Source organism: Phycodurus eques, chromosome 9, assembly GCF_024500275.1.
Source record: "Phycodurus eques isolate BA_2022a chromosome 9, UOR_Pequ_1.1, whole genome shotgun sequence".
Taxonomy (NCBI): domain Eukaryota; kingdom Metazoa; phylum Chordata; class Actinopteri; order Syngnathiformes; family Syngnathidae; genus Phycodurus; species Phycodurus eques.
The window spans coordinates 10,668,894-10,740,982 of NC_084533.1; the positions used below are offsets into that span (position 1 = coordinate 10,668,894).

Below are 72,089 nucleotides of genomic sequence, written 5' to 3' on the forward strand. Positions count from 1 at the left end.
AGACAGAGCACGCGCAGGAAAAAATGCAGCCTGACAACATTACCATTCTCCGTTTACATGACAAAACATTATTTGTAATCAGTTGGAGGAAAATACTTTATTCTACCCCGCTCTGTGAAACCAAATGAAATTCCATTCAGTTTTGGCCTTTTTGTTCCAAGTGAGGAGTTTATATAGAGCATTTTTATTTTGTTTGGGCTTCTAATCGGAATATTAGGCTCGTGAATCACAAGTATCTTATTTCGGAGCCGCTTGAAGGTTGGATCCTCGAAGTTTTTTTTTTTTTTTTAAATAATTTTAGTTTTTAACTTTAACACTAGAAAACTTGGAAGTGATGAATAAACACTCCATCACAGTTTAAAACGGTTTACTGCTACATTTGGTATAGACCTTGGAGAGCTTTCTTGGGCCTTACTTTATTGTATTATTATTATCAAGAGTGCCAAAGTGACACCTGTTGCTATGAAGGACAAAGTGAATTTTGGAAAAGTGCCTCTTGTCAGAATGTGTGTGTGTTGTGTGACGTTATGGTGAGCACTGTTACTGCAATATGTTTTCGAGGCCGCCAGCAGAGCGGCGGGAACATCTGCACACAGTGGCGCAGGCCTTCTGCCTTCACGCACCGAGCGGCGCTTCACGGCCTAGCAGGCTGTGACCTCCCACGGGCTCTCAGGGATCGCTTCCTCTTAAAAGCCAGCTGTGCCTCGTAGTCCCTGGCCGCCAAATATTCCACAGTCCAGCTGTTCGCCTGAAAATCTTGAAGCTCCCTCCCCCCTTGACCATCTCAAGCATCTACTTCCTCCCCTTTCATATTTTTCGAGATCCGTTGTTGCTGGTTTAAGACACCAGAGAGGAACACATGGGTTGTTAAGTTGGCGAGTTCAATTTTTGTTGATTCATTCATCTCATCCTTATGCTTTGTAGACGTGCCTGTCCTGGTTTGATTATTACCTCCCCCGAAGTTTTCATTGCAGTTTTTTACACCGACAATACTTAAGTGACTGTCAAAGTTTGTGTAGGGGTGGCACATGGCTTAACCTGATCAATTTTGGTGCAGACCTGTGTGTGAAGGCCCATAGTTTCATTGTCATGCCTGGCTGTAAGAGATGTTTTTCAAAACTGAGTACGGAGCCAAATAGAAAAGTGAAGTGTCGAAAGCAAACTAAAATGAAAGGCCTTTCCCGCAATATGTGGTCGTCAAGACAGTGGGTATGATATTTTGCGACTTAGAACATCTCTGTGCATTCGGTTGAGCGTTGTTAGCAGTGGGAAAAAAATAACAAAAGTAGGAATTGTCACATTAGTGCATTGGTCTCCTACTTTTAAATAGGAATTAAAAAATAAGATGACTGGGTAGGATAGATTTGGTGGCATAGATTTAGATTTGCGCCACAGTTGAGTGGTTGTTGTTCAAATTTTAGCCCAGGTCTTCCCTGTGTGAAGTTTGTTCTTGTTGTTCTCCCTATGCTTGCATGTATTTTCTTTGAGTACTCTGGCTTTCTCTTACATTCCCCCCCAAAAGAAACAGGCTCCTTAGATTAAATGAAGACTCTAAATTTTCCTTCGATGTGAGTGTGAATGGTTGTTTGCGCTGTGCCTGACTGGTGACCAGTCATTCACACATTCACACACCAGTTACCGGGAACCCTGAGGAAAAGCACTGTAGAAAATGGTTGAGGGGCGTTTTCAACAACATTAACAACAACAACAGCATTTGAAGAAAAATCACCGCAGTGCATGGTATGCTAATGTGCTGAGAGAAATAAAAAATACAGGCTAGCTTTGCTTGAGCCCAGTTTTCATTAAAAAAAAACTTAAGAGTGAGGATAGTGCATAGTATGCTACTTTTAGGTATGAGAAAACAAGAATAATTTGGCTAAGGGGTGTTTTCAGTAAAACAACAACAACATTCTTGGAAAAGTCACGGCAGTGTGTGATACGCTACAATGCAGCTAGTGATGCACCGAAATGAAACATTCTTGACCGAAACCAAAAACCGAAATTTAGGAGCCCACAGCCGAAAATTGACAGCCTAAGTGCTGAAAGAAATCAATTTGTAAGCGCTTTTTTTTTATACAAAAAAATGCAACACAAAGCGCTTTACTTGAATTAAAAGATACAAATAAATATAACCCGCCAATTATTAATTACAAAACTATGCCATTCGTAAAATCACATTCATGGGTATGACTTCGCTTCCAGAACAATTTGCTCAATTTCCATATTTTCTAAATTATCTCAAGAATACCGTTGGACAGTTTTTGCGGTATGTTATTTTGTAGGATAAAATAATTCTGGGCGGCACGGTGGCCGACTGATTAGAGCGTCAATCCCCGGCCCCGCCTGTGTGGAGTTTGCATGTTCTCCCCATGCCTGCGTGGGTTTTCTCCGGGCACTCCGGTTTCCTCCCACATCCCAAAAACAGGTTATCTTATAGTCTAAATATGTATTCTATTAATGCACTTTTAAATTTATAGGCCCTACGCCTAGGGTCTTATCCTCCCTCCGTCCTTCGTCATAACGATACCCGTCAAAATGTAGTTTATTCGCTGTCACGGAGCAGATGATTAGCGACTTATGCTGCGTTGACAATGGAAGACAGACGCACGTTATTTCGCCTCCGCAGCTCGGCATCGTATTTAGCCGCGTTAGCTATAGCTCGTAGGTACATAGCATGCAACAAGCATTCCACCTTAGTAGCCGAACAGCAGAAAGCAGCGAGGTTGGGTGACAATCGGGCCGCTGCAGTTTGGGCAAGCCGCGACCAAAATAACAGTAAAGCCACACCGCTCCCACAATTCATTGCGACATGCAAAAATTTATTATTGCTGTAACAAAGACATTCATTTTTGTTGTTAATGTGTATTTATGTTACCACTAGTTAAATGTGTGCCTTATTTAACTGTCATGTTTATGCTTGATTTATGGTGCGACTATGTCATTATCAAACCGTGACTGTAGGCTGTGTGTAAAATAGTGACGTCCCAGTCAATTTAACTACATGACCAGCTGGCATTGCTTGTTAACAGCAAACTTTTTAAAATATGTAGTGTACAAGCTTGTGCAACGGCCGCGGCAAAGCTATGAGTTAGCATGATTAACAGCGTTATTTCGGCCGTTTATTTTGATGACAAAAGTCTTTTGGGCTGTTTTCGGCTGCTGAAATTTTGTGCATCACTAATTGCAGTTACAGTAGGACTTAGGAAATCAGGATAAGTTTTTTTATTTTTTTTTAGGGCAGTTTGTGTTTAAAAATGGAAATAAATGGAGTATTGCTTATTTTCAGGAAAGGAGAAATAATTCCTGAAAGTTTAAGAAAACTAGGATAGATTCAATTCAGGGCAGTATTCTGTGTTTTTTTTTTTCTAGCGACACACTTTTTCTTTATTTTTTAGGAAAATGCCCCTTAACCAAATCTATCTGGCTTTTCTGAGTCCTAGCAGCAAGTAGCATACCTTTGCACTGTTATCACCACTCCAGCTCCCCCCCTGCAAACAGCCCTCAACCAAATATATGGAGAATTTTCTTTGGCATAATGGACTTTTCCTCATTGTGTATCAATGATTGAATTTTGTGGTAAATGATGAACTGTCATTGTTTTCTTTTCTGAATGTTAAACATGCTTTCTCTTGGATAATTGACTCCAGTTTTCAACCTAATGTGCTTTATTTTAAAATTTATATGGGTCATCTCTTAGCACTCTTCATCAGACGGATGCCCATTCCAGAGAGTGACTCAAACTGTTTAATGGGCTTTAAAGTCGGCTGGAAGACACTTTAATGTGCTGAGAAGTCACACTAACAAACTGCAACAATAGCTAGCGATAATAATAATAATAGCGATAGCGATAATGATAATAATAATCGTCTACATTATAAACAGAATACAATAACCAGTGATGTTATTTGCAGACAGTCCCCTTACTCACCTGTCATGCTTGTGTTGGTGTCTGGCTCCAGCCAACAGAACCAATTTGTGTCATTGATTTAATTGTTGTTTTTGTTTTCAGCCGCAGGAGGATCGTATGGTTCAAGTCTTTAGTGGACATCTGCCGGCACTTCGTACATAATCCATCAATGGCTGCATGATGCCAATCTTTTTAATGATGCGGATGAAGGTGGAATGTATGAGTCATATTTATTGATTCCCCTTTTGAGTGACAGCTAATGATGGGCCTATTTTTCAGCTTGGGGGGCGGGGGTGTTTTTTGGTAATGTTATTAAAATCTGGAATGTCCGGATGCCGCAAACAGTAGAATGCCAAGGGTTGCATAGAGCCAGATTTGAACAGATTGCGTCTAAAGCAGCGGCACATTGCTAACCTACTAACCGAATGGTGCGCACATCCGCCTCACAGTTCTGAGGACCCGGGTTCAAATCCGGCCTCGCCTGTGTAGAGTTTGAATGTTCTTCCCGTGCCTGCGTGGGTTTTCTCCAGGTACTCCGGTTTTCTCCAACATCCCAAAAACATAGGTTGATTGAAGACTCTAAATTGCCCGTAGGTGTCAAAGTGAGTGCGAATGGTTGTTTGTTTATATGTACCCTGCGATTGGCTGGCAACCAGTTCAGGGTATACCCCGCCTCTCGTCCAAAGTCAGCAGGGATAGGCTCCAGCATGCCCGCAACCCTAGTGAGCATAAGTGGTATGGAAAATGGATGGATAGATAATAATTTGGCATTTCCTTGGAAGAATGATGCAACATCCCAAACAATTGAAATACTATAATATGGGCCTATCACACTAATGCTTGCCTTATCTATATTCTGTTTTAAGCATAAGGTATCACCCTCAACATCCTAAATATAGTGGAACCTCGATTTAACGGACTAATAGGAGCGTGGGAGGCGGGGTTGTCCGTTATAGCTGATAGTCCATTATATTGGGTCACGGGTGTGCTGGCGCCTATTTCAGCTATCTCTGGGCGAGAAGCGGGGTACACCCTGAACTAGTCGCCAACCAGTTGCAGGGCACATACACAAACAGCCATTCACACTCACAGTCATACCAGGCAATTTAGAGTCTTCAATTAAACTACCGTGCATGTTTTTGGGATGTGGGTGGAAACCGGAGCACTAGGAGAAAACCCACGCAGGCACGGGAAAAACATGCAAACTCCACACAGGCGAGGCGTGATTTGAACCCGGCTCCTCAGAACTGTGAGGCAGATGTGCTAACAAAATGAACAAAGATACCTTCTTTTTGTAAAATAAAATAATACTTTTCAGATCAATTAAGGGAAATTGGAAATTTCCCATGGCACACTTGATCTCGAACGGTACAAGAAACCAGTGCTCTAGAGACCAAGTTCCTGTGCTGCAGTTAGGCTTTCAATCAGAAATGTAGCAGCGCAATGACACAAGGCTGAGAGCGAGAGACGAGAGAGGTTTCCTGTGTTCACTTTAACATCACAATGATAGGATGGTTGAAAGCGCAGGCAAGAATAACTCGCAGTTGTTCGTGTGATGGGAAATTAAGAGGTTCAGCCTCACAGTGATTGATGACAAGCATGGCAAAGATACAAAGGTTCATCCACACAAACCCCTGTCCTATAATTTATGAGCAAGCTCATTTAATTTTTCTGCAGCTTAATTTGGCCCATATAGCCCTGTGATATATGAATCGAGTCTTGCAATTGATGACGCCACTTGGCTGTGGCAGCTGTGCCCGAGTGCAGCTAACTATCTACCTGTGACATAGATACCGTCATTGTCATCTGTCCAATCTAAATGACCTGACAATTAAGCTAATAAGTAGAAATGGCACATTCAAATGCAGTTTTAATGGGCGCTAAGTGGCGTTGAGGATTTAGTTCGTAGGCGACCATTAATGAGACTCTTCTGATCCGCAGTGCCAAGGCAGAAATTCTAAATGGCCTTGAGCTAAACGTTAGTTATAATTGGGCTGCACGTGGACCTAAATGTGTCCTTCAATGTCTGTCAAGAATTTGCATGGAGCTTTTTTATTTCAGACTTTCTATAGGAGTCAAGCCTCATTGCCACACGTTTGCGTCTGAACAAAGTCCAAATACCCGATATGTTGTACCATATGGTCCACAGTATTTGCATAAATGTCACGACTGCAACAAATTGGCCAGAGATGCTGAAATTTCATTAGGTTTAATTACACGAATGAATATCATAACTACATGATATGACTTCATGCCGCGGTAGCATGCATGATTGGAAATGATAGTAATGTAGCTGCCAGTTAAATTGTGTAAAAATCTGCTGGTTCATCAACAGGGACTCTGCTGGTGTGGATGTGGTGTGTTAACTCAGCGTGAAGTGTCCCCTAATAACGTTGGCCGATTCAGAGACGTGTCAGAACCTCATGCGCGGTTTCGCCAGTGATGAACGATCGTGTTAATATTCATTTAGTTGCAATTAATCAGAGCGCTGCGTTATAATGTCAGGATGTCTTCATAGTTTTTGCAAGTTGTGCAAAGTCGATGGAAAGGGCTCAGTCAGTCACAGGAAAGCGGCGATGTGACAGTCAGCGCTGAAGTATCTAATCAGCCCGCCATCTTGTCTGAGCGAATGGCAGAGGAACCAAAATGGAAGTATAAGCTCGCAGTGTACAACTGACGTACAATGACAATGCATAAAGTTACTGTAGCAAAGTGCTATAACTCTTAACTGTTTTTATCAACATTTCATGACGTGAGATAGCAACAATTAACAGACACAGACTGAAAGAAACCGAGAAACTAAATACAGTGCAACCTCAATTTGACGGATCTGGAACCAACGGTTTTCGGCTTTAACAAACAGAATGCTATGGTCCGGTTGGAACTTAAAATCACCCCTTGCAATGGCCAAACTCCGTTAGTTCCAGAATTGGCCGCTGTTGTTTACTGGTGCACATCAACAGACACAGACCGCTACCTGTATTTCCGAGTTGTTCCGCTGTCGTCACAGATATGAAGACCAGATCCGACTAACCGTGGTGGCCATCTTGGCAGGGGTGACATTCCCATCAAAGGCAAGGCATGGAAATCAGCTTAGCCTCGCTGTAGCCACGCATCTTAATGTCATTTCTACCTATTCTTATCTATGGCTGTTGTTTACTGGAGCGCTGGTCGTGTCTCGTTTGATTTCGTGTCTCATTTAATTTTGTTCTGTACTGGGTGTTGGTAGGCCACGAAAAAAAGTGGTTGAATTTAACGGACAAATCACTTTAATGGACAACCCCTCCCCGCTATTAGTCAGTTAATTTGAGGTTTCCACTGTACAACCACACTGATGAGACAACGAGGCACACCTGGACAAGACACGAGTAGCTGGAGGCAGCTGATTGGTAGCGAACAGGTGGAAAAGAAAATCTAACAAGGAAGACGACATGAATATGGGACACAGGAAAACAAGACAACATGAAACGAAACTAAATGTATCTCAACAACAAAAACACAGTTGACCTACCAAAGTCACAATTGTAGCACAGGTAATAATGTTGTTAGCCTCGATGTCATGTTGGATTGTTTTGTTGTGGCAAAATCACTCAGGCCAAAGCACCACCACCCTAATCATGCCAAACCGACACTGGGTGGTGTCGCCACACTTAAGTATCTCTCATGTGAAGGCTCTCTAATAGACCCCAGTGGGGCATCATTTCTATTCCACCCTTGATGAAGACATATCCTCTTCCTCTTTATCGGCTCTTCTTCCCCTTTTGTCCCCTCCCTAACCCTGTCTTCCAGTTTTCTCCAATTTCTCCCTCTCTTCCCGATTGAGTATTTTTCTCCTGGCTCTTCTCAACTCAGCCTGCGGGCATCTGAAAGGTCTATTTGACGACAAGGTCCCCTCATCCCTCTGGAAGTCATTACAGAGCCTTTTATGAATAGGTGCTGAAAGACGGCTATTTTCCAGTGTGGGGTAATACTGTCTGTCATCCAAGTGGGTGGCGGGAGAGTTTGGGTATTTCTGCATTAATTTGACTTAAGACTGAAACTACAACATACCAGCATTTCCAGCATTCCCCTTTTCACATCGTGTTCCCATTTTGATGCGATCTTTAATGTTTGTGTTTTGCCTGTGTATCTTTCTGTCTTTCTGGGGTGGACCCCTATTGTACAAAGAAATATTGGAGCCCGACACAAAAGGGGGGGCGTCCCACAGGGCCCCATTCAAGCCAGTACCGCTACTGGTTGTAATCCTACGAGAGTAAAACATACATGTATAGTGGATAGATTTTTTTGCTTTGAATCGCAATGCAAAGAAATTAATTAACTCCACTCATTTCACAACAAGAAACAGTTTTGCAGAGAGTGAAGAATTCTTCAAAAAAGAGGCTTCAAGTAGGTTATTATCACTTGAATTTTACAGTTAAAGAAAACACAAAAAGAGAATTACACATTGCAAATTTAAAACAACCACATACATAACTTTGCCTTGAAGTTTGCTAGCTTAATGTGCACACAAAATGGAAAAGGCCATAGTTGGGCTAACGAATAGCATTGCTGTAGCGGCATTATAACCCTTTAAACAATGGGTATTTGAACACAAATGTTGGTGTAACACATGTAGACATACAATACAACAATACTTACAGGTATATATTTTTGATCTTCTGCAAAGAAAGGCTAGTATTACAGCGGCTTACTGGGGAGTTGAGACCGTCTCCGTACAGCTGTATGTCTGTATTGTACTGCCACCAGGTGACTAAACCATGCACACCAGAAGGAGCAGTACAAGGTCCATTAAATTGAAGCAAAACGTGGCAAAAACTTAATTTCTTTACATTCTATTTAATTACGTAATTAGTGTATGCTTTTATAAAGTACACTATTACACAGTATAGAGTTCTATTTTCTTTTAAAAAAACAGCACAACTTTTTTTTGGAGAGGCTGGAATGGATTAATTGCATTTTTAATCATTTCAATTGGGAAAGATGATTTGAGATATGAGCATTTTGAATTACGAGGATGGTTAGTTTAAAAAATTAAGAAGAGTTATGACATTTTTACCTTGTTAAATTTAAAGTTTGGGAAAAACAGAGACAACCTAAAAAATGTAATACTTCTATGATTGTGCCCTTTATTATTGTTGTTTTTCTTCTTTTCAATCTGGCCCTCACACTCCTTTGCACTACTGTAGAAAGAAATTCCATACTTTTCTCAAATCTCTTCCTCCAAATACCCCACTTATTTTCCTCTTATTGCTTTTATTGTTTACTTTTTGGGGCAGAAGATAGAGTTGACTGACTAGGGGGCATGGACAAAAATGCATTGTGTTGCTAAGTACTGCGCAATATGAATGCGCTTCCGAAGAGGCGTGGTGCATTCTGTCCCCATAAAATAAATATAGCATACTTTTTTAAAAGCGTGTATGTAAAATTGAGCCGCAATCAAATATTCAGGATGCTCTTGGCAGAGGCGGTGGTCAAATACGTACTAAGTGCACCACTTTACTTGTGGCACTCAACGCAAAATAAGATTGGCCTCAACATGTACCGCTCCCGGTAAGCCTGTGGCTGTTTGTGTGAGAAGATCCCAGGAAAATCACACTCCTGTGGCTCCTCTGCCCCTTGTTGCTCTGTTGCTCTGCGGTGAGAAGATTCCAAGCGGAGCAGTTGCGGAATTCCAGAGAGTGTACGAGGCGAGGCGGTGGCGGTTGCCCTCTGCTTCTTGAACCCGTTAATTGCGGCGAGGTCAACTGATTGGAGTCGTACCTGATGCTTTGAGCTGCGGGCCCGTCCGGGTCAGGAGAGAGGTCTGATGCTTGTGATGCTGATGCTGGGAGGAGCGCAGCTGAGATCCACCGATGAGAAGCACTATGTGCCGCCGCAAAACCCTCATTCACGACGAAGAGGTGCTTTAAAGGTCACGTGGGCTCAGGCGATAAATCAAAGCCCATTCTATCATAATTACACCCAGGGAATCGTGGCCATGTGCTGTCCACACACATGCCCCTTTCCTCCACCTGCCCACCACCTCTTTTGTCAAGCACTTAGCCTGATGCGTTTTCCTGCACGCCGTATCCCCTCCATCATTGCGTCTTTTTACCCCACCAATCCCACTGGTGTTCAAGCCTGAGCTGTGCTCCTCAATTGCCATCCACATTGGCTGCATACTTGGTTATCTAGTCCAGACTTTGCACACAAATACACAGGCGCTTATACGCTCATGGATAAATGCACATACTCACTCGTCTGGTTGCATATTGTGTAGAAGGCATAGACGGGAGTATTGCTCTTGTAGAGAGAGAAGGAGGTATATAGGGCAGAGTGTGTGGATGAAACGGTGATTTCTCCTACAATGCTCCCTTACTAAATTAGTACAGACGGCCCTCTGGCTCCAAGAGGACTGATCCCAGGGAGCCAGTTTATTTGCATTGAAGGATTATCGACAAGGAATTGCTCTTCACTCCGAGATTTAGATCATTGTTCTGAATATTGGTCGATTCAATGGGCACTGCCAAACATATTCCATTTAGCGCTGGCAAAGAGAAAGACCGCTGGGCGCACTCATGATCACTAACCAAAAGGTAAGAGTTGTCAAGGTAAAAGACATTCCAGATTTCGAACTTTCAGCACCACTACTTAAATCTGTGCCTGTACAGCATGTATGGTTTTGACCATGTGTGGATTAGAGAAAATCGGAAATAAATAAAACATTGTGCAGACAATTCTTTTGAAGAGTTAATGCATGTTGAAGTAAAACAGTTTGAATAAATTATGAAATGCTATGTGATTGGCTGGCGACCAGTTCAGTATGTACCCCGCTTCTCTCCCGAAGCCACCTGGGATAGGTGCCAGCACACCCGCGACCCTAGTGAGGATGAGCAGTTCAGAAAATGGAGAAATTACTAAAAGCAAAAACAAAAAGGTTTATACATTCATGTCAATGATGTGTATGCAGTCTTGTGACCACAACTCTTTGTAAAACACAGCATTATGTAGAGCAGTGAAACACCTGAAATATTGCTGTTCGTCCACCTTATGAGGATTTTGACTTAAACGTGAGGTTCTCTTTGTTCTCTTGTAGGCTAGCTACTATTTAAACTATAGGTAGCTAAACAACCAAACCCCATGTTTATAAAGTGTCCTCAGACCCCATTCACTGTCTTCAAGATGACCGAAGATTCTCAAGACTTTACATGTGATCCAATCATCAGCACTTTCTCAATAAACCAACTCCAATTCAAACGATCTTTTAACGTCCCAACCGCAACGTCCAGGTTGGGACTCGGGAGATGACCGCGCTACTACTACATGCGCTGATGAGCTGATGACACATCAGCCAATCAGTGCAGCATGCACACGTCACGTGTTGCATATTGCAGCAACAATGGCTTTTAGGTAGATTTGACTTTTTACTGTTGTCAAATAGGTAGTGCAGGTAAAATGTACCCTATATTTTAGGGTACCTTACCTATCTAAAATAATGTAAATGTTAGATGATTTTCATGGATTATATTTACCACCCTCCAAAATCATTTTTTTGACAGTGTGTGACCCTTAAAGCCATGCATTGCTTTGTGTTTGCAGTGCCAGGAACGTTTCTTCTGTTCCTGAAAGAAGAGAAAAAGGTAGAGATAAGCGAGCATTCTCGCAGAGATTGCGTGCTACTGAGCATATAGGTAACCCTCTGTAATGCAGGAGCCAAACCGCAGTGTAGAACCGCCCTTGTGCCACAGGAAATGGATGACACAGGCCTGCTCTAAGAGGCTTTGCCAAAGCCCTGGCTTACCAGTCTCCCAGGTGTTAATGTGTGCTCGGTCTGCCACCCTGGCTGAGAAGATTTGGCTCCACAGTCGCCTGCAGCAGCCAGCATCTGGCACTGCGGAAACGCTATCAGCCCTCTCGACAAGTTTCCATGGCCTTTAAGTCAAGCAAAAGAGGCAGCCATAACATGACCCACGTGGCAGGAGGTGCTGGTGGCAATCACAATGATTTGATTTTTTGGAAATAATGGTCCCTTATCATACTGGGAAAAGGAGGGATTTCTTTGCATCCTTGGTAACCGTCCAATGAACGTTTCCTTGGAGATGGTCTTTGAAAGAGCAGAAATCAGATGGACACACACATGGTCAGTGTGTGGTGTTAAAAGTAATTCAAAAATGGTTTTAAATACAGTACAGTCGTACCTTGATTTACAAGTGACCCGCCTCAAAGTTTTTCAAGATATAAGCAGCCGCTCTCCTTATTCTTTTGAGTTATGAGTAGTAACAAGCGACATTTACTCCGTTACATTTACTCAAGTAACATTTTGGATAAATTGTACTTGTCAGAGTAGTTTTAATGAAGCATACTTAACTTTTACTCGAGTATTTATGTTAAGAAGAAACAGTAGTTTTACTTTGTTGCAATAATGTACATGCCCCTCGCTACTTTCATCTATCAATAATTGCTTGGGTAATCTATTTTTAAACTTCCGTTTTCGACTTCCGCCTGGGGCGCCGTGATTACCACAGAGATGTTTGACCGAAGTTCACCAATCAAACGGCACAAGAAAGTCACATGTCCACACACAAAGTCTTCTATTGGGCTTCGCGGGCCAATCAAAGTGAGTCGTGACAGCCGCGCTCAACTCGTGTTTACATTACAGACTACGAAAAACAATTGCTTTAACATCCAGCTTAGTTTTGTCACTGCCTAAACTTGGATATTTCACCCCACTTCTTTTTTTTTTTTTTTGTTTTTTTAACCTGTCCTGTTCAGCTGCATGGCCTTCTAGAATGGTGGATCTGCATGCCTTTGTGCTGGAATAGTTTTGCTGTGCAACAGGGGAGTTTGAAATACTCCCTCTGCTTATTTTCAAAATTGTTTTATTATTCTGATGTTTATTGAAAATGCAGCCAGACAGAAAAGGGCTTTAGGTGACAGAGAGAGGGTGAACAAAGGGACTAGAGGTGAGAACCACAGGAGAACAAAAGTGAGACAGTCTAGATATTTGAACACAAGTAACATTACAAGAGAGTAGACGAGGGGGCGACACACACCTGGTGAGGACATGCAATAACTAACCATGAGAACAAGATAGGAGAGGACAGAAAAGGGCAAGACAAGATGTGGTAAAATGAACAAGGCAGTGCTATTGACGAGTGGTGCGGTGGGATTCTTTTTTTTAGTGTCTAAACACCTGTAAGAACCTGTGAGTTGATATGTTAGTATAACCTGTGTTTTTGTTAGTGATCCCAGCACAAGCAATTAAAGCTTATAGTGTGTCTATCGAACTTATTTGTCAATGCACAACATATCACGTGCATGTTAGTCCACTGGTGTACGGAGTTGCTGCCACATCAAGGGAGGGTGAGCCACCCCCCACCCACAAGGAGGGGGGTCAAGTCAGCGAGCCCGTCCAGCAGGGGACCTAACCAGGGGGACGCCACCGAACCCCCAGGACCCAGGGAGGTCCCCGAGCCCGACCGAAGCACCCTCACCAGTCCCAAAGAGATGAGCACGGGCACCGGACCACCGCCCCCCACGAACCCCCCACCCTCCACCCAGTGAGGCCCCCCCACCACTACCACCCCCACCACACCCGAAGAGTATGGGGGCCCCACCCACCAACAGAGCCCAACGCAGCAGCCAGTAGCCACCCAAAAAACAGTCATAGCCCGCCAAAGCAAGCCCATGTTAAGCGCCTGTCGTGACCAAGGATGGTCGAGGGCGCCAAGAGAGGAGCGAGGAAGACGGGGCCCAAAGGAGAGGGGGCGACCCCCACCGTTCCGCGGCCCGACAACCGGAGGAAACCAGAAATGTGAAAACCCAGCACCCAACCTATTACTACGGTTACTACAGTTGTGGTGGGGTGTAGTGCATTCAAACTCAAGAAACTGGTGGGGGTGAGGCGAGACGGTCACTGGGCAATAATGACCCGCAACCGTCATCCCCATCCAGGCCAATCAGCACCCCAAAGGATGTGCAAATGTAAGGCCCTATGCATGTTGTTGTTTTTTTTCCACTTCAAAATTGAAATGGTGGCACGTGTGTGTGGACTTCCAGTTTGTTACTTGTTTGTTAACACAGCCACATGCCAGTTATAAGAGGGAGGGCATCCTTGTGCAACCGGATTAATTTTTATATATTTTATTTTAGCTTTTTGTAACCAGGTAAAAGATCAGTTAAAACATCTCTTTTGCAATGGTGACCTGGCCAAGAAGGCCGCAAGTTAAAAGTCCAAGTCAATTACATTCAAGTTTATTTCAGTTGTTTATTTTCTCCTCCGCTCTCAAAAAGATACAAAAATAAAATCAGTTGAGTGGTACAAATGTTATTTTATTTGACATTCATGCTTTGATTTAAAGAAATCAATCAAAAGTTAGTCACTCAGTACTTCAATAGGTTTTTTGACTGAGTACTTTCTTAATCCTATTCAAGTAATTTTTTGGAGGAGTACTTTTTACTCTTACTCAAGTAATTATTTGAAGGATTACATTTGACTATTACTTGAGTCATATTATTCTAAAGTAACAGTACTCTTACTTGAGTACAATATTTGGCTGCTCTCCCCACATCTGGTTGCGAGCAAACTTTTTTTCTTTCTTTCTGAGTTAACGAGCGTTAGCTATGGTGGCAGCCAACTTCAAAACAGAGAAATTTTGCAGATAGTGAACGATTCTGGAAAAAAAGAAGCCCTTCCCAAAACTAAACATGAAACAAAGAGAATTACACGTTAGGTATTTAACCAAAGCACTTTAACCTTGTCTTATAAAAGTCCTCTTGGTTAATTCTAACTCACGATGCGAGACTCACATTGATGGTGTGGTAATTATAAACCTTGAAAGAACTTATAATTGACTCAAGCCATAGCAACACATGCAGACAGAGCATACAATAATACTCATAGGTATATATTCTTTATCCTCTGCAAATAAAAGAAAAAAGACAAAAAAAGACCATTAAAGTTGAGTTCAGATGGTCTTCTGTGTTTTCATCATCAAATTTAGTATGCCCGTATGTATTAACTCCACCCTGGTTGCCAACATGCACACACCAGAATAAGCAGCACAGTGCCCATTGAATTATAATGATGCGCAAACTGTTTAATACTTGGCATTCTATTAATTTATGTTATTATTGTATATTTTAATAAATTACAATATTGCAGCGTGCTATTTTTCTTATTTAAAAAACAATGTAATTTTTTTTGGTTGGGGTTTGCTATATGAGTGTTTTGAGTTACAACCATGGTCATGCTACAGGTTAAACTCTTAAGTCAAGACACCATTATATACATTTTTCCAGGGATGTGCAACTCATTGTGTACATTTTTTTTTAATTAAGATTCATTTGCAGAATTACTTAAATTCATACATACTGTGCATGTCTGCAGGTAGTAACGCCATATAATGGTCATCTTCAGCTCTCCTTGAATGTAGATTATTGTGAGTAGCTGTCTGTAAATAAAAGACCAATAAAGCAAGAAGCCTCCAAATTGAAGCTTGTTTCCTTTGCATTTTGGGAGATTTTGAGAGAAAGTTAACGACTGCATGCTTTTAATACGGCTCGGATAAAATATGTCAGATTTCACAGCTAAATCCTCCAAAACAGCTTTGCTCCTCTAAAGCGGGTGGAGAATTGGATCCCATTTGCATTTGAGGTGTGCAGAGACATCATCATCAGTATCTGAGGTAAAAAATCACTTGAAAGAGGGTATGCATCTTTTTCCAAATATTACTACCTTATGCTAGATGGAAAAGCAACACTAAGGTAATTATTGCTGTTGAATTAGCAAAATGTGCTTTCTACACAGTCTACAGGGTGGGCGACTGGTTAGCACGTCTGTCTCACAGTTCTGAGGACCCAGGTTCTTCCCATACCTACCTGGGTTTTCCCTGGGTGCTCTGGTTTTCTCCCACATCCCAAAAACATGCTTGGTAGGTTAATTGAAAACTCTAAATTGCCCGTAGGTGTGAATGTGAGTGCGAATGGTTGTTTGTTTATTTGTGCCCCGCGATTGGTTGGTGACCAGTTCACGGTGTCCCCTGCCTCTCGCCCGCAGTCAGCTGGTATAGGCTCCAGCACGCCTGCGACCCTAGTGAGGAGAAGGGGTGCAGCAAAAGGATGGATGGATAGATGTTTTCTACATTCAGTGTATTTATTGCTTGTTACCCATAGCAGAAACAATATTTAAATTGTTTGAACAAATACTTGAAATACAAGTGGCTCATCAAATTCCAAGCACCTTATTTGCCGGACAATTAAATTGGATTCCAGGCACTAGAGTCAACTGCTAGCATTGGTCACTATCCGCTAGCTGTTTTACTCAATGTTACTTTAAGTGTTGCCGTTTTTATGTTTAACATTACATAAATGTGTTTTTATACTTGAATTGACTGTTTATGTAAATAGGTTAGGTCACTTTTTTGGACTTTAGTTCGCCCTAATTATTCACGCAAATACACACATGGACTGACCCTAATTTATAAGGCTTTTTTTTTTCCAGGGGTTTCTGTCACATACTGCCCTGCATTTCCATTATAGGAGCCTGGAGGGCGGCGGCACGGTGGCCGACTGGTTAGAGCGTCAGCCTCACAGTTCTGAGGAGCGGGGTTCAATCCACAGCCCTGCCTGTGTGGAGTTTGCGTGTTCTCCCCGTGCCTGCGTGGGTTTTCTCCGGGCACTCCGGTTTCCTCCCACATCCCAAAAACATGCACGTTAATTGAAAACTCTAAATTGCCCGTAGGTGTGAATGTGAATGTGAGTGCGAATGGTTGTTTGTTTCTACATACCCTGCGATTGGCTGGCGACCAGTTCAGGGTGTACCCCGCCTCCTGCCCGATGATAGCTAGGATAGGTTCCAGCACGCCCGCGACCCTAGTGAGGAGAAGCGGCTCAGAAAATGGATGGATGGAGCCTGGAGGACGCTTTGCGTCCTTTCTCTCTCACCCCCCCCCCTCCCCTCTCTGTTTTCAGCACCTGTCTCCAATCAGCCTCATCACCACCAGTATATAAATTTGCCTGTTACAGGAAATCCTTGCCAAAATATTGCAGTTACTTCCGGCGGTACCACGGCCAATTTATCTTCAAGTAAGCCACACTATTCTCCGTTCCCTTTTTTGACTCCTGTGTTTCCTTGTTCTCAGTGTTCCCGTGTTCCTGATCCACATCACCCCTGCCACCAAGCCAGCCGCCTGTCCTAACCACTGTCTGCCACCTGTCTACGCCACCGCCTGCCCACGCACCCAGGACCACCTCCATTACATTCCTCAATAAAACTGTTCCTCACAATCTATCTGCCTCCGCCTGCTCTTGGGTCCAGCACCTCTCCATACGTGACAGTTTCGCCCTTAATTGTGTGCGTTATTGCAAAAATGAAACAAAAAAGCAGTTGCTATGCCTTGTGTCCTTGCCCTACAGTCTGAGATCTCACCTTTTCTGACATATGGGTCACCGCGCATGCACATACAACCGTCGCAAAGCTCTGCAAAACTCTAGCAAGCTACCGAGTTACCAAGTTAGCGTCCAATTTATTTTTTCTCAACTAAAGAACGGTTATAATTATGAGCGCTGGCCCAAGTAAGAAGCCAAAAACCTACAATTTCCACTTCTTTTTCACAATGTCATATTCGAAGTGCGTTTGCCTCATCTGCCAGTCTACTATTGCTATTCCGAAAAAGGGAAATGTGGAGCGGCATTTTAGAACTGTGCATAAAAACTACGACACTGACTTCCCTCCACAAAGTGAGCTGAGAAAGAGAATGGTGAAGGGATTAAAATCCCAGCTGTCCGGACAGCAGTCATTTTTCTCAAAACTCACTTCAAAAGCGAAGGCAGCCACCGAAGCATCGTTCCGGGTGAGTCAACATGTACAGAGTTATATTAAATATATGTTTTGCATTTTTATAACAGGTAGATCATTTTGACATGGTCATTTTATAAGTAGCTCGCATGCTGAAAAAGTGTGAGAACCCCTGCTGTATAGCTATCTGTATGCTTTCTACACACATCTGAGATTAAATGAAATGCTTATTTAAAAGCTGTGAAGACTCTCAATGCAGCTTATGGATAGTGATTTTTAAATACGTAGGAGAGAAGTCGCTCCTGTGCTTTATTGGAATTGTGGGCCAAAGCAGACTGGATTGCAGCTCAATAGAAGCTGTAATCAGTTGTAATTTATGAGGCAACTCCTCCCCTGCGATTCCCGCTGTGCAGAATCCCCTGGCCACTCAGAAAGATCATGTTTTCCTGAGCGGCGCATGGCACTCAAATGAACTACTAATGGCTTGTTCCCCACTGTTCTGCCCACCTTGTGGAAGGTTGTGTGATGCTCACCGAGGCGCAGGTGTCACTATTTTCATACATGAAGATTAGAGTCAGCACGCCCCAAGCTGCCATAAACACAATGACAGGTGCAGGCAGAGCATCCACAAAGTTGAGAGTAATGCAAAGATGCTAGTGCTTTCTGCAGATGACAATGGGCTCTCGGATCTCTGGGATGCATTTGCATGCCATTTTCTTGGCTCGTCATTTGGAATTCAATCCTGTGCAATTCAAGCACATCAATTTGGAGCCTAATGTTTCTCAAGCAACTAATGGACTCTTCAGCACAATGAAAATTGCTTCCTAATGATCATAGGAAGTCTGATGGCTAAATCTAAGTTGATTTGTGCGCTACAATGAGTATAATACGGGATTAGCCTTTAAGTGTGATCACATTTTTTTCCCCCCAATTATATTGTATCGTAGCAACAGACTCCTAGGTATTTGTGTGTAGGAAATGGAGTCCATTTCTCCTTCTTGTGTTTGTTTTTTTAAAATTTATTATTATTATTATTTTTGTGTTGTTTTTTTGGGGGGAAATATGCTAGGTTGCTCTGAATGTGATATAAACGGAACTGGTTTTGTGAATTTTGGTCTTGCACTTAAATGTTTAGTTAACTTCTGCTCTTTCCATTGCAGAATTTAAATCAAGCGGATTCACAGATCTCAAATCAAACACAAAAGGAACTTCAATACACCACACTTGGTGGTGAAGGAAATGATGTCAGGGGAAATTATTAAACCAGACAGTCACTCCACAGTTTTGGAAGCTGCGCACTAAAGTAAAATGTGGCCATATGATCATAAAAATGTTTAGGCTGATTTGATTTGGGTACACTCCTTACTGAGAACCTTGTCTGTATTTTCCCCATCTCTCACTGCTGTTGATGTTATGGACCCTTGTCGCTACCATACATTAAACAACCGAGGTAAACAGTAAGTGATCAAGAACAGCAATGGTTTTCCCTTAATGTTAAGCGGGGTCCTTGGTCTTGGCATGACATACTGTGGGATGCTTTTATTTTATGGTGAGTTGGCAGCTGGACCAGAGAAGGACACAGACACTCGCCACCTCACCATGCACTGCCCCTCCCATTCCTTAGGCTCCCAACCCTCTCCAGCTACTCACCTCAGTGGGGATGAATAATGAATGTGAGCAGATTCTTGGGTCAGAGGTGCCGTGTCTGTGAGGAGCAAATTCCTGCCTGATTTGTACGTAAAAATCCAGGCCCATCTGCTTCTTCTCTGGGAATTGACAGCGGCCGGGGCAGGAATGTGAAGAGGCCGGGGACGGTGGAGCAGGCACACAGGGCAGTGGTATCAGGTAGGCGGAAGAGCGGGGGGTTGTCACACGTCCCCCAGCGAGGAAAGACCCACAGCAGGAACACTCACTCGGATCGTGGCCTCACATCATTTGTGTACTGCTGCAGTGCAAACTGCAACGCTTGAACTTGCCTCCGGCGTGTTGGTTTTACTGCTGTGTATACAGAACAGGCCATCAAGTATTAAATGGCAAGAACAACACAAAGCACTTTTTGGATAAACTCATAAAATGAGGATGTAATGGCAAATGTGGTAAGGTCACAGTTGACACAGAGATGCTTTCGAAAATGGTGTCTCTGCATCGCATTGTATCTTTTGGGATGGAGTCCGCCATCTTATTAACCAAGAATTTGGGGGGATTTGATTTGAATCGCAGAAATCAATTGTTTTTCAAATATGTCATTACATTATTTACAAATGAAGGCTCTCAGTGTTGAAGATGCAAAGATGCGAAAGAGACTGTCGATTGCAAATGTTTCGGTTTGTTACTTACTCATAAAAAAGCTCTGTCATGTCAATGCTGTTTCCATCCCCACCAAAGGTCAGAAGTGGCATTGATCCTAATAAATCCTACCCATATTAAACAGAATATCTAACTGCAAGGGAGTTTTTCAACACCTAACAATAACGATGTGCAGCACGGGGATTTAAATGAGCACACTGTAAAACACACAATGAGACCAGAGACAAGCAAACATATTGGGAGAAGAAAACATGGCTAACCTCAAATTGAGTGGAAGAACATACCCGTCGGCAATGGCTATAATTAATACACTAAATTGAATTGCAATAATCGACTGGGGGACTGGCCTGGTGCTCTGGAGGTATGATGATTAAACTGTTAGGCCCCAGTGAAGGGGTGATTGGGACCCTGGTGAATTAAGCAACGGATCCGATCGCAGACAATGGCTCCTATTTTTCATTAATTAGTCTCTGATCCATAAAATGTGTGAAAGACAATTGTGAATCATCGCAGGCAGTCTTTTACAGCTATTCATTTTCTTTGAATGGCTTCCATCGATGCAGTACTGTGCACACACGATGGTGGGAAAGAGAGCTTTTCATATAGTTTGACAGGGTTATAAAAAAAAGGTTAGGCTCCTTTGTCAGCTGTCAAAAGGAATCAATGTTACATGACTAGCATTCAACAGAAAACATGAAATGCCAAGTTGAAAAGAAAAACGGGATCATCATCTGAACAACACAACTTTTGACATAACTGAACCTAAATGAGGACCTACTTAAAAAGGTTGTACTGTTGCGAGGCGTGTCAGAAATCTTCCAGATGTATTTTAAATCCAAACTACAAACTACTAGCTATTCCCTTTGAATTTATTTTTAATGCACTTTCCCCGCCCTCTGTCACACCTTTATGCGCTACTGAAAGGATCATTTCGACATCCTCCGCAGCTCCGCCGTCACGGCCATCTTGATGTCGTTCAAACAGATCCACTTGATCATCCCCTTGAGCCTGGTAAAGAGGACAAAAAAAAAAACACACAGAAGCAGGTCCGGTGAGTAGGAAGGTTGCTCTGGCACGGTGATGTCGGATGCTCACTGGTCTCTGCTCATGGCGTGACAACCTGAAACAGAGGATATGTCTATAGAAGTATGTGGAAAAAGGATCAATGGCTGCAGAGAATCGGGGTCAGAGTTATCTACTCCAGGGTGATTGCATTGAAGTGGAAAACCCATAGTTTGGGTTTGAAATCGATCTTTCACCAGCCCTGAAACTTTTCTGACACACATCACGTCTATTTTAGCCCCACCCACCCCTAATAAAACACTTCTAATCCAGCAGGAGGCTCCATCTGTGATTTCACTCACTGCTCATGCAGAAAGCATATGTAGTAGGGGGCTTTTAAATTATTAGTGAGTCTCATGTTGTTGTAGCCGTCTCTTTATCATCTGTGATTAAAACCCCTCGGACTTCTTTGTTGTTGTGTGTCTGGCCTTGCTCCATTTTCACACTTTCTTTTTGTGCCAGACTCCACATTTGACAGTGAGCGTGAGGCACACACTTTGGTAATAAAACCCATAATTACAGGATGAGAAATGGGTATTGTTCGTGCGATTGACAAGTCCCTTTCACTCACGAGTGCGGCAGCTCTGTCTGGGATCACCTGTGTTGTTTAAGCGGTACAGAAAATGGATGGATATATATATAATATAGATAACTTAATTGTGGTTTATCATAGCTGAGTTTAATTTCTCTAGCCACACCCAGGCCTGATAATGCCACACCTGTTCTCAATCAAGAAATCACTTAAATAGGACTAGCCTTACATTAAGTGTGACAAACATGCAAAAAAAAAAAAGAAATCAGTAATATTTATCTCTCTCGTTCTTTCTTTCTTTCTTTCTATGGAGCATTTTCATTTGGTTTGGGCAGAATAGAAGGCTCCATGTAAACCAGGCTATAGACTCAATCAGTCTACCCTCCAGAATCATAATGGTAGGTATTTAGCCTCTTATCAAAGAAACAGATGACTTTTTTTTTTCATTCAGAGCTCTATATTATGAAATGTTTTAAGGAAACCCACAAATATTATTTGGTATAATTCTGGATCCAGTCCTCAGCTATTTTAATGTTTTGGGTCTTTATTCATTGTTCGTACACGATTTAGTTCTCTGCACAATGTGATAAGACAGTATTTCATTAGAGATCTGGAAGGCAATATAACATCTTGGATTATTTGATTTATTTGGTGATAGCACAGAAAAGAGCAAATTTGTACTTCCCAACATACAGTCAAGTATCATCACTGAGGATAAAAATATAATAAAGCCCAAGGACTTATTTTCATTGTTGTCCTCAGCACACAAAAACACCATACAAAATTAAACAAAAACATAAAAATGCAACATAAAATCAGCAATGTATTAGATATAAAAAGCTATGAAGTAAAAGCTATGTACAGTAGTACATATTAGTAATCATATTCTCCTTTTTTATTAAAGGTGCATAAAACTGAAACACAGGATAATGGCAGCAGCAGGGCAATAGTGTTATACATATTAAAAACTTTAAATTAGCCAAAAGGGAATCCTTAAAATTAAAACATTTGACTGACCTGCTGTAATTACGTAATGTTTTGCAAATAGTCAAGGAATCATTTGTTTTTAAATCCTTTGATAATATATTCCATTGCACAGCTGCGCTGTACAAAATAAATAAATAAATAGAAAATTACCTTAAATTTGCAAGGGACAAAGTCTGTTGAACTGCTTCAATTTGAAAAGACATTTCAAAAAGCAATGGAAATCTGGTTATGATATTATGATATTGAAGCTCGGTATCAGCATCTAACGTATGTAGCATCAAATCTCGAACCTCATTTGCACTGGCTTTCTTTAATCATCATGAAATCATGAAAAACAAAATCAATAAGAATCTAGCATTGACATGGACCTGAACGACAACGACACTCTGCTGCGGCATAATAATGCTTCATCATCCTCTCAAAAATTAAATAAGCTTTTTAATCTATAATGAAGAGCCATATAGACACTTTACTCTCTGTCCTTGTCCCTTTTCAAAGGAATACAAGATAAACATGTAGTATGACGTTCAGTATGAATAGGTCTGCTTCTACAGTAGCTCGGATTCCAAAATGCAATTTCACATGCAGACAATTTTATTTCAAGTGTGTCAAAGTAAGGAATTGGGCTTGATGGGATGAGACTTTTACAACAGAGGCTGTTCAAGTGTTGTTTCAACTGTGTCAGAGTTTTTAAGAGGCTTTACAGCTTAAGATTTCTGTTTATTTGGTAAAAAATTGCAGAACGGATGTTGAAGAACTCAACATTTACCACAAAAGCACTGTAACCATGGCAGCAGGGTCAGGCATGGCAGCTTTATTTATATCGTGTATTTCATACACAAGGTACTCTAGCTCAATGTGCTTTACATGATTAAAAGTACAACATTTAAAAGCCTTTAAAAATAAAGAACATAATATATTTAAAAATAGAAATAATAGACAGCTTACTAAAATTATCAAAAGTATATACAGTGCAAGTAAAAGATTTGAAAAATATATTTTAAAATGCTTTAAAACAGCTCAGTCGTAAGCATGAGACAAAAAGAATCGTTTTTAACTTGAATCCTTTTTAACTTTCACACTTGGGGCTGACTTCACTTCAGTGTGTGCAGGATAACAGCTACATGCTGCTTCACCATGTTTGCTTTGAACTCTGAGCTCCGCTATTTGTCCCTTCTCGAGGTGTCTTATTTCTCCCTGATGTTTCCCCCCCCCCCCCCCCCCGGCACGATTAAGGGTTTTAGATCAGGGGATGTCATCAACTATATACGCTTGTGTGTGTGTGTGTGTGGACAATATTACTTATGATAAGCCAGTTAAGTGAATGTTCCTTTAAAAAAGTTGTTAGAAAAATACGTTTGGATCCCCAGGAGTGTCAGCGTCGTGTTATCCAGCGGCTGTGCATCTATTGCAGTCAATCAGGTAATTTCATTTCCTCTTGCCCCCTACGACCAAAAGACCAGGCTCACCGGGATCCGAGAGCGTCGTGGTGAGCCAAACTTCCATTCCCTCTAGCTCTTCCTCCCGCCTGACCATTCCCGCTGGCATTCTAGTTTCTGCTCATAACACCCCCATTACAGCCCTTATCGATTCCGGTGCGGATGACAATTTTATTCATGAAGGTATAGTTCATCAGCTCCAAATTCCTCTCCAACCACTTCTGTCCCCGAAGTAAGTCACAGCCCCGGATGGCCGAGTCATTTCCCCTGTCACCCACCAAACTGTGCCGATCACGCTACTTATTTCCGGCAATCACTGCGAGGACATTTCACTCTTCGTCATTCCTTCCCCTGACACCCCCTTAGTTCTTGGAATTCCCTGGCTCAAACATCACAACCCTGCCATAGACTGGACACATTTATCTATCACTGGATGGAGTCCTCATTGCCATTCACACTGTCTGTTCTCCATAATCCCACCTTCAGAAGACCCACCACCCTCTGTCACCCCAGTGGACCTCTTACGGATTCCTGAAGAGTATCATAACCTCTCCCCAGCCCTCGTCACCACTTGCATATAAGTCTGCCTGATCCCGAAAATCCTGGCCAAAGTATTGTAGCTTTTCCAAGCGGTAACACGGCCCACCTGCCTTACGTAAGATACTCGTCTCCTTTTATGACCCGTGTCTCTCCTCATCCTCAGTGTTTCCCCCGTGCTCCTGGTCTACGTAATTCCTGCCATCCCGCCGCTAAAACAGCGGCCTGTCCTCGCCACTGCCTGCCGCACGTCCCTTCCTCCACTGCCCACCAACACACCTCAAGGACCACTTCCATTACCTTCTCCAATAAGCTGTGCATCATAACCTATCCGCCTCCGCCTGCTCTTGGGTCCAGCTCCTCTCAATTCGTGACACAGAGCTCTTTTTATATGGACATTTCCAAAAAAACATTTAATTTAATTCCACATTTCCCCCCAATAATGTAATGGATTACTATTACATACATTTTGTAATTAAATTATCTAATCTCATTACATGTACAAACCCCAATTCCAGTGAAGTTGGGATGTTGTGTAAAACATAAATAAAAACAGAATACAAGGATTTCCAAATACTTTCCAACCTAGATTCAATTGAATCCACTACATTACAGATGTCAATTACTTTTCTTCTGTTCTTGAATTTCTTTGGATCATGGGATTTTGTTGCAGCTTTTTGCGATCTTTTGGCAGACTTAATTTTGTCAAAAACATTGTACTTAAGTGATTTCTTGATTGAACAAGTCTGGAGGGAATTTGGCCTATGGTTGGTCTGTGAAAATAAATCCAAAAATGTGATTAGCCACAGTTAATTCATGATTTAACTAGGTGGGCCATTACTTTTTAACACAGGACCAGGTAGCTTTGAATTGATTTATTTCCCTTAATAAATAAATACCATTAATTAATACTTGGGTTATCGTCTTTGTTTGATTATGTTAAACATTCAAGTGGGGAAACTATGCAAAAAAATAAGAATTTGAGAAAGGAGCCAATACTTTTTTCATGGGACTGTATACTTGTTTTGAATTTTAAAAAAAATCACTTTTTATTTTCCAAATTTAAAGGGTTCGTTGAATGCCTGTATGAAACTTGTGAGGTTCAGTACCTCCTACAACGTTAAGAAAAACTGCGCTAGACGAAGGGCATAGTTTCACCACATTCAGCAACACGCCCACAGGGTTGTTGATAACACTCCCATGTGTGCTGTGCACAAATTTACAAGCTATTTATTTTCACTTTACACGGACTTTAAAACTTTGAACCATGCGTATACATGACCAGAATATGTAGGCCCTTTAATCACGTCGCCGGGCATACATGTAGATGCTTAATGAAATAGTGCTGTAAACCTCTGTGTGGTATCCTCCAAGGCTTTTATATTAAGAAACAGCTTGTTATATCAGGTATCATAACGGTGGCAATAGTGTCTTTTCTTTGTATTGTCACAACTTGCTTACTGCGCTGCTACACAGCTCCCCCTAACAGTGTAAGCAATTTTAGTAAAAATTGGCTTTTCTCCCGACTAGTCATCCAGAACACAGGATCCAGATGTGAGAACCCAGAACAGATCCAGGTCATTGCACTCGGGTATGCAATTCCTCTGATATTACACATTTTTAATTTACTTACATGTCACTGGAGAGTAGCGGGTGTATTGACTGGCCTGTAATTGAGTACTATTGCTGCTGAAGTTATGAATCTTATCAGCAACAGAGAGATTATGTGGAAAACACAAGTATGAAGCAGAATCCTCTGTTCTTACCTGAAGCTTACACTGTCCATTCTTTCATATCGCTGTGTCGATGCATATACTCTCTATTTGTTCCTCTCTTCCTTATTTCAGCATACATACACAACATAGTAAAATGAGTAAGCTCTTATCATCTCTGCTCCCAGATGAGTGATCAAACACATGGAGCATATCAGCATTCTCAATGAGACCCTGCCAGCCAGGCAAGGGATATGCACTCAATCTGAATTTCTGGGATTCATCAGCCACCTACACGACTGGTTTTCTAACACGTAATTATCACATACCTGAGTTCAGAACCTGCTTTGTGCTGCCTGCAGTTGCTCTGAACAGTACTAAAGTAAACATTATGATCATCATCACCCAGATAAACTGACACAGAGTCCCAGTGCTCTTCAGTTTATACTGTTAAAATGGCTTTGCAAAACAACCAATGAAAACACATTCAAAACAATTCTCTCCGTTGGCCTTGAAAATGTAAACCTCTGCTTCAGACCACACCTCCCCCAATGACTTTGTTTGGCAGATGAAGAGCATATGTCATCAAGACAACGCCGGATCGCCCCTTGTTTGCTTCAATAAACCAAGTACTGACAACCTGAGATAATGAATGTAATGATGTGAGCAGCTGATTTTACAATAAAGTAATATTTTTTGACGGGCCAAGTCTTCTGCATCCAGATCAAAACTCTTTTTAAATTATAAATATGCTGATTTCAATGTCAAAGGTCAATGCAATGCTCTAAGTACATCATTTTTATTTCCCTGATCATGGTTACAAGCTGAGAGTCGGGCAAACAGTTTATATCGGTCAAAGAAGGGTTATTACAAACAGTATATACTGTACATACATTTTATGTTTTAAATGCATCTAAAAGATGTCGCTTGTGGTGTGTTTTTATGAATGAATTTGCCATAATACATACAAATGTAGCTTCTACGATAGTCATTGGACAGAGACTATATAGAATTGTACATTGTAGGGCACAATGAGAAATCCTCGAATTTACTAACAAATAAGGTCCTGTTGGCCCCTTTATTTCCATTTTGAAATTAGTCGTGGATAACCGGTTATCTGTGGGTAATGTATTGGTGCTTCATACTGGAAAACTGTATTCCCAAAAGAAACACAATTTGCCTTTACCTTCACAGATCAATAACTCAATAGATTACGGAGGCACTTCCCAAGGACAATAAAAACCAAACCAGGATCAATGGGAAAGGGCCCTTTTAGAAACTCAACACCTCTCAATACTGCACACTTCATTTCCTGTGGAGACCATCCAGCCTACATTTACGTAATTATAATTCACGTTAGGCTTCTAATTCAAATATTTACATAAAACAGCCATCTTCAATATGGTGAAATATCACATTGGTGAAAAGAAATGTGTGTTCTTTAAAAAAAAATTTTTTTATTTTTAAAAAGTAAGTGTGGTAGACAAAAGTAAAACAATCACTGATTAATCTGTTAGGAAGATTGGCCCAAAATTGCAAATGGTAGTAAAATCAGTATAAATACATAGTCAGTGACTAACAGCACGTGAAAACAGAAGTAAGCTAAACGGACTAAAATAAATAACTAAATAAATAAATAGATAAATAATGGGGCACCAGGAGTACAGAGCCCCCCCCCTTATGCCAAGCAAGTTATGACAAAAATAACATTCATTGATAAGTAATCTGTTCCCTCATTTTACTAATCTGTTCCCTCAATTTAGTAGTCTTTAACCTGTTTAGTAATCATCTGTTGCCTCAGTTTAGTAATCTGTTTCATCAATTTACTAATATGTTCCCCTAATTTAGTCATCGGTACCTCAGTTTAGTAATGTGTACCCTCAGAAATCTGTGGCCATATGAGGCTACTAGCAAGTAAAATTCTATCTGTATCTCTATCTGTAGAGTACAAACCCCAATTCCAATGAATTTGGGATGTTGTGTAAAACATAAATAAAAACAGAATGCAATGATTTCCAATCCTTTTCAACCTATATTCTATTGAACACACTACAAAGATATGCAATGTTCAAACTGATAAACATTTTTTTTTCAAATATTAACTCATTTTGAATTTGATGCCTGCAACATGTTCCATAAAAGATGGAACAGGGACGTGTTTATCATTATGTTGCACCACCTTTCCTTGTTACAACACTCAAGCATTTGGAAACTGAGGACAATAATTGTTGAAGCTTTGTAGGTAGTATTCTTTCTTTGCACAACTGAAGTTGCTCAGCAGTCCGGGGTCTCTGTTGTCATACTTTTCACTTCTTAATGTGCTACACATTTTCAATGAGAGACAGGTCTGGATTGCTGGCAGGCCAGCCTAGTGCTCACAGTGTTTTACTATGATACCCCGCTGTTGTAACACGTTCCAAATGTGGCTTTGCATTATCTTGCTGAAATAAGCAGCGTCCCTGAAAAAGACGTCACTTGGATGGCAGCATATTATGCTCCAAAACCTGCATGTATTTTTCTGCATTAATGGTGCCTTCGCAGATGTGAAAGTTTACCATCACAGATGCTGGCTTTTCAACTTTGCGCTGACCACAGTTCGGACGGTCATTTTCCTCTTTGGCCCAGGCGACACGACGTCAATGATTTCCAAAAACAATTTGAATTGTGGACTCGTCACACCACAGAACTTTTTTCCACTTTGTGTCAGTCCATCTCAGATGAGCTGGCGCATTTCTGGGTGTTGTTGATACGGTGGATGGCTTTCACTTTGCAAGTTAGAGTTTACCTTGTATTTGTTGATGTGGCGATGAACTGTGTTAACCGACAATGGTTTTCTGAAGTGTTCCTGAGCCCACGTGGCAATATGCTTTACACAATGTTGCAGGTTTTTAATGCAGCGCCACCTTAGGTATTGAAAATCACAGGCATTGAACCTTGCTGCCTACGTGCAGAGATTTCTCCAGAATCCTTTGATGATATAATGGACTGTAGATGATGAAATCCCAACATTCCTTGCAATTGTATGTTGAGAAGCATTGTTCTGTGACTATTTGCTCACACCCAGTTAGTCAGAACGTCTCGATCTGACACACCAGCTCTGGCTCCTTCCCTGCCAGAGTGGTGACATTCCACGTCCCTAGAGCCAGCTTCTGTAGCTGGGGATCAGATCGCCAAGGTTCCTGCCTTCGGCCACCGCCCAGCCCGCACTGCACCCGACCCCTATGGCCCCTCCCGCAGGTGGTGAGCCCATGGGAAGTGTTGTGTCACTCTCTAAAACAAATAAATAACTGGATTGCACTTGAGTATAATATTTGGCTACTCTCCCCACCTCTGGTTGCAGGCATCTATTTCAAAAGGAGAGAATATTTGCAACAAAACAGCAACGTTCATCAGTTTGATCATTAAATATCTTGTATTAGTAGTGTACTCAGTTCAAAATAGTGTCAGAGTCTGTGTCCTGCAGTCTCCTTTTTGGAGCTTGGGTGGCGCTCTGCACCTCTCCCTCTCTTTCTCTCTCCCTAGCAATCAGCACCACCTTGGCGGCACACCTGTCTTCTATCAGCAATCTTCACTACCTGTATTTAAGTCTGCCTGACCCAGGGACCCGACGCCAGAGTAGTCTTGCTACTACGCAGTACAACAGCCTACGTTTTACGCCTTTGAAAGTAAGAATTATTTTCTGACACCCATGCTTGTACTATTTCTCGTCTTCCAGTGTCCTCCCATATCTCCCGCTCCGCTGCCCGATCCAGCCACGCCGTCAAGCCCTTCCACCTGATCACGCTCCCACTTCCTGGCCGCTCCTTGCTCTCATGGACCACCATCACCCCTTGTAAACCCAGACCCTGCACTATTCCACAATAAACCATTCTTAAATACTCCCTCTGCCTCCGTCTGAGTTTGGGTCCAGTCCAAAACCGTATGATTACTAATCATGACAGAATAACCAAAACATGGACCCAGCAACCCCGGAAGCATTGAGAGAAGCGCTCATCCACCAAGGCGTCCACATCGGCAGACAGGATAAAGCTCTCCATGAAATCATGGACTAAATACACACCCTTGCGCAGCCAGTATTTCTCCTGTCATCTCAAATGCATTCCGACAACCCCCACCTTATCAAAACCCCCATGAGTATTCCTCCCGAGCCAGCAGCCTCCGACCAATGCCCCCCTTCACCTCCCCCGCCCCCCCGCCGTCCTTACAAAGAACCTCACGTGCCCTCTCCTGAACCTTACTCTGAGGATCTAGGTACCTGTGGGTGATTCCTTTTGAACTGCTCACGAGTGTTCGATCTTCAACCGCTGAGTTATCCCACGGATAACTCCAAGATAGCGTACATAATCAACCTTCTGCGCAGTAGAGCTCCCAAATGGGCTACCATGCTGGGGCATAATTCCTCACCGGTACTAGCATCCTTGAACTCCTTCTCGGGTGAACTTAAGAAAAATTTCACTAATGTAGTTCTGTGCCCTTCCTCGACACCTGCCTACCTCCAGCTATACAGATATGTCCATACAAGATTACGCTATAATCAACCGCCCACATACATACATAGTCGTAACATCTCTAAAGTCACCCTGTGTCCATGCGGCTCTATTTATTATTACAGAAAAGCAAATGCACATATTTGACTGCAAGGGCTAAGCAATGAAATATTCTACATAAGAAACCCCGGTGTCCTTTTGAGGCCCTTGCGAAAGCCGTAAAGCTGTCGCCAATCAATCGGGGAGAGTGCTTGGATATTGTTTACCAGTACAGCTCATTAAGCAATGTAGCAGTACATGTTAACTTAATTCACTGACAGATTTATTGCAGTTTGAGCAGGAAAGAGGCCTTATCTTAGCTCGACTGCATGCCAGCGCTAACAAGAACTCCTGTATGTTGTCAATTTAAACTGTGTAATTGTTAGTGATGTGGGTGTAACTTAGTTCAAACACTTTGTTACTGTACCTAAGTAAATGATTCATATATCTGTACTTGAATGTTTATTTTTTGTACGACTTTTGATCCTTACTCCCTATGTTTAAAAGCACATCTGTACTTTGTCGAAATATGCAACCTCTGAGTATTTTTAAAACTGAGAATTAACACCCGTCACCTTTTCTGCCCCCCCCCCCCCCCAAAAAAAAAAAAAGCCAGGTCTGAACCTGCCCTATCTTGGGGTAAGATACTTCTTCTTTTCCTTTCAGCTTGTCCCTTTAGGGGTCGCCACAGCGTGTCATCCTTTTCCATGTAAGCCTATCTCCTGCATCCTTCCACTTGCATTCCATACCTCCACAGTAATGTCATCAGGACCCACTGCCTTTCCATTATTCGTCCTCTTTAAAGCCTTTCTAATTTCCCCCTTACTAATCATTGCCACTTCCTGGTCCACCACACTTGCCTCTTCTACTCTTCCTTCTCTCTCATTTTGCTCATTCATCCACTCTTCAAAGTTTTCTTTCCAACTATCCAGCACACTACTGGCACCAATCAACACATTTCCATCTCTATCCTCAATCACCCTAATCGCCTGCACATCCTTCCCATCTCTATCCCTCTGTCTGGCCAACCTGTATAGATCCTTTTCTCCTTCTTTAGTGTCCAACCTGGCATACATGTCATCATATGCCTCTTGTTTGGCCTTTGCCACCTCTACCTTTGCCCTATGTCGCATCTCAATGTATTCCTTTCGCCTCTCCTTGCTCCTCTGGGTGTCCCACTTCTTCTTAGCTAAGCATTTTTCCTTGTACTGTGAGGTTCCACCACCAAGTCTCATTCTCTCCTTTCCTGCCAGAAGATACACCAAGTACTCTCCTCCCTGCCTCTCTGATCACCTTGGCTGTAGTGGTCCAGTCTTCTGGAAGCTCCTCCTGTCCACCGAGAGCCTGTCTCACCTCTTCACGAAAAGCTGCAGAACCCTGTCTCAGCTTCCACCACATGGTTCTCTGCTCTGCCTTTGTCTTCTTAATCTTCCTCCCCACCACCAGAGTCATTTTACACACCACCGTCCTATGCTGTCTAGCCACACTCTCCCCTACCACTACCTTACAGTCAGTAACCTCCAGATTACATCGTCTGCACAAGATGTAATCCACCTGTGTCCTTCTCACTCCACTCTTGTAGGTCACCCTATGTTTGTGCCTCTTCGGGAAAAAAAGTGTTCACTACAGCCATTTGCATCCTTTTTGCAAAGTCTACTACCATCTCTTCCTTTCCTGGATGCCGTACTTACCCATCACTTCTTCATCACCCCTGTTTCCTTCACCAACATGTCCATTACAATCTGCACCAATCACGACTCTCTCTCTCTCTGGGATGCTCAGAACTACTTCGTCAAGCTCCTTCCAGAATTTCTCTTTTACCTCTAGGTCACATCCTACCTGTGGGGCACAGCCACTAATCACATTATACATAACACCCTTAATTTGAAGTTTCAGCCTCATCACTCGACCTGATACTCTTTTCACCTCCAAGACATTCTTAGCCAACTCTTCTTTTAAAATATCCCCGACTCCATTTCTCTTCCCATCCACACCATGATAAAATAATTTAAACCCTGCCCCTAAACTTCTAGCCTTACTTTCTTTTCACCTGGTCTCCTGGACATACAACCTATCAACCTTTCTCCTCATCATCATCTCAACCAACTCCCGAGACTTTACTGTCATATTCCCAACATTCAAAGTGAATTTCCACCGGCGCCCTGCAGGCTGACGGCGCCGGTGGCAGACGTTGTTAACCCGGGCCACGACCGATCCGGTATGGAATTCTTTGGATGAACGCTAATATTTGTTTGGCAAAGTTTTACGCCGGATGCCCTTCCCGACGCAACCCTCTGCATTTATCCGGGCTTGGGACCGGCCTACAGTTTGCACTGGCTTGTGCCCCCCATAGGGCTCATTGGCACTCCACGGTGACATTTCACATTGTATCAGATCCACTCGGAAACAACCCTTTGCTATTTCATTAGCTAGCATTAGCTCCTTGTGTCTTAGCTTATTAGCTATGCACCATTACAAGCCTCTTCTGACTAATACAGAAAGCAAGTCAAGAAGTGGTCATCCATCCCTCCATTTTCCGAGCCGCTTCTCCTCACTAGGGTCGCCGGCGTGCTGGAGCCCATCCCAGCTATCATCGGACAGGAGGCGGGGTACACCATGAACTGGTTGCCAACCAATCGCAGGGCACATACAAACAACCATTCGCACTCACAGTCACACCTATGGGCAATTTAGAGTTGTCAATTAACCTACCATGCATGTTTTTGGGATGTGGGAGGAAACCGGAGTGCCCGGAGAAAACCCACGCAGGCATGTGGAGAACATGCAAACTCCACACAGGCGGGGCCGGGGATTGAATCCGGGTCCTCAGAACTGTGAGGCAGACGCTTTAACCAGTCGTCCACTGTGGCGCAAGAAGTGGTCAACTGCCATTTAATATATATATCATAGATTATGTCAGGAGCGTAAATCAAGAATTATCTGGTCATTACTTACAAATGTGCGTGGTTCTGACAATGACTAGCGAACCTCTTTGGGCAGACGAACAGCAGTTAGCTGCATTTTTGGTTTTGTCAAACAGGAGACGCCTGCCCACCAATCAGACCCAAGAGATTCATACAGAAAGGTTTCACTCAATTACACTACCAGACCATATGATGACAGTGGAGAAAGTCTCACGATTTTCTTGTCGGCTGCTACGTCAGCAATTCCAAATGTAGGCATGGTCGCACGTCCTTCTCATAAACAAAGCGAAAAAAAGGGAAAACAAAGGGAAAAAAACAAAATTTAAGGACGAAGTCATAGGGTAGGCTAAGGCAACTTTTGGGCGGGCTTGAGTCACTGCAATATAGGGTTGGCCTCACCAGTGGCCGTGAGATTTTTCTTATGTAATGAATGCCTTGGCTCAATAAAGAAAGGTAGGGAAACATTGGTTTAGAGAAGCCACTGCTTTTGACTTGAGCCATTAAAATCCTCAATAAAAAAATAGACGTGCTTTATTTGCACAACAGTATAAAATCCTTTAAAAATTCATTTTAGAAAGTTAATCCATCTAGAAGACGGCTCCCTTCCCTCTTCACATGCCAATTTGTGTAGCTGACACTGAGACACAGACAAGCCTTCTATACTGCATGAGGTCACTCTGATTTCCAGCAACCAGGACTCTCGCTAGGATGATTTGGGCTCACATCCCAGTTCGCAGGTCCAGTAGCATCTCTCTCTTTTTGTGCCTCGAGGGATGTGTCACGCTTTTTAAAAGACCGAAATTAAGTGGAAAAATGTCTGCTCACTCACTGATGTAATGATGTGTCCTGGATTAACATCTGTTCACAAGCCTCACCACCAAGTCCACTCCAGTATGTGCCATTACCTTGCAGCAGTGTCGGTTGTGTGTACCTGTCCTTTTCTCTTTTTTTTCCAACCAAATACTGTGTATCTTGGCACCAGCTGTGACAATTTTTTACTTTGACATCCTCCACCCATTCAACGGCTGCATGTTTATGTGAACATCTTGGTTGGAGTCACTGTGAATATCAATTGCTTGGTGCCACCTACTCAGATTTTACGGTACTACTGGGACCCCATTGGTTTTAGCAATGTACATGATTGTACAAATTGTTAAGACAAAAGAGGATACATGATTGTCATTACTGCATTATTAAATCCATATTGAAAATGATTTGTTTTTGTGTTTCCATGTAGAGAGAATTTTCATACTCAAGCACACAAAAACAAAAACTAAATTTTGAAGGTGTGTTCATCCTGGTGAAAATTTACATCTGGAGGGGAGTGGGTCCGTGATTTCCAGAAAATGGCTCAGTAGCCCGTAATTATTTAGAAAATTCAATCTCCTGAAGATGGTTTCACTTGGCAGCATAAATTTTGCCAGACATGACCATTATGAGTGGACTCACAAAAAAGTCTGGAAAAACCCATGCCAGAAAACATTTATCAAATGGTTTGAGGTGCCTATTTTAGGGTCATTGTAACAATACAAAACAAAAATGCTTTTTGACTGCTAATCGATTCCTACCAAATGTCAACCACATACACAAGACAGATGGGTGACACTAAATTGTGAAAGTTTACTCTCCGTCATTGCGTGTGGGCGGCAGCAAAGGTAATTGCTCACAGATTAATTTTTCTCATACTTTTCATGTACTTTGGGATTCTGAATTTCTTTTTTCTATAGATTTCAAGACTAATTTCTTCCAAATCCCCCCAAATTATCTTTTCCTGTTCGTGGGAAGCCTCTAGCAAGCATATTAGCACGGTCCATTGATCTACCTGTAAATGCTGTGTGCCAACGTGAGCAACTGGGTGATCATTTACCTTGTGACTTATTCCCACCGTAACATCTCTGTTGCACAAAAGCTCAGGTATCCTCAGTATACTGGAGTACCTGCTTGAAATTCAATCCGAAAACCCGCGCTAATCCGTAATGCGCTGCAATTGTTTTACCCAGTGTAGACATTATAAGGGCCAATTTTCTCTGGTGCTGCTCCAACTGTAAGCTAAATTAAGTATTCCACAGGAGTTGCACATATTGATAAGCAATAACCGAGTGTGGGGGCACTCACTTATTGCTACAAATAACTCATGAATATGCAAATTGCTTGTGTATCCCCTCACTCATACTCTTGTCCTATAGACTTTTATAATTTACATAGTAAATCCCACCACACTTAAGTTGTACAGCCGGGTTCACGACCCTTGTCCTGCATGCTTCTTCTCCTGTCCTTGTCCTGTTCTAGCATGTCCTGTCCTTCCCTCACAGGGTGTAGCACTACAGCCCCATGCAACACTCATATTTAATGTTTCTGTCACGGTTAGGTTATTTGAAGGCGAGGAAGGCAAGGCAAAAACGTGGAGGAAGCAGGGAGGCAAGGCAGGAGTGCAAGAGTCTCAAAAAATTATATTTAATTCCCAAAAAAGGGCAAACAAGGAACATGGCAAAAGCAAACTAAACCAAGTCCCAGAACAGATAACCAAAGTAACAAAAAACACTTGAATAAACCAAAAATGGAAACAAAACATGACTGGTAACTAAGACGTGGCACAGACAGGGACAATGACACCTGACAATGACATACATAATGACATACATGCAGTATGTCATTGTAGTTACAATGACATACTGCAATGACAATGAACCGACAAGAACTGAAAGAAACCAGGGAACTAAATACAAACAGATTGACGAGCCAACAAGGAACACCTGGACAAGACACGAGTGGCTGGAAGGAGCTGATTGGTTGACACAAGGTAGAAGGTTGACGAGAACAGGTGGACACAGTAACTTAATGAGCACACAAGACATGAACAACATGGAACACAGGAAAACATGAAACAAAACTAAACACAATCCAAACCAAAACACAGACCATGACAGTTTCATTGTTGTAGTAGATAATGTAATGACTTACTTTTCTCATCCTGTTTACAATTAGTGCTTTGTCTTTTGTCTTCGTTTCTCTCTCCCCGCTAGAAACTTTGTTCTGTTCAACTCTGAGTCTCAATAAACTTAAATTATAATACGTTGTACTAAGAAACCACAGTGGAATCTTAAAAACCCCACTGTGACACATTAAAACTGTTCTGGCTTAAAAGGGATACAGATATTCCATTCTGCTTGACCTAACGGTCGAACAGGACAAAAAAAAGAAGGAAAAAAAAAAGATAAACAATAACCAAAGAATTACACCTGCCTTACTGTGGAAATGTCAATCAATATGAGCAGAAGAATAACATTTGAATGGCCCTGGATATCTACGGTGATAATTCCCAAGAATGTTCAGCCCACTGGGAGCAAATTATTTTCGACGTACACCAAGGATAAAAATTTGAATCTACTTTTGTTAACCAGGGCTTAATTATCTTTAGTCTTTAGTTACTGGAGCAGAAGGGACATACTACAATGTCCTCCCTATTAGGCATCTCCGGAGACTTTTGAGCTATAGGTTAATGAACTGCAGAATATCAGAATGCAATCACAACTCAGCTAGTATTACCGAGGTTAGAGAATATTTCTGAGCTGGAGATAGTTAGCTCTTGAGGGAAGGTTGAGAATGGAATAAACAACAATGCCATGTTACTTTTCTCCAGCCCTTTTTTAGTTCAAATCATCTGCCTGCCCGTCACCACTCCCTGTGGTTCGGCCTGGCCTTCTCGCATTACGATGCATGACATGTTACATAGCAATCAGTTAGTAAAAGATTTGCATAGCCCTTGGCTTGCAAAATTATCCTGTAATTGATTAGATTAATACTGATCCCTGCTAACATGGGGCACAGGGTGAGCCCGTGCCAGTGTGGAGTTGATAATTACATATAGTGAGTTAATGTGAATGTTTTATTACTGAATTAATGCTTTGACTAAATTGTTAAAGTAATTGAAGTGTCATGCATGTTGATTTTCCGAAAGAAAATCAACACACGTATCTGCCTGATACATTTCTCATTGTGAAAATTCCAGGTAAGATACAGTACAACAGTTTTATTTTAAGTTTATATATTTCATATATTACTGATTCAAATGCATTTTACATCAACATGAAGACAAAATAAACACAAAAATAACAAGAAAACCTTTTTTTCCATCTATTCATCTTTAGGGTACTTGAATGTCATGGCTGCCATTTTCCAGTAATCCATCTTCTCTTATCGCATATGCTCTTTAAGGTCATGGTCAGCCTATCCCAGCATACTTTTGGTAATTGGTCAGGTACACCCTGGACTGGTTACCAGCCAATCGCAGGGCATATATCACACCCAAGGACAATTTAGACTACGTTTATTTTAATGCATTTAGACAAAAAATTTTAATGCATCTCAAGATTCAAATTAACCTTGCTGGTTGAATTCCTTAACCGAAGAGCATTGACGTCCGTATTATTGGGAAGCTTTTATTTTTAGGTTGGCTTTCGCCGCGAGTCGGCGACTTATTACCGTAATGCCTAGTATGAACAAAATTAGGGGCGCCTGGCTTGATTGCTACTTTACGAGTGGAGGCTGGCTTGACCGGCGCTATATACCTACTGGGGGCATGGCTTTAGCGTCCTCCTTCACGCGCACCCTTCCCCTTTTACGTCCGCATGCTGTCCTCAGCCACGTCCGCTTTTCCTCTGTATAAGCAGCGTGTCGGCAGGAAATGCTCCCAGTCAGTCAAGCGGAGCGCTCACCACACAACAACATTTATAGATTTTAGAACTCGGTGCACACATGAACGTCTGTATTTTAGAAGGGGAGGTGTATAAGATTAAATGCATTCAGAAAATTGGAGCAAAAGCAAATAGAGTTCTGGAATTATCTCATAGGCCTACATACTGTATGAATTAATTTTTTCCCTTAAATAGAAACCTCAACGCTCAAACAACCAACACAATGCATTTATATTCTGATAAAGGGGCTGAATGACTGCTGCCTTTTTATCTTCTCAACAGAATCTCTCAGGACTCTTGCATTGCCTCTCCAGTTGGTCCACAGGTGGTTAAGTACATTTTTCTTCTATTTGTTGGGCCTGCCTGTCCAATATTAGCCCTCTCCCCCATCTGCACGATGGCCTCTGGTATTGTTTTGTAAAGGACACACAGAATCAAAAAGAGCAAAAGGCTTTTGGCTGGCATTTGTCACATCGGCCTAATCCAACTTCTAATAGAAGGCCAGACTGTTTCCTTTCATTTGAGCATTGATGACACTGTTCCAGGTCGCCACCTGTGTCCTCCTCTTCTGATCTGTGTGTCAGCCATGCTGGGAAGATCAACAGCAGGACATCATCTTCCCTGAGTCTTTCTGCATCAATACACATGGAGATTATGGGGATTGCAAGGTGTTTGAATCACTATCTACTACTACTTCATGCTTGACCTGAGATTAATGTACAGTACATGTCTTTTTGATTGTGGTGCTTCAGCGTTTGTCATGAATATTCAGATAGTGGGGAATCAATTCCCTTTAGAAATTCTTTCATCGAGAAATTCCAGCTCTAGAATTAGGCATAGAGCAATAAGGATAATGTTTTTGTCCCTTTGATGGATTCTAACTAATGGAGTGTAGTCAAGACAATGCCTTGAACTGTAGATGACATGTCTTTGTACGTGCTCGATCAACCTTTTAGCCACCCTGTCCAATTCATTAAAAGTAAAAAACATTATACAAATATGATGTTGTCGATTCCACTTGATTTTTATACTAGATGGCCTCAAACTATTCAATGTCTCTCCTTAATTTTGTCTGTTATCACCTGTCAGTGACTCAATTCAACCCGCTCATAACATAAAGTACTGTACAGTGGACGATTTGTTAGCACATCCGCCTCACAGTTCTCATGACCTGGGTTCAAATCCAGCCTCGCCTGTGTGGAGTTTGCATGTTCTCCCTGTGCCTGCGTGTTTTTTTCTCTGGGTACTCCAGTTTCCTCCCACATCCCAAAAAGATGTACAGTAGGTTAATTGAAGATGCTAAATTGTCCGTAGGTATGAATGTGAGTGCGAATGGCTGTTTGTTTTTATGTGCCCTGCGATTGGCTGGCATCCAGTTCAGGGTGTACCTCGCCTGCTGCCTGCAGTTAGCTGGGATCGGCTCCAGCATACCCGCGACCCTAGTGAGGATAAGAAGTGTAGAAAATGGATGGATGGAAGGTAATTGTGGACATATGACAATGGTTTGGTTTTGCAAAAGACTTGATGAGGCCAAAAATACTACCGTATTTTATTTAAAGAGGGTGATCTGATATAGCTTACCCATAGTTTTTGGGACCGACAAAAAGCATCTGGACAGGATTTTATTTCCTTTTCACCACTCTTTATTCAAATAATTCAAATAGTTCACTAAAATGCATCTGGAGGGTGATTTGCATTTCTGTAAAAAGCTCTCTCTTCTGCGCAGTCTAACTGTACATCATTGTCATTGGCTTTTCCGTCTCTCTTCATGAAAAGGTTGGACGGTATTGCATGTCAGTCATAGTAGTGCCACTGATTGGGATGATGTCACTCACTGTAAATACATTATTAGTTGTAACCCTCCATCAATCCTTCCATTTTCTGAGTCGCTTCTCCTCACTAGGGTCGCGGGCGTGCTGGAGCCTATCCCAGCTATCATCGGGCCGGAGGCGGGGTACAGCCTGAACTGGCTGCCAGCCAATCGCAGGGCACATACAAACAAACAACCATTCGCACACACATTCACACCTACGGGCAATTTAGAGTCTCCAATTCATGCATGTTTTTGGGGTGTGGGAGGAAACCGGAGTTCCATGCAGGCACGGGGAGAACATGCAAACTCCACACAGGCGGGGCTGGGGATTGAACCCCGGTCCTCAGAACTGTGAGGCTGACGCTCTAACCAGTCGTCCACAGTGCCGCTTAGTTGTAACCCATTCTACCAAAAAATAACAAACAATAAAATAATTAAACAGTAATTATCATCTAACCAGCATATAAAAAGTTAATCAATAAAATTAAAAAGATGTGGCTTTAGTGTCACTGGATAGGGTGAACAAGCACAGTAAAGAGTGAAATAGATGATCTTGCGATGAGACAACACATTGATGGAGGCCTGCCTGACATGCTCTTGGATGGTAAGGGGTCCTCAGCAGTGCCTTGTCCAAATAGTGGGGATGGCCAGCTGGGGCTTTTGGCTCACACATTTAGGATGTAGTGGCAGCTCCCGAGCTAATCTGGTGGCAGTCGATTATGTGGCCTGGCTCTATTACTTCCTCAACACCACTCTGGAAGCCCTCTTTTTGGGTGTGAAATAAGTAACGATGGTAAAAATTTGCCAAAAGAAACACACACAAAAAACCTGTACCTTTTTAGAAGTGCTTAACTTCAAGTTCATCGTACCCGAGTAAATTGCCTGCAATGAAAGTCAAGGTTAATAACTGGTAGTGCAGACTGTACTGAAAGCCACAACTTGACAGTTGCCAATAGGTTTTGACAGTTGCCAATAGGTTCTGGTGGGTGCTGTTCCACCTTTAAGTGTCGATCATGGTGACGATCAATCAGTCGAGGAATACATTTACACTGTCTGGACTCTGAATGGGAATGCTGAATGGGAATGCTGAAAAAAGTTGCAATGTGTTTCTCTATTAATTGTGCCTTGATCTGTGCTGAATACTCTGATAAAGAGATACAGATGCAAATAAACAAGAAACATACTTCACAATATTTGTGTTTTCTGTTCATGGGGAAAGACCCAGAGTTTGGAAAATGTAGCCTAACTTTCTGCCATGTCACAAATTCACCTGATGGTCTTACAACTGCTTGGGAGCTGCAAATCACTCCTCATTTCCCCTGTGCACCACCTCCGACAAGCCCCAAACATCAAAGTGAATTGACATATTATTGTCTTGATCCTTGCAATGTTTTTTCAGTGTTATCAATTAGGTCATTTGATTGATGTATTTACAGTTGATTACAACAAACTTTTGCAACAACCACTCACAAAAGGTGGATGGACGGATTGTATTTAAAATGTTTTGGCCCCACTGTCAGTAAATATTGGGATTCTTACCAGTGGAAGTGGATTTGACGCACGTGTTTTCAAACCTGCTCTTTTTAAAGCATCTGCACATCAAATTTGCCACACGCTGTGTCAATCCATGTCTCCTCATATTCGTCAGCCAAAAGAGCTCTGAGAAGCAGTAACAACTGTCCTACTTTGGGTCAAAATGACTGAAATCGTTCTCTTGTGACTTCCAAGCTACATGATAGAGATACAGGTTTTATGCAGGTGGATTTATCGTCCTTGGGTGTTGCCAAATATATATATATATATATATATATATATATATATATATATATATAGAAAGACCCATCATTAAGAAATCAATTTAACTTTAAAGTGTTAAAATGGGCCTCTAAATAAGTCCCAGGGGGCAAGGAAATTGCTTCCTCTTAGTTTACCTAAAGATATTCAAAAGGCAGATGACAAAATGTTATTTTGCCCCTTTATCATATTCTTTCTCTCTTCAGAGTTATTTTACCCCTTTATCATATTCTTTCTCTCTTCAGTTGGGCCCGGGTGAGGGACAGGTACAGCCTGTGACAAACAGGGCTCGAACACGCTCTCAATCTGTCAGGATGATTGTGTTGACCTCATTTGCTGACATAAAAAAGAGGTTGCTGATGAGATTTTAAGACAGAACATCTATTTAAATTGCTGGTATATGGCTTTTCAGTGGACTATACAGGGCCCAGATTCAGATCAAGATCTAAAATAGAAATCTGGTTCCTCCCTGGGACACAACGTATTCCCATAACATTGACATATAGAGAACATTCATTTTTTCTAGCAAACATTTTAACAATTATAGCATTCGGCATTAGTGGACTAAGTCAAAATTGGCCCATAACCAATTTTGACACCTTAACCTGCAAGTTTGGAGAACCCTTGGTGAACCCTTGTTTGAAGTAGCAGCAGACATGTTTTCCTCCAAGTTGGTGTCTACAATTCTCAACAGTGATTGATTCCTCAAACCTGTTTTTGTGGACTGTGCAACTGCCTTGGCGCGCAAAACTGGCATATATTGATCTTCTTGCAAGCGCAAGGCAGGCTGTTTGCTAATTTGGCAGACCGGTTTGCGTTGTCCTTTGTCATGCCAGCTGGCGCATTGACAATTTGGCTAAACTTACGCCTGCTCAGACCATGTCGACCTTTTGGCACACTCTAATGCGATTTTGGTGAAATTGATACAAGCAGGGAGATACACGAGTTTCACGGACCTGTGTGGTGTATGACTAATAATGCTTTGTAATTAACAGCACATGCTTCAAAATTGACAAAAAAGTAAACCTCATGAAAATTGGTTGAGAAATTAGCAAATTATGATTTATATTTTCAATCTACATGCATTACCTTTGATGGGAACTTTGCCACCACCAATGTGCCCATCATGTAAGTACATCTCTTACCTGCTTCAGTGTGCTGGCATATCTAGTCTTCTATTCATATCTGTGGTTGCACTCTTGTATCTATTGGATGCACCGTCTGACGTCAGTGATTTAGCTCACGAGTTGAACATTTTTCAACTTGAGGCGTGGCGCCGCGATGGCGAATGCCCACCTTGAGCACCACTATGCGATGCAACACGGCATTCCGTCTGTTTTCTAATTAGAAGACATGTCTATGTATGTGCATGGTAATGACATATGGAGTTCCTCAAGGACCAGATCTTGGACCACTTTTGTTCAGGCTGTATATGCAACCTTTGGGTCAAATTAAGCAGAACTTTGAAGTTGACTATCATCAGAGGTGGGTAGTAACGCGTTACATTTACTCCGTTACATTTACTCAAGTAACATTTTCGATAAACTGTACTTGTCAGAGTACTTTAAATGCACTGTACTTTTTACTTTTAATTATTATTTATTATTATTATTTATCTGAAGAAGGATCGATACTTTTACTCCGTTACAATGATCCACATGCCATTCACTATTTTCATTTATTCATTCTTGCGTGTGCGTGTCTATTTTTAGACTCCATCTTTGACTTCCGCATAAGGCGCCCATTGCGCCAATCCAACGTGAACACAAATGTCATTTGACTCCAATTCACCAATCAGACGACAGAATGCTATCACATGACCGCACATGTAGCCTTTGCGAGCCAATAAAAATTACTAATTTTGGGGAGAAAAAAAAACAGCCACGTGAGTGTGTTTACTTTACACACTCCAAAAAAACAACAGCTTTTTCATTCAACTCTTAAATTCTGACTGCCCAAACTTGGATATTTCACCCCACTTCTAATGTGAGAAAACACCTTGCGGTGAGTTGCAGATGCTTCTATTGTTGTTTTGACAGTGGATATGGTAACATTAACCCTATCCAATGGTGTTGCACGCACACACACAATCACTAAGTCTGGGCTGCAAACAGCTTCCTCATGAATTCATTTAAGTGAATTAAGCAAATAATGTTTCTGTAGGGCGCAATGCATGTGTTGTTGGTTTTTGGGCGGATAAAAATTTAAATGGTGGCAGGTGTATGTCGACTCCCATATTTTATTATTTTTTAAAATTGTATTTGATGTTCATGCTCTGATTTAAAAAAAAAATTAGAAGTTACTCACGAGTTACTCTTTACTTGATTAGTTTTTTCATTGAGTACTTTCTTACTCAGGTAAATATTTGGATGACTACTTTTTACTTGAGTCATATTATTCTAAAGTAACAGTACTCTTACTTGAGTACAATATTTGACTACTATACCCACCTCTGACTATCATACCTATGCAAATGGAACACAGCACGTGACTGATTATGGGTGAGAATAGATATATGATGTCTGTGAACATACTGTATTTAAGTCACCCGCAGTTATCACCAGCTCAAACTGTATTTAATCAAATTTGTCTGTTGCCACACCAGCCAAGAGTGTCCTCTTCTGCACAGAGATGTCTCCATACGAAACATCTTGCGCCACATTTAAAGGGAATGAGAGGAGCCGCTTTGATTGGCCGTGACTGAAGTCGTCTGTGTTCACTCCCACAACGACACAGACCGCCTTTTTTTTTTTAATATGCTGACCGTGCGTGTCGGTCAAATTACGAAAACCTGGACGAGTCTGCCTCTGCACAGACTTGAGCCACACCTGATTTAAGATGGTCACAAAAATAGAGCCCCAAGACAGGACCATACCATTTTGGATTCTGATGTGGAGGAAGTAGCTCCATCCTGTGTGAAAAATCAATGTCATGTTTGCACACACGGCCAGGATGACCATTTACAATCTATACATTTTAAACTTCATCCTAATCATTATGCGGAATCCCAAAAACAATACATCACTTTTGAAGTAATGTATATAACAAAAGGTCCAAGACCAAGATAGTATGATAAGTAGTCTTGGCAGGTTTCACTGCAAAATATACAACACGTACAGACAGTGCTTCAGTGGATGTTTTGGACTGTCCATTCCTCAAGGAGAGCTTAAGGTAATGTTCACCTACTTTTAGCTAGCAAGTAGGCAACATAACTCACTAGCTAGTGCTAGCGGTAAAGTTTGGACGTATACATGCCGGTATTCTGTTGATTTATGTTCTAAAGTTTCAATAAACATTTGTGCGTGCAAATAAATGTTGACAACTGCGAGGAAGGCAGGCGTTACACCGTTTCAAGACGTAATCGTATTAGTCGATGTCAGGTGATATGTCGGAGGGTTCTTGTGTCACAAAATCAAACATACTTGACTTCATTTTGCCGTTGTAGGGCCAAATTGTTGGTCATGGATTATGTCACACTATAAGGAGTTGTTCCTGACAAAATATGTCGGACCCGATCAGGAAAATCAGCCATGATAGCAAATCGGGCCAATAAAGGAGCTACAATCTGATCTAGGCACAAGATGCACACAGCAGTGTGTGCTGTTTACTTTACACTAATGCACTCAAATATAGAAATACTAATGCATATCATGTTGCAACATATGCCTGTCACGATAAAACAAATTTAAGACGATATATTTTCCCCCAAAATATCACGATAAACAATAAATGTTTTTATTAATGCATCTGAAATCATGAAAAATAAGACCCTCATTTTATTATTTATTTTATTGTTTTTAAAACAGTGTTGTTGTTATGATTACTATAAACCTCCATCTTGATAAATGACGTGACATTCACGATGACGTGCGTATGTCACATGGCTGTTCAGATTAAATGTAGGGCACATCATATAAACACCCGATCGGAATAGATCACGTCACAAGTAAATAGTTGACCAGAGATCTTCAATCAAAAAGATTTCAATTGGAATGACAAGAAAAGTCTCCACGTAAACCCTGCTACTGTGTAGTTGGTGTGCTGAAGACGAGCCCTTCACCTGTCAATCAAACATACGTTGACGTTCGCTCTCCTCAACTACTGGCTGAATAATGTGTGCCACTGAGGTTATGCTTAATAAACCGTTAACGTTCCTGTGTTTGTGTTAATTGGGGACTAACACACACAACAACGTGGAGCGAAGCGCTAATGTTTTAAACGACATCACTGTGGTGGAGCGAGCTGTTTAGCTCAACTTGTTTTTTTTGTTTTGTTTGTTTAGCTTAACTCGCTAGCTCATTAGCTCACAGGCTAGCTTGTTAGCTCACGACAACAAATGGTTAACTTTCCCCTTAAGTGTCTCTGTTTTTGCGAATATACGACGCTGCATATGGAGCAAGGATGTGGAGTGTGGAGTATTGGACAGAGCCAACGCCTATTCCTCACTGCATTGCACCGCGTAAATAACATTGCTGAGTTGACTGCTCGGGATTTTGTCTTTGGGATGAACTACCTTTTATCTAAGGGTGTTGGTGGGTTTTAAAAGCATTGGTATATCATGCTTGGAGAAAATCCCAAGTTTCTGTGACAAACCAGCCACGTAGGGCACCACCACATACGGCCTCTTGTTTTTGTCTTGAGGCTCGGGTGCTCGTCTTCTCTTGGCGGACTTGACAAAGGCCCATTTTGGATACCCACGATAGTAAGAGTTAGGAAGTGCCTTCCTGATGCGAGTCTGCTCCTTGTGTTTTCCATTGTCGGTGGTGAGGATTTTCTCTGCTTTGTCCTCAAGGGTTCTGATAACTCATAGCTTGTGTTCCAGTTGTTGAAAAGAGTCAAATAGAAGGTACTGGTCCATTTGGGTAAAGTTTTCTGTCGACCTCAATATTGAGGCATCATTCCTTTAAAGGTGAAACATCCTGAACAAGAACAGTCTTGTTGCCTTGATTCAACCTCTGCGGATCCCCCCTTTCTTACTCCAAGCTAAAGGGTGATTATTGTGCTTTACTGTGAAGAATCCATCACCATGCTATGCTAAAAATGCACCTGCTCTTAGCCTCTCAGCCATGGGTGTATTTTTGGAGAGCTCAGGTGCACATATGGCATCACTGCCATAACAATTTTTTTGTTTTTGTCATTTATTGGATTTGAGCAGTTTAAGTGTCACTTGGAAAAATTGCTTGACACCAACAGGCATATCGTTGTTTTCTATTATTATGTCATTTTTACTACTGTTGCTAAAACTTTTGCAATTGAATAAAGTATTTTTCTTGGCTTGACTTTAAAACTAGTTTTCCATCAATTTGTTGAGTAGTTATAATATGATGGGGTGATTATACATTTACAGTACATGGTTTCACAGTCATAAAAACCCTCCGAGGTAAACTATAACGATGATGTCTCCAGCAGCAAAAATTATTTGATACCCCTGCTTTAATGTGTTTGTTGTAATAATTTTTTTTTAAAACTTCCTTTCGTGGGTTTTGCCATATCCTCACGTTGTTAACACATTCTACTGTATACTAGTAATTCACTTAAACTGACACTGCTCTGACAGTTTGTTTGGAAAACCTTTGATGGACTGCAACATGGATCCTCTCAAGTTGGTTTATTGAAAGAGGTGCCCATGTGTGCTATTTCCACCCCTCTTTCATTTTTACTGCTGTACCTTTCCCCATAATATTAAAAAAAATCGGAAATTTCCTTCTTATTACAAACATCCCTTTTCATAGAGATATTATAGGGGTGTGAGGTGTGAATGATTTACTGTATGTTGCAGTGACTGCAATTCCATGCACTGTGGCATGTTGACTGAGATGATACAGGAAAGGTATATGACGGGTGCTATAACATGCTTTCTGCAGGAGCATTTGAAACCTTTTTGTAATAATAATAATAATAATAATAATAATAATAGCTTAGGTATGAAAAAGAACTCAGACAAATTACTGGTGTGCATGTGGTTAATTTAAATAAAGGCCCACTTTATTTTTTTATGATAAATGAAAAGTAACGTTTAAAATGGCATATTGGGAATTGGACGCATTCATGAAATGTAGCCATGTTGTGCACCTTATAAAACACAGGAGTCTGTCATCACACCAGTCTAATTCAAATTAGTAATATGTTTGTAGGTATAGGAACCATAGTTGGTGCTTTTGTTTTGGTACTCACCGATTTGAGTCACTACTACCGAGTACTGATTCACGTGAAATCAAACGGTACTATTTTTCGGTCCAAAGCACATCCTTGTGACTGTGCGAGTCTTCGGGAGTGGAAGAATTGGTGATATTCCATGGCGCGTTTGAACGCAGCAATTCACACACACGAGTGTAATGACGTCACTCAGTCTTTGCCCGTTCCACAACAAACAGCATGGTCTAATGCTAATGTCAAAAGTATGGCTCAATTTCTCGAAAAATATGACGCAGATCACGCCAGTTGCCAAATCTAAGAATGAGCATCAGAAAACCTCTACCACCCTTTCAGAGTGAGTTTTTGCCACAGTAGGGGATAGAGTGTGGCGGCTGAGAAAGTGGACATGTTAGTGCTCTTGAAAAACAAGTGCACAAGGAATGATGAACACTAATACCGCCAGGTAAGCTGACTGGCTCTCGAAAGTGGTCACTTGAGACTCGACGAGCCACACTCATATTTGCTCATTTTGAGTGCCAGCAAAACCGCTGTTTTCCATGTTTCACTGCGTTCTCGTTTTTCACTCAACAATATACACCACTAATGATGACGTACAGTAGTTTTAATCACGACTTGGAAATTTCTCGAAAGATCAATTCCACGTGTTGTACAACTCGGACATTTTCTGAATTTAAAGTCGACAAACGCCACCCCCCCCCACCCCCAAACACATTTAGGTAAGGCAGTTTTTCAAATCTATATGTCCATCTTTGTTGTATATTTTTCCATGCTTCCGTCATATTTGATGTAAATTGGTTGACAAACAGCTGACCAGGTCCCTTGAGATGTTACTCTGACCCGCAGTTATGGCTCATTTCCCTTCGCTTCCAATGTTAATTTCATGATTTATCAACTACAAATGCCTCTTAAACAGGTGCTATATTTATTCCTCACTATGTATTTTAAAGTGGCACTAAGCAGGCCCAAAAAATGGCATGTAAATTCGACACCCCACGGAGAAATGTTAACAAGCCTACCAAATTTGAATTCATAAAAATAGTATATACAATCAGGATTAAAAACTTGAAAAATAAGGACCAGCTCTCAGACGCTGTGGGCGTGTCCAATGGATGCGCCAAAAAGAATCAAACATACTGAGGAGGTGATGGCTTATACAAAGTAAAGTCACGTTAGGAGGCTTAACTTCAAAATTGAATGGTTATTGTGGACTATAATCATAAAAATAAGCACGCAAGTCAACTTACCCTCGTCGTAGGTGACATACTGTAATGAACGAACACGGTACCTGACGATAGGAGGAAGCCCAGGTCGTTAAGACAGTTGGCACTGCCCCGTTCACTATTATCAAGTTACCCACAAAGCCATGTTGTCGCCGGTGAAAGTTTACAAAACTATCCATCATAAAATGCACACTGCAGAGTCGCTATCCGCGTGTCTTTAATAACTAAATCCATCGTTTTTTTATTTCTTCCTTTTTTGGGAGCTTAAAATAATGTCACCGACTGAGCTGTTCTGTAAATTGAGGCATCCAGCGAAGACGCATTTTCGGGATGGAGCCATCGTTAGCTTGCTAACTGCACGCTGGGGTGGTAAACGGGCCTTGTTATGGACGCTAAGCACAGCAAACTCACAACTGAGCAGGATAGCCAAACGAAATGACGTCACCTTGTCCTTATGTACCGGGGGAGGGAACACGCGCTAGAAATTATGCAAAAACAAAACATGTATATCTGCTTATGCCTTTGTGAATTAATGAATTCATTGATTGGAAATTATTAATATCATGAACATCAATTAATCTTTGAAGTTGTACACACATACCTACTAATACATTGACTGTTGACTTTCTTTCTTGTCCAGTTCATTGTAAAGAACTTTGCTATGCATTTTGCATTTTGAAATACTTTATTTATTGTTTGCATTATTTATACTTTATTATTATTTGTAATAGGTTATACCTTTAATTATTTATATTCCATCGTCTTTTGCTCATTTGATTTAAACTTATGTTTTGTTGTATTTGTCAAAGTTTATACATAGTTTATATAGTTTATACAGTATATTAAAAAATAAATGTCAAATAGAATAATTTTGCGATTTTATAATTCAATAGAAAAATTGTTACCACAACAGAAATGCACAGAAAATTGGTACAGTTGAGTATCAGTATTGATTCCCAGGCGCCGGAAATCGATACTGTACCGGTTCAAAATGTGAAAGGTACCCATCCCCATGTGTCTGTCACAAACAAGCTGGTCTTCAACAACTAGCACCAGCTGCTGTTTTTCCTTTTCTTTTTTTCTGTTCTAGCCGCATGCGATTGGTCAAGATCTGCGGCGGGGTCTCGGTGTTCGCACTAAGCAGAAGGAAAAACAGGAAGGTTACAGACACGAAACACAGTGAGTACACAAACTGGAGCGAGAGATAGACAAAAGAGTGCAAGAAACCATTGCTTTATAGTGAGAGACTACACACAGCTAAGGCAAAAGAAATTCAACACAGTTCAACAATACACAAAAATATTCCACCTTTTTGATGCTCCTTTGTGTTTATATTTTACAGTTTATTTTTGTAGCACTCTATGAATGTGAATTATTCAAGCAATAGAATGCATATTCAATATCATGTTTTTTTTTAATTGGTCATTAATCTTACACATAATTTGGGAATAAAAAATAAATAAATTGAGGAGCCACTTGGGTGCCAAAAGAGCCAGTTCTATATAGGGAGCTGAGCCTCAAGAACTGGCTCTGAAAACAGAATTTATTCAAACTTATTCAAACGGTAAATACAGAAAATCCCCCAAAGATGAAAAAGTAAAAGTATTAATAGGTAATAGCATTAGCTTTTTGAGTGACGGGAGTGGGTGTGTGCAAGACAGGCAAGCAGTGAGGAAGCAAGTTGAGGGTTAACTGATAACTCAATAGGCACATTTTATTATTATGATGCCAAATGAATAGGAACATTTGAATTGGCCTTGCTATGCTCAAGAATGAATGTGATGCTATAATGTAGCCATATTGTGCCCCTTGTAAACTACAAGATTGTGTTATCACACTTGTCTTATTCTATGGGGTGTAATCCCACAATGAAGACAAAATGGGATTAAAGCAGTGTGGCTGGAATATTGGCAATTTTGTGAGTGGAAGGAGTAGGTGGGCGTGAGGCAGGGAGCAAGTGGATCTTTAACAGATAACCCAATAGGCACACTTTATTTAGAATTTCCAAATGAATAGCAACATTTAAATTGACATTATACGGGACTTGGTACGCTCAAGCATGAATAGGACGTCTTCCTGAAATAGAACTACAGCCATGTTGTGCATCTTGAATGGTCATTTCAAATCACAGGAGTGTGTCATCACACTACTCTAATTCTAATGGAAAAAAATAAGAAATACAGCAGCTTTCTCCAAGTTACAACTCCTTGACTATTTCAGTTCCAAGTACTTTATTTACTTGCGTGACAAAAGGAATTTCTCTTCGCTTGTAGGTATAACATCCACTCTACCCCCTGCACCCCTCCTCATCTCCATGACTGGCAACATAATGAAGACGATTCTCCCCCCGTTTGAGTTGTGTGTATCTCTAAGCTTGCAGCTGCCGCCACCTTGGAAGCTCCGAATAATCCTGCATCCTGGCATGAGCACTATAGCCTCAAATAATGGGCAGCATCGTATTTTAGCAGAACATATTTCATTTTTTGAGGGCAATTTGCCAATAGTTTTGATGTTTTTAAGATTCATAATCATTCAAATAGCATCCGCTAAACACTGCTTCATAAACATAGCGGCGACGTGCACAAGACCGCACAAAGAGTGATCTGTGATTGATTAGCACAGTGGCACTGGTACAATAGCTCAGAGGGTGTGTAATCCTTAAATAGTGGGTTTGAAGGAAGAGCGAGGCAAGCCAAGAATTCTGATCAGCTGCAGGAAAAAAAAGTGTTCTGGATGTTCTGAAGTGCTTACCAACAATCCATTTATTCTACACATAAGCCACTATTTCTGCCAACAATGTTGGCAGCTTCAGGTTGTCTTTTTAAAGTATGAATGATTTTTAATGAAGCATATTGTGCCATTAATTGACAATCACATTCTTGTCAGTGTAACTATAAATTCACAGTCCCTCCAAAATGCCGATCATGAGGATTATACTCATTTACACATCACAATATATTGTAGCAATTATGTTCCAAGGTCAAACTGTTGCCATCATAGAATATTTTTTAACATTCTTATTTTTCCACATAATTTTAAAAAGAAGTTAAGCACTGTTGATAGTTATCTGTAAAAACATTTAACTTTGATACCAACACATTGATTCCCTTGACCCCTGTGTTTAATATTCCTTCTCACGTTCTTCTTGTTGACGTTCGTCCCTCTTTGCAAATAAGAATAATCTGCAAACAGTCAAAAGAAAAAGCAAAACACTTGCAGGATTAATCGGTTGCTCACCGAACTAAATTATGGTGGCATTATGCATGACAGTGGTTCGAATTCTGATGCTTTGTGTGCCTATGGATGATGCAATCTGACTGGGTTTTTAGGGCATTTTCGAGCCATACAAGGAAATCATAGCCGCTTTATCACATTTCTGTTACTGATTTCCACTGGATTCCAACATTTTTAATAAATGAATCAATGAAACCTTTTTTTTTTTTTTATATATACATAGCACCTTTCATACTGCCAGGCCTCCATGTTAACATGGATATTTGAATTCAACAGCTGTCAATGGCAGTGAATGAGATTTATGCTTCACACAGCAGATGACAAAAGACATAAACACATGTCCCAGCCACACACAATCTCTGACCCCCTGGGAGACCCAACACCCTAGTGTAAAAGTAGTTATAGTTTAGAAAGATGATTCAATACATACCATGGGTGCTGATTTTATCATTATAAAGAGGACATATGGATAACTGACTTTTGAGTACACATATTTGAGTCTCTCGAGTGCCTGCTCACCAATCAAGTGCAACAATGTGTCTGAGCAAGCAGTTCACATTTTGGCCCTACTGTGACAATTAATTAAACTGAGTAATTAATTAAACTAGTAATATTAAACTAAGCTAAAATAATTCAAGTCACTGATGGTGTAGTGGTACACTGTAGAAAACAACCTATAAAATGTACCCAATAAATTTAGGGCAACAATTTGCAGCCACTTTAATTGGGTATATTTAAACCACATATTTTGGGTGAAGAAAACCTTAATTCAATAGCAATAAAATACTTACAAAACTTGGATAAAGTTTACCACACATTTCTGATTACATTTCAACACAGCAACTGGAGTTGAGGTGAGGGCTAGGGTACTCGGTGTTCTGTTCCTCAACATCCATGGTTTCTCATTGTATATTTATTTTAGCTACTAGGGTGAAGATTTGCCTAGCGACCACTGTCATGTCAAAGTAAAAAGCCAAGCAGAGCTGCAATGTTGTTGGAGGAACGTATTAGTGTTAGGTTATTATCAACGTTAGCTTCTGATAATAACCACATAAACACACAATATAACATTTCGTGGTAGCAGTCATTAGCATGCCAAACGTCAAGCAGTAACAAAGCTGTATTCTCGTTGGCACACCCCACGTTAGTTCCCAGGGCCATGACTGTTCTGGTTGTCTTAGAAGACGTTTTGCCTCTCATCCAAGCAGGCTTCATCAGTTCATGCGAACATGCTAAGTAGAACAGCTCTCGCCGGAATTTTTGGTGTGGAAACTAGACTATGCTCCAATTTGATGCACGTCACAAACCACGAATGGTATCGTTCACAGACACCTCACAGTAGACGGGGAAGGGTGAGCAGTGGTTCTTTTACATGAAAAAGGACAGCCCCCCCCCAAAACAACAGATGCGATAAACAGGACTACCTTTTTTTTAAGGCGAAAACAAGGATAATGACACATAATAGCAATAGTATGAATGCTTGCCTCTAAGTATTCATACAATAATCAAAGACGAGCATTATACTATATATGAAGAAGTAAAAAGGTGTTGCATTTTCACGGCAATACTTTTCTCAGACGAAATGCAAGCGGACTCCTATGATTTCACAGAAAACAGTTTGGACAAGTGGAAAATCGCATCTCGTCTCACGGCCGACTTCCTCCCCGCCCCTCAGTCAGCCACCATTAGGTTCACACAGTAGAAAAACCCGTTGGCAGTCCGAGTCCTGCTGCTACCTGCTGAAATGTAACTCTGACAAAGCTCCTTCATCTGCCCCCCTGAGTCTGTGTCTCTGAATACACAATTTACTATATAGTCATTGAACAGACGCTCCTGTCTATAAGACACATTGAAACGTAATTCATATATGGACGAGCCAGAGAAAACAAAATTTCTAGCATTAAATCCCAGGTTTGACACAAGCGAAGGACACAGCGCAGTGGTGGTGGTAGAGGTCATTAGAAGCCTGCAGAGATGACTTACTTAACGACTCCCACATTGGACTCTCTTCTTCTATTTTCCCTTTTGCTCGTGGACTTTCTCATTTCCCGTATTTTTTTTAGATTGTGTGCCACATTAGATTTTGAAGGTGAATCGCATAAATGCTGAAATTACTTTGGAGGATAAATTGCACCTGAGAGCATTACCCCACACCCCCGCCTCTTTCCCTGATTACCATTGACTCAGTGTTGTCAGTCAGTCTATTTTGACATAGCCAGATTATTTTAGCTCGTGACAGAGGACAAATGAAAGGACTATCAAAAGTGTTTTAGTCAATCCATTTGTAAAATATGTGTGATTTTTGGATTTCCTCCCCATCGCTCAAATTTCTGATTCGGATTTATCAAAGAAAACAGCCCTGGTAAATTAATCAGGGTCATGTCCAGTGCAAGTGACATTCCCAGAAGGTGTCTTTAAATAAGTATAAGTGTGTTAACCACAGGCGGCACGGTGGACGACTGGTTAGAGCGTCTGCCTCACAGTTCTGAGGACCAGGGTTCAATCACCGGCCCCGACTGTGTGGAGTTTGCATGTTCTCCCCGTGCCTGCGTGGGTTTTCTCCGGGGTTTTCTCTTCCTCCCACATCCTCCCAAAAACATGCATGGTAGGTTAATTGAAGTCTCTAAATTGCCCCTAAGTGTGAATGTGAGTGCAAATGGTTGTTTGTTTATCTGTGCCCTGCGAGTGGCTGGCAACCAGTTCAGGGTGAACCCTGCCTCCTGCCCGAAGATAGTTGGGATAGGCTCAAGCACTCCCGCGACCCTTGTGAGGATAAGCGGCTTGGAAAATGGATGGATGGATGGGTGTTAACCACAGTTACTTTTCCAGTCTTCCGTTTCACTTAACTCTGTGGCTTTTGCCTGAAAGAGAAATTGGAGATTTTCCTCATGGAAACGGCATGTCAGTGATTGACTGGTGTGATGATGGTGATTTTAAAGTAACCAGCGTGTTTTCTTTCCACCACAATTTAAACGCCAATTACACCGTAATATTACACACAATCTCAGTCGCTACATTTACAGAGGCCATCCTCTGCACCAAGTTTGGACACTTGGCAGATAGGAGGCGTACGTATATCGGGCGACTTGGATATTGTGTCTGCTGTTTCCATTGCTGCCCTACACACTGCCATGATAACATGTTGGCGAGCGCCCACACGAGAAGCACATTGTTTTGTTTAGGCGCATTGGTGAGTGTCGGAAGGAAAATATCAAACTACTCCCGCAACCACTCGCTAAACAACCCTCCCCCACCCCCAATAATTCTCTGTGCATGTTTGTTTTATAGCAGAACAGAATTTTGGGGGGGATTTTTACTTTTCAATAACGCAAGTAAGCAAATAAATGAAAACCAACGGGGTGAGTTGGTAGGAATCTATTAGGGTGTGGCCATTTACTTGTACAAACACATTTATCCAGCCATCCATTTTCTAAAGCGCTTATCCTCTTTAGGCTTGAGTAGTTCAGTTCACAGATTTTAAAATGATTTTTTTTCAATTCATAGTTCATAATTCAACATTTTTTTAACCATCTTTTTTTATTGGTTTTATGCAGCATACAAAACAATGTCATACAATGCAACAGTTGAACAAATACCAAATAATAAACAATAAATTAACAAATAAAATCCCACTCCCCCAACCCTTGCTGGTACACTTCCACGGCAAATGAGAGAAGATAATGATGAGAGAGACAAGGCATACATTGAATATAAAAAAGAAAAAGTAAATGGACAAAATACCCTCAGATGTGACCTCATTGTATAATATTGCCTTAAATTACCCAATCAGCAGCTCAGTCTGGTGCTAAAATAAGTTGTGTGTCATGAATTAGGATAGAAAGCGGGTTCCAAATCCTATTGAATTTTTCTGATTGTCCAGAGATCGACAGTCTATTTTTTTCCCAAGTCTTAAAAAATATGACACATCCTTTAGCCATTGTGTGAGTGTAGGAGGTGGGATGGATTTCCAACTCAACTAAATTTGCCTTCAGGGCAGAAGGGAGACAAAAGCCGTGACATCTTTTTTTGTGAGGAGGAGAGGCTGAGTGGGGGCAACGGAACACCAAAAATAGCTGTTAACAGGTTATGTGGAACCAGTGCACTTAGGATTGTAGACAAGTTGGAAAAGACTTCTTGCCAATATTTATACAGCCCTGGGCACTGCCAAAACATATGGATATAATTAGCAGGGGCTTGACGACAACGATCACAGGCTGGTGACACATTCCCGAACATTCTAGCCGAACGTTCGTTAGTGTAGTGAGTATGGTGAATTATTTTAAATAGAATAAAACAGTGTTTGGCACAAATAGAGGATTTATGCGCCCTTCGTAGACCCTTATTTCAAATACTTCCTAAAATCTCCATTCCAAGGCTAGATTCCCAGGTTGATCTCTAGGCTTCCAAAGAGTCTGATCTTACTTGATGAATATTTCAGTATACAGGCGCCACAGCACCTTTTTAAGATGGCAGAACCTTCATGAAGCTGTCAATATCAGTCACGAGGTGGAACCAGGAAACAAAGCTTCTTACTTGTAGGTATCTAAAGAAATGGCCCTTCGGCAAAGAGAATTTGCTCTCTAATTGTTTAAAGAAGCAAACACCCCATGTATGAATAATTCTCTGATGCACCTCACTCCCAATTGGGCCCACTTTGAGAAAGCATTATCCATAAAGGAGGGTAGTAATTGGTGATTGCTAGCTAAGGGGGATTTTGGATTTGGAAAGAGATTGAAAACCAAAATAACGACGGAACTGGACCCATATTTTCAATGATGATGCAACCATGGTATTTCTTACACACTTGGAAAAAGAAGAGGGGAGCTGTGAGTATAATAAAGACAACAATGTCACGGGGTGTGTAGATTTAGCCTCTATTGTTAACCACATAGGTGGAGGATCAATGTGTCCATACCGAATCCCAAATTTGTTATTTCTTATATTCACCGCCAAATAATAAAATAAAATATCATCCGCAATGCCATCCCCCTCTAGTTCCTTAGTGCTTTGAAGTGATTGCAGCCTTAGGTTAAGTGTTTTTCTGTCCCAAACAAAGTCCAAAATAATGCTTTCGGGTTTTCGGGAAAAGCAGCGAGGAATAAATAATGGTATCCAATGAAACCGGTACATCAAATAGTGTAAAATGTTGTAATACAACATTTTTAACTAAGATCACCATTGCAAAACAGAACTAGTTCATTGTTCTTTCTTCTTTTTACAACAGTCTCTGATAGGCTAGTCTTGTCCTTGCTATTTAAGTTTTTAAAATAATAATTAAAATAAAGTTAGAGGCATAAGATGGGGACAGAGTATGATGAGTTTTCAAAAGATCATTTTAATATTATTCTACTGTCAGGTCATACAGACAGTTTGAAGATACAGCATGTGACAACAAGTGTTTGTTTTGTTTTTAAACTGCAAACTCCACATTTAATACAATGCATATTAAGTTCATTGGAAAAGCTCAACTGTTTAGGCAAAAATGGGGAAGTCTTAAAGCCTTGTTATGGTGATATTGACTCTATATTTGTTTTAGTTCTCCAACAGCTAATAAATACTTATTAATAGACTTGTGGTCTTGGCTATCCAAGCTACCTGGCAGGCTGTACCACCATTATCTCGTATGGACAGTAGCAGTCACAAACAATGACTAAATGACATGCTCGCTCTGTAGTTAACACAGCCGGACAGTGCAGTTCAGGCCATTTAATGTGCTTAATAACATGCAATTTAAGTAAACTGATAGCGTGATAAAGATGACTATTTTTTTATTTTTTTTTGTCTTTTATGGTTGTGCATAACTGCAGTGGGACCATTTTATGTTAAGTTCTATTCTGTGGAAGATTTCTTATATATATATATATATATATATATATATATATGTATGTATATGTAACGTTCAAAATATAGAGTTGTATTTTTCCCCATTTTTTTGTGTCTATTTTGATACATTTTAAAATACACATTTTTATCATGCATATGGAAAGAAATTCTGATGGCAGCATCTTACTGGGAAGGAAATCAACATGTTTATTTGTTATTAAAAATACAGATAACACAGAATTTATTTTCTTGCTCGCCATGAGTCCTAATCAGAGCAGTTTTGATGGTTTAAGGGAATAATTTGAGCAAGTGCAAGATGCAAACACGTTCTCATTAGTTTTAGGCCACATTCTCCCAACCCACACACAACACAATCATCAAAACACCCTCCACACTCCTAACACTCAGCCACCCCACAAGCATGCGCATGGTGCTTAGGCGTGTTTTGGCCATGCAGAGCAAAGGGGGGCTGCGTGGCAACCAGGGCAACCAAGGCAGCGGGGGCACAACCTGTCAGGGATCTATGCTGCCAAGCTCCAAATAACATTTGGAGGTAGTCATGACTCAAAGTGACTTTCAAAGTTTTTCTTAGGGATGCAGATGAACTAATTGCTGACAGCTCTTGTTGTGTTGTATCTAAGTCTTTTTTAGATTACTTTTTTATAGTTCAACTTGTTCTTTTCATTATATCTCATTTTAGAGGGGTTTCAAAATATAAATAAAGCAACAAATAGATCTTTGTAATGTAATGTCACTGACATAATGTAATATAATACCATATTTGAATTGTGTCCTCAGCTCCAAGTCACGCCGTGCCATAATTAATTGTCAATGCATTACCTCAAATAGATACCTCTCGTTTCCCTCTATAGAAAATAACATATAGTTGTTATTTTCTTTTCTCAGTGCTGGGCTGTGCATTTGATACCTTGGCCTTCAGTGGGGACGAACCAAACTAAGGCTATGTTCACACGACTGGTCAATTAAAAATTTTCTGCCCAAGGTGAGCTGCATCTCAATGTTAACAGTACAATTCAGATTTTTTAAAATCCCACCCAGGCCTCTTTTAAGTGTATATAATTCGAATATGTATCTGATGTGAGTGCTGTATAGACACGCAGTTCGCGCTCATCCGACCTATGAGATTAAAAGGCGACAAATGTCACAATTGTTCGACAAAACAGACGTGACCAAAGTAAACAGATGACGCCTCGTGATTGTGCGAATGCACTACGCGACGTTATGTTTTGTGCACAGCCGTGTCACTTCACGGACACATTATGTTCAGATTAGAACTCAAACTTGTTTTTTTTAATGTGAACAATTGCATAAAAAGATCAGCCTTAATAAAAAATGTGAATTGAGTATCATACCATGCAGTGTGAACATAGCCTTAATCCTCCTCGTAAAACCACCACGATCACATCGCAAGAATACAAACCATCAACAATATACAAAAATGCAATCAATCATCTGAAGCAGTTTGTCTAATTACATGACGAAAAAAATAAACATTTCAATAAAATATATCATAGTTGAGATGCTGATTATTAAATGTATTCAAGTGTGCAGATCGTTACATACGTGTTTTGCTCGTCAAATGTGGCTGTAACAAGTTTTGCGCTGACCGACTAATCGGAGGACAGACAAATGTTGGCGTTCTCACTGGGCCAGTGAGCTGAATATGAAATCTGATGGTTAAGGAAACAGTTGCATTGCCAACATAGTTGAAGTTACATCAACCATTCCTTAGGATTCTGAAGGCCCTGGGGAGATTACATTGATAAATGCAACACATGGAGGCTGAAATCTGACTGGACAAAAAAGTCCTCCATCCACGTTTACTGGAAGCACTGAAGCCTAGAAAAATGCTACAGAATAAAGAGAATAGACTGTTAGGGATAAAATGATGCATGGAACATTTGTTAGAATTTACTATAGGTTGCAAATATAGGTCAGTGATTCCGTTAGTGTTTGCTTGCCCTAACCGTCTATCATTGGCTTTTCTATTGTACTGTATTAACGTTTCCACCAAGCGGTATAGTTCAGTTTGGTACAGCGGGTATTGATGGGACACCGACAGCTGCATGAGCTCCATAAATAATGTGACAGCATAGCAGCAGGCAGTGGCGTGTCTAGCCCATTTGTGGGGGTGCTGAAGTCCCCCTAAAGTGAACAAAAGTACCCCAAAAATGTAGGAGCTCTTTAGATTTTTTTTTTTTTTTTTTTTTTTTTACGGTCTGTCCTTTTCTTGCAAGCTAGAAAAGTTTAAGAACCATATAGTACTTGCTTGAAAAGGAATATTTTAAAAACAAAAATATAGGACTCCTCCTGCCTTTAAAACGGTTCGATCCACCCCATCCCTCCCACCTCTCCTGACTGTATTCTGAGAACAGGGAATGAGCTACGCAGAGCTACCTCCCTTCCAGAAAGTCGTGACGTTCATATACAGTATGCCTACTTTCGGTGTTCAGAAAGTTAATTTTCAATGCGAAATAGTTCAAAGTTCAGTTCCCTGTCCCAAAATTGAACTAGTTCAGTCCAAAGTTCACAATTCATAATTTTGAACTAAGTTCAGCATTCTAAAAATGAACTACACTGGGTTGCCAAATACGGCGTTAATCCCCCAACATATGAAGGCTCGTATTTAATGTATTCCGCCAGGTTTGTCCTGGAAGTCCCTAACAAAACTTGAAACTCTTGAATGTAAATGAACTTTTGTTCGAAAACCTTTTACAGATGCCAGAAAGAGCGCATTCTCAATAACGTTCATCAGGCAGAAATGAACTGAATTTAGTTCACGTTCGCTCAAAATATGAGCTAGTTCATGATTTGTGGTTCCTTTGAACTCGCTCAGGTACAACACGACCTGTCATGCTTAAACCAGGATACATGGCATATTTATTAACTTCTACCACTCAATACCAACACATTGTTATCATTACAAGGTTGTAATGTAGGTGTTAGCTGATGTTTTTTTTCAAGCTAGAAAATGTTACAGGTCTTTACTGTCCTTTTCTCTAGCCGGAATGACCATGTGCTGTGCATGTGTTAATATTGAAGCCAAGGTCCTACTGACTAGTTAACTGACTGGATGCCCGAAATTATTGAAACTACTATTGTTCGTGCATGTGTGCGAGTGTGTGTGTGTGTGTGTGTGTGTGCGTGTGTGTGTGTGTGTGCGTGTGTGTGTGTGTGTGTGTGCGTGTGTGTGCGTGCGTGTGTGTGTGTGCATGTGTGTACAGGCATGGAGGCTTATCATAAATATAAGATTTTTTTTTTTTTTTTAAAAGAGCCAGGTTAAGGTAAGAATTGTAATGTTTCAGGTCAGTATGGTGAAGAGAAGACGAGAGGCAAAAATTCACTTCAACAGATTTGGGGATCTCACAAATGCTTGTCGTTTATTCATGAAATAAATAAACAGGCCAGGTGATTCAAAGTCTGCGTGGTCACACATGAACTGCAGAAACAACCACACGTCGCATAACGGGTGAGTTGAATAGTCCTAAAATAGAGGAGGATAGCAAAACCTCTCCGAACAAAGCTGTCCAGCAACTGCTGGAAACTTAGGGTGGCCACTTGTACAGAGGCGCTGCCCGATGACGTCACTTGTCAGCGACACATTACATACCATTAGACTGCATTTCCCATACATAGAGCATGAGCTCGAATATTTAGACTCATGTTGTAAATTGGATCAACCATGTATGAATACATATCTCTAATTAGATTTTAAAAATGCATTGTTTGATTACCTGCATTTTCGTTGATGAGAGAGAGAGAGAGAGATGAGCAGGGAGAGGAGTTTATATATTGTGTATTTGTATTCAAATTTGTATTTTTTTTTCATATTTATGAAAAATATTTTTAAAATTATTTATTCCCAGACTGGTTAGAGAGTCAGCCTCACAGTTCTGAGGACCCGGGTTCAATCCCCGGCTCTGCCTGTTTGGAGTTTGCATGTTCTCCCCGTGCCTGCGTGGGTTTTCTCCGGGCACTCCGGATTCCTCCCACATCCCAAAAACATGCGTTAATTGGAGACTCTAAAATTGCCCGTTGGTGTGACTGTGAGTGCGAATGGTTGTTTGTTTGTATGTGCCCTGTGATTGGCTGGCAACCAGTTCAGGGTGTACCCCGCCTCCTGCCCGATGACAGCTGGGATAGGCTCCAGCAGGGCCGTGACCCCAGTGAGGAGAAGGGGCTCAGAAAATGGATGGATGGATGGATGGGTATTCTCATTAAATGCTTTCCTAAAGCACATGGAGGCGTATCATCAGTGGCATTCAGTCAGGGCCTTGAAGGCCTTTTCTGCGGGCCTAAATGCTATCAAAAGCGCTTGTCTTCATTCCACTCTGAGAATCATATTTTCAGACCACAGGCACGCAACACTCCATAAAATAAAAGGCCTTGTTGGTTTGAGGGGCGGGCCCTGAAAATGCACTAGCAAGTGGAAGGTCACCATCACATGTAATAAAAGGCCCACGCGACTCCTCAACTCCCCTACAGCTAAGCCATGTTTGATTTACCCAATGACTGCCGTGGCATACCTGCTTTATCCTATATCAGTTTCTGTGAAGAGGTTTTTGTACCAGCAAAGTCATTTCGCACATTCAATAACAACAAGCCGTGTTTCACTGCCAAACTTAAACAACTTTGCCAAGCTAAGGAGGATACATATCAAAGCAGGGACAGGGCCCTGTATAATCGAGCAAGAAACCAGCTGACTAAAGAAATTAAAATTGCAAAGAGGAACTATGCAGCAAAGTTGGAAAAACAGTTTACCGCGAACGACTCTAAATCAGTCTGGCATGCATTCCAATCGCTGACCAATTACAAGCGACGATCCCCCCAAGCTGAGAACAATAGCACACTAGCCAACGACTTGAATACCTTCTACTGCAGATTTGAAAAGGACACTTTTACACCCCAAACCCACCCGGCCGCACCACCGACCACCATCACAGCACAGGCCATGTGTCCCCATCCTGCCTAAAAGTCTGCGCGGACCAGCTCGCTCCAGTCTACACACAGATCTTCAATAGATCTCTGGAATTGTGCGAAGTACCATCCTGTTTCAAATGCTCTACCATCATTCCAGTCCCCAAGAAACCTACAATCTCGGGTCTGAATGACTACAGGCCTGTCGCCCTGACATCTGTGGTCATGAAGTCCTTTGAACGTCTCGTGCTGGACCACCTCAAGAGCATCACAGGTCCCCTGCTGGACCCCCTCCAGTTTGCCTACCGAGCGAACAGGACTGCGGATGATGCAGTCAACATGGGCCTGCAGTTCATCCTAGAACACCTCAACAGTGCAGGGACCTACGCGAGGATCCTATTCGTGGACTTCAGCTCAGCGTTCAACACCATCATCCCTGAACTCCTTTCCTCCAAGCTTCTCCAGCTCAGTGTCTCGCCTGCCATCTGCCAGTGGATTTACAGCTTCCTGAAGGGCAGGACACAGCAGGTGAGGCTGGGAGAGCCTCATCCACACGCAGCATCAGCACTGGGGTGCCCCAAGGTTGAGTCCTCTCTCCGCTGCTCTTTTCTCTCTACATGAACGAGTGCACCTCAACGCGCTGAAGTTTGCAGATGACACCAATGTCATCGGCCTCATCAAGGACGGTGACGAGTCTGCATATCGACAGGAAGTGGAGCGGCTGGAGCTGTGGTGCGGCTGACACAACCTGGAGCTGAACACGCTCAAGACTGTAGCGATGATCGTGGACTTCAGGAGGCATCGTTAGCCACAGCTGTCCCGCACGCTGTCCAGCTGCCTTGTGTCAACCGTCGAGACCTTCAAGTTCCTGGGAATTTCAGTCTCTCAGGACCTGAAGTGGGCGGTCAACATCAACTCCGTCCTCAAAAAGGCCCAGCAGAGGATGTACTTCCTGCGGCTTCTGAGAAAGCACGGCCTGCCACAGGAGCTGCTGAGGCAGTTCTACACAGTGGTCATCAAATCAGTCCTGTGTTCTTCCATCACAGTCTGGTTTGGTGCTGCGACAAAAAATGACAAACTCCGACTGAAACGGACAATCAAAACTGCTAATAAGATTTTCGGTACCCCCCTACCCACCCTTGAGGACTTGCACGCTGCCAGAACTAAGACAAGAGCGTGCAAAATCCTCTCGGACCCTCCACATCCCGGTCACCGGCTCTTCCAGCTCCTTCCCTCAGGTTGGCGCTACCGATCAAAGCAAACTAGAACTAGTTTATTCCCTCATGCAATCAACTTCTTAAACAGCTAACTTACAATTCCATTGCAACATGCTGTCAATTTTTTTGTTGTTGTCACATTTCTGGCGGGCCAATTATATATTACTCGTGCACTGACTGTAGTCGTCTCGCCACGCTGCACAATTTGCATATCTGGTGTTGACCAATACTGGCCACTCATCCCAGAGTAGCATCTACCCCATTTGCACACTGATTGAGGAGTATCTGCAACATTTGCACAATTAACATTGTCCCAGATTAACACACTACTAGTCACTTTAAACTGCATACATTTCTTGAAGTCTCGGCGCCCTTTGCACAATGGTCATTGCACCGGACTATTGCTATATTAGTCATTCAAACTGCTCTAAGTGCTAGAGGACTCTGCATCTTTTTGCACAATTGTAAAATAAATAAATAAATCTGTACCGGCATTACCAGATAACTAGCAACCCTTTATTGCTCAGTGACTGTTTTTGTCAATGTCTTTATGTCTCAAAAATGTTCTCTGTCAATTGATTGTCCTACTAGAGCGCTCCAACTACCGGAGACAAATTCCTTGTGTTTTCTGGACGTACTTGGCAAATAAAGATGATTCTGATTCTGACAACTATAAGAAAGAGAAGTGGAAAAAGCAAACCACAACTTCTGTATATTAATAGCAATGCAATTTTTCCCCTTCATCTTTAATTGTTCATCGTCACATCAGAGCAATGTCACACTCATCATCCTCTTAATTAGCTGTCACAATATAGCTGATAGGAGTTCCAGAAAAGATACTTCCCTCGACGCAGCACAATGGGGGAGAAAGGCAGTGCGGTGTCTGTTTTCCTTGTGTAATGTGTTTTAAGGCCAGAGTTCCCCTGGGTGGAGCCGTATCTATCATAAGTGGAAATAGGAGGGGAAGAGGCAAGACTTGAGCAGACACACAATACATCACATATGACGGATGACTGCTCTTATCTTGCTGTCAATAGTCTCATGTTCTTACCAAATCACAGGCAGAGAAGAGTTTAGCTCTCTTGGAAGAAAGTCATATATTTTTAACACGTTAAATCATTGTGCGTGTGTGTATGTCTGTGTGTGTTGAGACGTGGAGGCCGCCTCTATTTGCATTTCCACATTTTGCAAAATTACTTTTCAATCTGGCAATTGTCATGATTAATTCAGTTGTTGAAATGTAGATTTGACATTGTAGTACTGTGGAAAAGTCTTAGGACACAGCTAGCTTTGCTGTTTCAATGTCCTTTTGGCAGAAAATCTGCAAATAGTAGGATAGGTAGTTATCAGAATTATGCAGGAAATACAAAACCAATTTACTATTGATCATTTGATCATATTTGCAAACAATAGATGCCAGAGAAAATGATTGTCTACTGTCTGACCTGAACTGAAATGATGACATGATATTTGAGGTTTTGCTGACAGATATAGCTCAAAAGAATTAGTTTTTTTAAAAAAATTATTTACAACCCCAATTCCAATGAAGTTGGGACGTTGTGTTAAACACAAATAAAAACAGAATACAATTATTTGCAAATCGTGTTCAACCTATATTTGATTGAATACACTACAAAGACAAGATATTTAATGTTCAAACTGATAAACTTGATTGTTTTTAGCAAATAATCATTAACTTAGAATTTTATGGCTGCAACACGTTCCAAAAAAGATGGGACAGGGTCACTGTGTTAGTTCACCTTTTCTTTTAACAACATTCAATAAACGTTTGGGAACTGAGGACACTTAATTGTTGAAGGTTTGTCGGTGGACTTCTTTCCCATTCTTGCTTGATGTACAGCTTCAGCTGTTCAACAGTCCGGGGTCCCCGTTGTCGTATTGTACGCTTCATAATGCGCCACACATTTTCAATGGGAAACAGGTCTGGAGTGCAGGCAGTAACTCCTTTACTACGAAGCCACGCTCTTGTAACGTGAAGAATGTGGTTTGGCATTGTCTTGCTGAAATAAGCAGGGGCGTCCATGAAAAAGACGTTGCTTGGATAGCAGCATACGTTTCTCCAAAACCTGTATGTACCTTTCAGCATTAATGGTGCCTTCACAGATGTGTAAGTTACCCATTCCATTGGCACTAACACAGCCCCATACCATCACAGATGCTGTTTTTTTAACTTTGCGTCCATAACAGTGCGGATGGTTCTTTTCCTCTTTGGCCCGGAGGAACCGACGTCCACAATTTCCAAGAACAATTTGAAAGGTGGACTCTTCGGACCACAGAACACTTTTCCACTTTGCATCAGTCCATCTTAGATGAGCTCGGGCCCAGAGAAGCTGGCAGCGTTTCTGGGTGTTGTTGATAAATGGCTTTTGCTTTGCATAGTAGCGTTTTAAGTTGCACTTACGGATGTAGGGCCGAACTGTATTTACTGACATTGGTTTTCTGAAGTGTTCCTGAGCCCATGTGGTGATATCCTTTACACATTGATGTCGGTTATGATGCAGGGATCGAAGGTCACGGGCATTCAATGTTGGCTTTCAGCCTTGCCACTTACATGCAATGAGTTCTGACCGTAGACGATGAAATCCCTAAATTCCTTGCAATTGTCCATTGAGGAACATTGTCCTTAAACTGTTGGACTATTTTCTCACGCACTTGTTCACAAACAGGTGAACCTCGCCCATCTTTGCTTGTGAATGACTGAGCAATTCAGGGAAGCTCCTTTTATACCCAATCATGGCACCCAATTGTTCCGATAAGCCTGTTCACCTGTGGGATGTTCCAAAGTGGTGTTTGATGAGCATTCCTCAACTTTCTCAGTCTTTTTTGCGACCTGTCCCAGCTTTTTTGGAAGGTGTTGCAGCCATAAAATTCTAAGTTAATTATTATTTGGTAAAAACAATAAAGTTCATCACTTTGAACATTAAATATCTTGTCTTTGTAGTGTATTCAATTTAATATAGGTTGAACATGATTTGCAAATCATTGTATTCTGTTTTTATTTATGTTTAACACAATGTCCCAACTTCATTGGAATTGGGGTTGTACTTGAAGATCCAAATGAATCCAGCAGAATGTTGTAAATAGTTTTAAGAATGAAGTTTGCAAGTCTGCTAGAGAGACTTAGAACCAAACATTCATTATTGGGTTTGTGGAGGGCATTTTCAGACAGGTATGTAAAGAAATGTTTGGATGGGTTGTCTTTTTAGAGCTCTAGAAAAACACAATGTGCATCCCATGAGTAAACTGCAGCACGCTTTCCATTTTGCCGTCAAAGGAGCATCTCTGCATCATTATTCCAAGCAACTGAAAGGTCACGCTCACGCAATTATAGCCTTAATTAGATAAAAAGGAAATAGACCATGTACCATCAATTTGTAAGGCCTGCCACACACTGAGCGATGCGATCGAACCTGATTGGAGCAGACAATCGCATAAAAATGACAGTTGGTGACGCACCTCCGTATATTGCATTTTACACAGCATAGCATGGACCAGCTGGAATTCACACACCTATTTGCTGCACTCAAGGCCTCCAAGTGGTATTAATATGCTACATCAGTAACTATTCTGAGTAAGGGTGCCAGATTGCCATCAAGGGCAGCAGTAAACATACAACTAAAAGTGACACTAAAACTAAAAATTTAACTAGAAACGACTCAAAACGGCAGCACTTGAACTATTAAACCCCGTCCAAACAAAATAACACATTAACGATGCACTCAAAACGTGATACAGTAATTTTAATTACAACATAGCATTCTGGGAAAGAGCGCATGCAAATTTTCCGGGTGTTACGCTAAAATACACCCTGCCAGAAACTGTGACCGGAAGTTTCCCCTGGTCTCTTATGGGCAGTAAGGTTGGTGTGATGCATGCATGGAGCTACACGTTTTTGTAAGGTTAAAAAAAAGAGTAGAAGAGGAATGTTGCAATATAACTTTATTAAACTTGTTTTTCACAGATTAGTAAGAATATATGCATGTATTGTTATATTACCGGTCTGTATGTGTTACTACAGAGTTTGTGTGTGTATATTCTTTATTTGAAGGAGAATCCCACCCATGAATATAATATAGAAAATGTATTACCTACCTTGAAACACCTGGGGGGAAAATTTGCATCATATACAAGGTCACTTAATTTAGCTTAAGACCTCAACCATGACTCATTATGGGTACATGCACGTCATTGTGAAACATTTGAGAATGTTTAAGCACTTGCGAACTCACACTTGCTACTTTTTTTCTTCTTGCCTCATTTACAGTCTGATTGGAGGTTGGGTGGCAGCAGAAGGCTGTTTAATTCTCTCCCAGTAAATTAGTGTGATAATTAGGAGTGGGATAAACTCTGTAAATGGACAAAGATTAAAGTGTTTTCAATCTTTGGCGGGCTATTTGTTTAGTTTTGGATCTGTGTGATAAGTCAGATGATTCTTTTTGCCTGTATTTGAAGGACATGAGTAGTGGATTAAATTCTCAATGTTGTCTGTCAATCCAAACTATTTATTTGGCCATTTTCTGCATATTACAATCATTTACATTGTAGTTAGATACATACAACTATTGGCCACTTCTTGCTGTTGAGACATAGTAATAAGAAACCCAAATGCCACTGACCCCCAAAAAAACTGTAGGTCACCACATATTCAGGAATGCAGCAGATTAAATTACATTCTCTTTACATGCTTATGAATACATATTTGTCCTTACTAAGGGAACAAAATAAATGGAAATAGGAAAGACATGCCTGAATGGAACTATTTCTAAGTGCTTGATACAGAACCACAGAAATTGTTGCTGTCAAATGCAGTGTAGCGGAGGTGCCACAGGGACTCGCAACCACTTGATAACCCCATTCCTCCACGCTGCCCTGCTGTGAGACGGCCACGAGGAGAATCCCTGGTGTACGTCAACTGGACCTTAACCTAATTAACAGCTTCCCGCCAAATCTTGATTCCTGGCTTCAAAAGACTCTTCCGACCAAAAGGTTGAGGGACCCTTCCTCCAAGAAGACTATTTGGTTAATATTCAAACATGCACATAAGGCACCACCTACTGGCCTTGAGAGGAACTGCCAGCTCGAACCCGTGGATTCGCCTTTGATGTTTGTTAACTGAAAATAACGTCCGTTTTGATATCTTAGGAACTCTGTAGAAATATTCCAAATGTATGCCTTGGTGTCTGTGTCACTAATTTCAGTTTTACAGGTCCTCTGTAAGATTTTAAGACACACAACAGCACAAAATGTTGTATTGAACAATAAGCAATCGATCTGCCACAATCAAAGTTTAAACAATGATTCTATTCGTGAGAGTAGAGTGTTTTAGATTAATATGATTTCTAAACCCATTGTATGGTTCAAAAGTCGAGACTAGATTCAAGCTGATGGGTGTGGTCTCCCTCCAGTTTCTCCGTCCCCCTTTGGACATGCCCTATGGGTATTTAAACTCTGGCCCTTTTTTTCTTGGGCTCTTGGCTCTCTCTCTTCTTGGTCTTCAGCTTCTTCCTTTGGCCAACCCCCTTCTTTTGTTTCCATTGTCCTCGGGCGCCTCTGGTGCCACCATGTGCGCGAACACCCGCAGCAACCAAGCCGGCGGCGTTTTCGATCGAAGAAGCCGGCCATGCTGCTTCGACTCGAGGTGCGAACCACAGAAGAACAATAGTTAGACAGTGAAGGTATTTGACCACAAGTAACATTACAAAAGTCATACCATGTTCTTATTTGTGACGGGGAGGGGGGGGGGGGGCACTCGGTGAGCAACGAACCGATAGGACAAGATGAGAGAGGGCAGAAAAGGGCAGGGCAGGGAAGGACAGGATGTGGGAAATTTCAATGTTATTTTAAATACATTTGACAGTCAAAAACATGTTGTCTGCAACTCTTTCAAAGCACAACATGCAAACATCTTAAATCTTAATTTTTCTCAAATAAATTATTGCAAAAAATAAATCTTTGTATGTTTTTAAAAATGAAGATTTAAAGAAGAGTAGTTGTATTTATTTAACTCAATTATAAACCTTCTCAAATGTTGCAGAGGAGGCAGGAATGAAAAGCACTTTCAGCGCCAACTTGTGGAGTTGTCATGACTCTGTCATGGTTTTTGCCCCCCAAAAACAAATGCATTGTCACATGTGAGAATCCTGGATGGCAAGTATTTGCTTATCTGAGCTCGAATGCTTGAGTACTGCCCCGAGCCTCAGGGTGTACCCTGCCTCTCGTCCGAAGGTAGCTTGGATAGGCTCCAGCATGCCTGCAACCCTAGTGAGGATAAGCGGAGCCGCCTCTCCCCACCAGGGCCGCGGGCGCGCCGGAGCCCACCCCAGCCACCATCGGGCAGGAGGCGGGGTACACCCTGAACTGGTTGCCAGCCAATCGCAGGGCACATAGAAACAAACAACCATTCACACTCACATTCACACCTACGGGAAATTTAGAGTTGTCAATTAACCTACCATGCATGTTTTTGGGATGTGGGAGGAAACTGGAGTGCCCGGAGAAAATCCACGCAGGCACGGGGAGAACATGCAAATTCCACACAGGCGGGGCTGGGGATTGAACCCGGACCTCAGAATTGTGAGGCAGACGCTCTAACCAGTCGTGCACCGTGCCGCCTGTCACAATACCCTTATGTATAATTCGATGGTAGTAATGAAGGCAGCATCAGATCAACATCTGCCTGCAATGATATGGTTGAGCCTGTGGCAATCAATAATCTATTGAATAATACTGTATCTGCTATCTGAGATCGTTATTGGACATTCCTCATTAGTGTTGTTGTTGTCTTCCTCAGTACTAGAGCATTGTCAATGCATAGCGATCTGTTTAAGAAGAGTAGAGAAGAACCTGAAAATAAGTTAACCACTATTAATTTTATGACGTCAAAACAATAATACATTGAGTCTTAATGACTGCTTGTGCAGCATGTCATTTTTTAACATTCTTACCAGTCATGCAAGTATAAAATGAAGTAAACAAATAAAACTATTCCTTTGATAACACATGTCATCTTTAAATTAGTCCACCTTCTCCATGTAATGTCTTCTAACACCTCTTGTTTAGGATGCTCAGTCTTTTGTCACAGAAAGCCAAAGAAAAAGCAAGATGCTTAGAATTGATCATTTTAACCTTGCTGAACTGAAGTCTTGTGAGGTTCCTTTACTTTATCACTTGATGCTCAGCACAACTGTAGTTGGGATTGTCTTCAGAATTGTACAACTTCAGATGCAATTGACTGCAGTGTATTACTCAAGGACAATTGTGTGGTCCTTACCATGTATGATGGCATAGTGTTAGCCAAATAATAGCGACTGCAGTGCCAAACAAATGATAATCTATTCCCCTGTGTGTTCTTGCTCTTGAGCTCGTGAAGACCTCACAATTTAAAACTCAAAAACAACTCAAGCTTCCAGAGAGAACAAATTACCCGCAATCAGAATTGGAGTATGCTCCCCTGCCCCACATACCAATGT

General features: G+C 41.4%; 1 long non-coding RNA gene across 1 annotated transcript; it reads left to right on the forward strand.

The window, feature by feature from the left end:
• The first annotated feature begins 48,441 nt into the window (after positions 1 to 48,441).
• On the forward strand, positions 48,442 to 51,732 carry LOC133407481 (uncharacterized). Its single transcript, XR_009769172.1, has 3 exons — positions 48,442 to 48,609; positions 50,478 to 50,566; positions 51,661 to 51,732. It is a non-coding gene; the product is annotated as an uncharacterized LOC133407481 (long non-coding RNA).
• The last annotated feature ends 20,357 nt before the right edge of the window (positions 51,733 to 72,089 follow it).